General features: G+C 39.8%; 4 protein-coding genes across 4 annotated transcripts in view; 3 read left to right on the top strand and 1 right to left on the bottom strand.

Annotated features, from left to right (window-relative positions):
* The window catches only part of LOC112402146 (placenta-specific protein 1-like), a 4,811-nt gene extending 245 nt beyond the window's left edge, over window positions 1-4,566 (bottom strand). Inside the window, exons 1-3 of the mRNA XM_024748821.1 lie at window positions 4,115-4,566; window positions 2,363-2,463; window positions 1-13 (exon numbers count right to left, since the gene is read on the bottom strand). The exon at window positions 1-13 is cut by the window's left edge and continues 245 nt beyond it. Coding sequence (XP_024604589.1) covers window positions 1-13; window positions 2,363-2,463; window positions 4,115-4,222 — 222 coding nt within the window. The 5' untranslated portion in view covers window positions 4,223-4,566. The remainder of the gene's footprint in view (window positions 14-2,362; window positions 2,464-4,114) is intronic.
* A 16,860-nt stretch (window positions 4,567-21,426) lies between these two features.
* Window positions 21,427-30,519, top strand: LOC112402003 (oocyte-secreted protein 2-like). The gene is made up of 4 exons (XM_024748532.1): window positions 21,427-21,930; window positions 27,240-27,418; window positions 28,455-28,558; window positions 30,315-30,519. Exons 1-4 carry the CDS (start codon window positions 21,819-21,821, stop codon window positions 30,517-30,519), a joined length of 600 nt encoding a protein of 199 aa, XP_024604300.1. The 5' UTR covers window positions 21,427-21,818.
* A 14,445-nt stretch (window positions 30,520-44,964) lies between these two features.
* Window positions 44,965-54,552, top strand: MS4A3 (membrane spanning 4-domains A3). Its single transcript, XM_024748531.1, is given in 3 exon segments — window positions 44,965-45,837; window positions 46,922-47,059; window positions 54,382-54,552. Coding segments are annotated over 3 exon segments (456 nt in total). The 5' UTR covers window positions 44,965-45,690.
* Window positions 54,553-61,289: 6,737 nt separating this feature from the next.
* On the top strand, window positions 61,290-71,257 carry MS4A2 (membrane spanning 4-domains A2). Its single transcript, XM_024749139.1, has 7 exons — window positions 61,290-61,424; window positions 62,783-62,906; window positions 63,443-63,574; window positions 65,376-65,432; window positions 65,959-66,114; window positions 66,465-66,563; window positions 67,422-71,257. The coding sequence occupies exons 1-7, from the start codon at window positions 61,363-61,365 to the stop codon at window positions 67,518-67,520; spliced, it is 729 nt and encodes a 242-aa protein (XP_024604907.1). The 5' UTR covers window positions 61,290-61,362; the 3' UTR covers window positions 67,521-71,257.
* Window positions 71,258-72,089: the final 832 nt, after the last annotated feature.

Raw genomic sequence — 72,089 nt, 5'->3', positions numbered from 1 at the left:
TAAGGTAGTTTTTCTGCAAATAGAAGAAAGGAATGAGAATCTGCTAGTGTAGTTCCCTACCTTCTGTCTCGGAGGACCTCGTGTCCGTCCCTAAGTCACAGGGAGGGATGGAGAGGGCAGGTAAGAAAGAGGTAGTGTTTGGGATCATGTCCTAAGAAAATTAATACAGGAGTTAGTTATGTCTAGGGATACAAATATTTTTGCTTCTCTTAACTATGAAATATATCAGAGATATGTAACATGTTTAATATAGCATCTATAACACATCTCAAATTTTTAAAAGTGCTTACCATCTCTCTAGTATATAAACATCCAAAGTTTATAATAAATATATCTGTATGTATTCAGAATTTTCCTTCTCAGCTGTGTAGGAAGGAAAATCCATACAATTTAGGAAATATACTCCTTGGCAGATAGGCATTTAATCCTTTCAGGACAGAGTCTGAGTTTACGATATTTCTGAGTGTACACTCTCATGGATTATCTACCTTACCCAAGTCCATGTTTTATGGTTTTGGTATTTTAAAACATTTCTCTTGGGCTTCCCTGGTGGCGCAGTGGTTGGGAGTCCACCTGCCGATGCAGGGGACACGGGTTCGAGCCCCGGTCGGGGAAGATCCCACATGCCGCGGAGCGGCTGGGCCCGTGAGCCATGGCCGCTTAGCCTGCGCGTCTGGAGTCTGTGCTCCGCAACTGGAGAGGCCACAACAGTGAGAGGCCCGCGTACCGCAAAAAAAACAAAACAAAACAAAAAAAACATTTCTCTTTAATATTCTATTGATTTTGGTAAAAATGTTTCACTTATTGCCTCACCCTCCACGGTTCCTGAGGGATAATCTGAGTCATGTGGTTAATACCAGTTAATATGCCAATTAATGCCAGACAGACAAGGGGTTGTCCATAAGATCTACACCTCTAGTAATCTAGGGGTGCCCTAACCAGCCTTTCCCAAACTGGAAGCACAGGTGTTTACAGTTTCCTTGTTTTCTGTTATAAAATATCCTTGAACAGCATTAATCTATGTACTTTAACCTCACCTTAACCTGGCAGTTGACTGTATTTCCAAAGTATAAATTTGCTATTCCTGATCTTTTTGAGGGGCCACCTTGTTTATTTGCATCATTTCCTATAATTATTCTTATAGGAGCTGAATGGCTACAGAAAGAGAAAAGAAGACAAAGAAAGAAGAATGGGATTAAGATCTTGGCAAGTCCTGGTGACTGAGGCTCAGAACCTGAAGCCAGGCCCTCACTCCTCATCTTCCCTGCTTTTGCACCATTACGATATGTTGTCATCCTGTCTTTATTATAGAAACTGAGTCATTGGTTTAACAACTGAACCTAATAGGCTTTATATAAAAGAAGTCCCTCCCAAATATACCACCAGATTTACTATCGGCTGATCAGAAGTCATTAACTTTAAATTCGATGATCCTAGACCATCTGTAAAAGGTAATGTCTAGGGCTTCCCTGGTGGCACAGTGGTTGAGAGTCCGCCTGCTGATGCAAGGGACACGGGTTCGTGCCCCGGTCCGGGAGGATCCCACATGCCACGGAGCGGCTGGGCCCGTGAGCCATGGCCGCTGAGCCTGCGCGTCCGGAGCCTGTGCTCCGCAACGGGAGAGGCCACAACAGTGAGAGGCCCATGTACCGCAAAAAAAAAAAAGGTAATGTCTAAATGAGCCAATAAGAGCCTATCCCATGGATAATGCAGTTAAAAGATTTCACATTTAACTAGTTAAATCTAGTATTCTAGTAAACTCTACTTTGCCTATAAATTCATAGTAATCAGTCTACCCTCAGCCCCTTGTTGATTTAATCAGAACATCTAATATTCCCAATTATTCTTGGCTAAGAGATAAGAAGTATAATTTGTAATATGGACACTGCGTTAATTGCAACAAAGTGATTTCTTAGTCTAAGAGCTACTAGATATATGGTGAAGTTAGACCTGCTGGTATCACACACAGCTTTCTACCACAGTGAAGAGAATTAACTGATGGAATGATACACCAGCTACTATGTCCTGCAAGTGTTTTATGAGCCAAGCACTGTTCTAACCTCTTTACGTGCATTCTCTCATTTAATCCTCACCACAACTCTGTGAAATAGACAGTATTACTTCCACTTTAAAGATGGGGAGACTAAGGCCCAGAGTTATTAAGTAACTTCCTCAAAGTCACACTGGTCATAAGTAGCAGAGCTGGGAGATGAAGAACACAGAATAATTTGACATCAAGAGAGAGGGTCTCAGGAGGCTTTGGTTAAACCTGTCACAGTAACTTAATCTCTCAGCTCTCCTCTCCTCCAAGAGCCTAAGGCAATTGAGAGGATATGGCATCAGTTTGGCATCCTAGACTCACCTAGGCACAGCACAGACCACAGGGATTGAAGCTCCAAGATCTGAGAACTTGGACTTAAAGATGATTTTAGATACAAAAAGGAGACGATCTTCTGGGAGGACCTGATGAGACAAAGGGAATGTGTAAGTTGACTTCAAGATTCTGTTAGGAATTAGTGGTTCAGTCAACATCTCTTAAAAGTGGGCACACGCACACTGAAAGTTATCTTCCCAGTGGGACAGAGGACTGTTGTCTAAGTGGTCAGAATAATTAACATCTGGTTTGGGTATGGTTCATACGAGGCGAAAGTACTTGCTGGTTGAGTTTCAATAATATTGCTTCAAAGTCGTTATTTATTATTATCAGGAAAAAGTTTATAACTTCTCTTGACAAACTTTTTAGATTCTAGGAGTCCTTAAAATACTGAACATTTGAATATTAGATGAGTGAGAGATGTCTAATTATAAAGAATACTTTAAATAGGTTTATATGGTCTTCCAAAATAATAAGGAAATGTGAAAAATGTAGTACACACCATATGAAGATTTCACCTCATCATCTGGAGACTGCCACAGTGAATATTTGGGCATTTTTTCTTTGTTTATTCTCAATATTATTTAACATAATTGAAACTCTCTTATTAGCTTATCTGGACATCCTAATATATATATTTTTTACAGGAACTTGAAGATACTATTAAAATTTGTTTTAAAAAGACACTAAATCTTTGTTTCTTAGTTTTTGAGGGGAGAAAAGTGAAAGGAAATGACTCTTCCCTCGGGGCTTCTCACGGGAGGTTAGGTGTTATAAGATTGATGACATGTGAACACAAGGCATCGGACCTACCTGTGAGGCTTTCAAACCATCCATATCCCTCCTCAGACTGATGCCCTTGATCTACCCATCCTGACTCCCAAACCAGGGAGGGGCACCAGAAGCTCTGACGGGAGCCAAGGTGTCAGGAAGTGGTCAGGCAGTCATTTGAGGTATCAGATGTGTCAACCACTCCCACTCTTCCTCCATTTGCCTGCAGCCAGGAGGGACTGGCTGCTTCTTAAGACTATAAAAATTTAGAGGGATGTGAAGCTATTTGCTTAGCTTTTACACTACAGAGCAGGGATGGGCAAAGTTTTGTAAGGGGCTAGATAGTACACCCTTTTGGCTTTGTGGGCCATGACTCCTCTGTTCCAGCTACTCAATTCTGCCCTTATAGTGTCAAAGTAGCCACAGACAATTAGTAAATGCGTGAATGAATGAACACGGTTGTGTTCCAATAAAACCAAATTTACGCACACTGAAATTTGAATTTTAAATACTTTTTACCTATCACAAAACATTATTCTTCTTTTAATCATTTAAACATTAAAAAATATTTTCTTAGCTCATGGACCACATAAACGTAGATGGTGGGCCAGATCAGGCCTGCAGCCTGTAATTTGCTGACCCCTGGTATAGAGAAGAAAAAAATAAGCCTGTTCTTTTCTAAAATTAGGACAAATTCCACGTCTTATTTAGGTTTGCATTCTCCAGAGGGAGGTACAACTGATTGACAAGTGGATACTATTCATTCCTACCTTCCTTCACTGCCCATGGCCTTGATATGACATTTGGCAAAATCAGTTTAGCTTATTAGGAAAAATAAGTTATTTTTTTAGTTATTAGGAAAAAAAATTTAGTTATTAGGAAAAAAACTAATAAAACCCCCATGGCCTGCAGTTTGTGAGCCTGAATGTCTCTGAGATGACTTAGTTAATTAGGAGGATACCTAATTACCTCAATCCTGATGTTGCAATCAGTGGGATGGTATTGAAACTCATAAAATCTTTGATACACTGAGGTTACAGGACATCGATCTCCTAGAAACACTTCATCAGGAGCCATAGGTAGACCTTATCAAATGCAGTTGACTTAACCCTGGCCAAGAACAAAGAGGGGCTGCATCGTACATATACTATTGGGAGGAAGAAAAGAGAAAGTGTCAGATAATACAGTGGTCCCACTTCAGGGAAGCTCAGGGCCAGTTAACAATAAAAGACACCCTCATTGGCAGAGAAAAACAAACTTTCAAGGTGATTTTCCTAGTCGTACCTTTAGAACACTCACATGCCCTCCCATCTCCAAGAAGAATCCAAGTGATCCAATCCAAGTGATGAGAATTAACCCAAACAAGATCTTAGATGCCTTATTTTTCAGTTCTAAGTGGAAGACCATCTCCCTTAGGACATTTATATTAGTAATTATGGACAGTTACTAATATAATTACTAATGGACAATTACTAATATAATTACTACCTTTATTCCTGATTTAAATTCCTGGAAAGCGAAACCTTTGCTCTAATCTTTGTATCCCTGTTTAGTTTTGATATTTTCTCAAGCAATACAGTCATTTGACCAAAATTAACAAAGCTAGGATAGAAATCTACTGATCATAGCTTAACCCAGTGCAATTTTTCAATACTTCATTTTCTCTTACTACTAACCGTGACCTAGTAATTATTTTCATGTCTTTTTTTTTTTTTTTTTTTGCAGTACGCGGGCCTCTCACTGTCGTGGCCTGTCCCGCTGTGGAGCACAGTCTCCGGACGTGCAGGCTCAGCCGCCACGGCTCACGGGCCCAGCCGCTCCGCGGCATGTGGGATCCTCCCGGACCGGGGCACGAACCCATGTCCCCTGCATCAGCAGGCGGAACCCCAACCACTGCACCACCAGGGAAGCCCAGTAATTACTTTCTTTAAAATTTTGTCCTCTTTGCATGAGAATATAAGCTCCATGAGAATGGAGACTTGGTCTGTTTTGTTCATTGTTGTAATGCTTAGAGCCAAGAATAAGCCAATACAATAACTGCTCAATACACATTTGTTGACTGAATATATGAACGATACTTGCCTGTCGCTGAGAAAGCGAGAAGCAGGCACAGAGCCCCCCGATCACTGGGCTGTGTTTTAGGAGAACTAAACAGAAGTAAAACTTGGACTTGTGACGAAGAGAAGGGCCCAAAGATGAAGTCTTCTAGATGAGCTTCTAAAGGATCAAAGAGAACCAGTGGTTTCAAGATATATAATACCCTGCCAGTCAAAAGACAATCAAAGAGATAATATTTATAACTGAAACATTCAAGTTTGCTAAAGGCCGAGAAACAAGGTGGTGAAATATAGGACCTGGCAGTTAAACCCCAGAGTAATTTGGGACTGCTGGTAAATTAGAGGATAAATTGGAAAATCTGAGAAGGAATTATCTGCTCTTTTAAATAGGCAGGCAGGGACTTCCCTGGCAGTGCAGTGGATAAGACTCTGAGCTTCCACCACAGGGGGCATGGGTTCCATCCCTGGTGGGGGAACTAAGATCCCTCATGCCACGCAGTGTGGTCAAAATGTAAAAGAAATATAAATTTATTTAAAAGAATAGGCAGGCATAGAACTATTGGAAGGTTACCTATGGTGGGACTGACTAGCTTTTAGGGGTAAACTGTTCACAGTCCCAAAGCCATCTTTAGCTGCCAAATTACCTCAATCCTGATGTTGCTATCAGTGGGATGGTATTGTAGGACTGAGAATCTCAGTCCTACAATTGTGAAAGTGACTCCACATAAAACAACTGGCCTATGAAAAGAAACGAAATTGAGTTATTTGTAGTGAGGTGGATGGACCTACAGTCTGTCATATAGAGTGCAGTAAGTCAGAAAGAGAAAAACAAATACCGTATGCTAACACACATATATGGAATCTTAAAAAAAAAAAAGGTTCTGAAGAACCTAGGGGGAGGACAGGAATAAAGACGCAGACGTAGAGAATGGACTTGAGGACATGGGGAGTGGGAAAGGTAATGGGACGAAGTGAGAGAGTGGCATTGACATATATACACTACCAGATGTAAAATAGATAGCTAGTGGGAAGCAGCCATATAGCACAGGGAGATCAGCTCTGTGCTTTGAGACCACCTAGAGGGGTGGGGTACGGAGGGCGGGAGGGAGACGCAAGACAGAGGAGATATGGTGATATATGTATATGTATAGCTGACTCACTGTTATAAAGCACAAACTAACACACCATTGCAAAGCAATTATACTCCAATGAAGATGTTAAAAAAAAAAAAACAAAGAGGGCTTCCCCGGTGACGCAGTGGTTGAGAGTCCGCCCGCCGATGCAGGGGACACGGGTTCGTGCCCCAGTCCGGGAAGATCCCACATGCCATGGAGCGGCTGGGCCCATGAGCCATGGCCGCTGAGCCTGCGCGTCTGGAGCCTGTGCTCCGCAACGGGAGAGGCCACAGCAGTGAGAGAGGCCCGCGGACGGCAAAACAAAACAAAACGAAACAAAGAAACACAACTGGCCTGTCCATTCTCCCTTTTTGGCTCGTATATGGTGGGTGGACTAGGTATTCGCCCTTTACACAGAGAGGAAGAGGGTGACTTGAACATTAAATCACTTGTTATTCTGGGCAGTGAGATTTAGTGCAACGGCCCTGGTTGGCGACTTGCCAAAACAGAAAGGCCAGTGTTGTCAGAAGGTAACAAACCAAGAATGAAATAATGCCATTTTCAGCAACATAGATGGACCTGGAGGTTATCATGCAAAGTGAAGTCAGTCAGACAGAGAAAGGCAAATATTTGATACATATACATACACTGTGAACGTGTTTCTCCAAGGTTTGTTCCCAAGCATCACTGTCCACAGCTGAAGCCAAGATAACCTGTGTCCATCTCCGATATACGGAAACTTCTTCAATCTAATTAACCAACCCAATGAGCTATCCTTAACGGGGAAAGGGATATTATGGGGAAAAGGAAGGTGCCAGGGGTGAAGGCAGGTGGGGAAACAGGGCATTCCCACCTCAACCATCCAAAGCAGATCATCTAGTGTAGGCCCTTAGCTATTAGCAATGTAGCAGCTAACTGAAATGTTCAGATTTGGAAAGTCAAAGATGCAGCCTCATTACTGATCATCAATTACCCACCAAGTCTCCTATTACTCTGTAAATACCTGGCTGTTCTCCAGAGCAAGCCCAAATCAGAGAAGAAAGGAGTTGCAGTACCAGAAAAACCTCCATCTGGCCGGATCCCAAGGCAACATCCGCTCGGGAAACAGGAAGTTGTGAGAGGTCCAATTGCCTTGTATTAATATAACTGAAGCCCGTCAGGTGTCTACAATAATCCATCACTTTGGGCAGCCTGGGGAGAGCCTTTACTCTTTATAAGCAAAACCTCCTAAAATTTAGTATTTTATTATTATAGGTACTAATGATTAATAAGGTGAGTAAAATGTATCATTTGAATATTAGCACTGAGCAAAGTTTATAAAGCTATGTGTTTCTCCAGAGAAACAGGACCAACAGGATGTATGTATGTATTTTTTGTAAGGAATTGGCTCAAATTCATAACATGTGATTGTGGAGGCTGAAAAGCCCCAAGATCTTTAGCTGGCAAGCTGGGGACACAGGAGAACTGATAATGTACTTCTAATCCAAAGGCCTGCAGGCTCAAGGTCCAGAAAGAACCAATGTTTCAACCTGAGTCTAAAGGCAGGAAAAACCAATATCCCAGCTCAAAGGCAATCAGGCAGAAGCCACGCCCTCATTCAGCCTTTTTGTTCTATTCAGGCCTTCAGCTGATGGGATGAGGCCCACCCACCTTAGGCCGACAATCTTCTTTACTCGGTTTACAGATTCAAATGTTACTCTCATCCAGAAACACCCTCACGAATACACCCAGAATAATATTAGACCAAATATCTTTATTTATTTATTTTTTTTGCGGTACGCGGGCCTCTCACTGTTGTGGCCTCTCCCGTTGCGGAGCACAGGCTCTGGATGCGCAGGCTCAGCGGCCATGGCTCACGGGCCCGGCCGCTCCGCGGCATGTGGGATCTTCCCGGACCGGGTCACGAACCTGTGTCCCCTGCATCGGCAGGCGGACTCTCAACCACTGTGCCACCAGGGAAGTCCCCAAATGTAGTTTTAAAAAAAAGAGATAGATACAGCCATCTTTCTTTAAATCGAGAGCTTCCTACAGGGAAGCTCTGGATTTAAAGGAAGGATTGGACTAAGGAGGAGCTAAGAAAACTTAAATATTATTATTCTCGATGGGAGAAGAGGCAGTTAGATACGGGAGAATAGCTGATAACGTGAACTAATGTAATTTAGTGAGAAGGGGTGAATGCATGAACTGTGAGTGGGAAGGGAGGACAGATAGGACAAGGATGACTTAATGAGAGCAAATGAGAGATAAGAGGAGAGACCGGTTAAATGTGAGAAGCCTCAGACTCTATTTCTGAGAGAAGAGATAACAGTGTGAGCTCATCAGTTATTCAACAATGCTGACTGGAACCAACGAGAAGATAATATCTAGGGCTAACTGGAACCACCCATTCTCAGCTTTTAGGAAAGAACAATCAGACTTAGCCTGGAAGCCCAATGTGTCATGGTCATCAAGACACCACCCTTTCAAACTACTATTAGCCAGAGTCCACTCACTCCTGGCACTTCCCCAGAACACGTCTACGTCAGAGAAACAAGTAGAAGGTCACTCCACAAGGGCCTTCATTATGCTAGGTCACAAGTTAAGAACACCTTGGGTGGGCAGAAGTTGAGAGGAGCTGGGAAGCCTGAAGTGGGTTTATACCTAATAACACACTTAGATGCATATGATGACCCATTACTCTGGAGAACAAAGAGAAAGCCCTTGACACGCTTATAACTCCACCCTCCTGAGGTATGAAGTGCAGGATGTTATTGTGTCAACCCAAATAGAAGCATTTTGTGAGTCATGTTTAGGACTTTTGAAGTGCCAGGGAGGGTGCTGTCCACAGGCTAACCTTCAGTACTATTATAGGGTGGTTCCCAAAGTGGGGTCCCCAGGGTGGCAGCCTCAGCGCCACCTGGGAACTTGTTAGAAATGCAAATTCTTAGTCCCACCCTGGGAGTGGAAGCCCAATAGTCAGTGTTTTTTAACAGGCTCCCCAGGTGATCCTGAGAGCCACTTTCCTTTGCAGGGGGCTGCCCATGTGGGATGATTTTAGGAACGCCAAGCCTCTGGTCGAAATGCTGAGATACTAATTATTCGCTGTTAGAGTTCATCTTTCAGGTTTGAAGTCTGCTATCCATCTGGGAAAGACGAGAGGAGTAGCTTCATCTACTTCCCACTTTAGACAAAATCAAACTAGGTAGAGTTACACTTCCGAAAGAGATTTCAGGGGTCAAGTTAAGCACACGTTGTTATCATTGGCCAACGCAAGACGTCTCTTGATTTAACTGAGTTAATGCATGAATCCCTCCTCCACCACAGGCGACTCTTCGGATGTATTTAATGACTACCTTCTGAGTCCAATGTGAAATGTGTGCTCTCCTCCCCACCCCATCTAAAATTTCACATACAGTAAGATTTCATATCCCTCTTCCTTTTTCATTTTTCCTTCTTAGCACTAAACACGTACAACATATTTTACCTCTCTATTTTGTTTGTTTTTTCTTATTAGGGTATAGGGTCAAAAAGGGAAGAGATTTTTGTTTTTAAAATTCATGTATTCTTCAGGCATGAAACAATATTTTGCTCATAGAAACCTCTCAGTATATACTGGTTAACTGAATGAATGGTACTGTGGCAGCGTAACTGAAGTAGCAAATCACTGATGATTCTATTTCAAGTACAGTTCTGTATAGAATTGACTTCTAGGCTGAAGTCAACAGTGTGGGATAGTCTTGCAGTGGGCCTCTTCAAATATGCATGTGCTAGAAGATATGATTTTTGTATCTGTCTGTCTCTTCATTCATCCCTACACATTTTTTTTGGTGGGAGGAGGTTTGTTTTGGATTCTTGGCTTGTATACATGATTTCTGCAGTTTTCGGGGGGGTTGGATTGCTCCCTGAATGGCTTTGTTTACTAAAACATTGCTAAGAGCAGTAAAAATAAAAGATCATTAGAAGAAAAGGTGGAAAGGGGAGTTGCACAGTTAGCTGGTCAAGTATCAGGAACTCTGGCACTGGCAACACAGGCAGGGTGAGGTGGGGGGGTCTCTTTAGGTGTGTTGCCGATGTTACAGATGCAGACTCAGCTGGACAGTTTCTTAATACCTGAGCCCTATGTAGGGAAGTTTTCAGAGTCTTGGTCTTGCCCTAGGCAGACTGAGATCAAGGTGCCCTGTACCCTCACCGAGAAACTAAGCTGCTTCTTGTAGAAATGACAGTGTAAAGGACCTGGGCTCTTCAGAAAGTGTCTTTTCTTGGCTTGAAATCAGGCCAATTAGACATGCAAATTGAAAACATCTATTATTAGTAATGTCTGCACAGAAAATATGTGGGGCTTACAAGGGCAGGGTTGGCTAAGCAGTTAAGAACTCATCCAGGTCCACGACCAGAAGCTCAACGGGCAGTTTGGACTCTGGAAAAACTCTGTCCTGTATCTGGGGATATTTTCCCTTCTCCACCATGTTATACCAAAGAAAGTGACTTGTGTTTGAATCATTACCGCAGAGCATACGATTGAGATTCCTCTGATGGTAACATGGCTTTGAAGTTTTAAAAGGTGATACATCTTGACAGAAGTAAACTTTGAAAAGGCATCAGTAGACATGATCATAATTTTCAGAATTTTCTGTGCAAGTAGCTACGTGACACAGAATCTTTGGGACCAAGAATGGGAGGGTTGTTGATATTGCTTGTATTGGGGGATGTGTCATAGAATGACCAAGTGACTGTTGGAGGAACACATGGACAGAGACAAAATCCAACCCTCTGAGCTTGTATTATAGAATAATTTGGTGGGGGGATCTAAGTAGACATCCGGTTCACTCATGCTTCTGAGCTCTCTCTGCTTCTAGTGGATTTCAATTTCTATTCACTCTCTTGCAAGCAAGCTTACTGGCCATATCCCTGCATGCAACTAGCACCAGTTTTCAACACCTGGGTGCTAAATAGCTATTGAGAACAATGTTGGTAATAACCTTTCCCCCAGCTCCCACCTTTCTGGTAACTCAGCCCAGCAGCTTAGAATGCTACATGAGAAATCCAATAAATACAGATATACCGTAAAGTAGGTCAAGTTTTATTCATGGACTTGTGGCCACTTTGAAAGTTAAAAACACAGATGGCCTTTCTCAAAGCCATCGTGGTTATAATTGATTAAAACCAATTAAAAATATGTAAATATATAAAAATAAAATGCCACATGACATTGTTAAACTGGGTGACTTCTGTGGTGCTGCTGGATGTCCAAGAGCACAGCTTCTACAGTTCATAGGGGAACGGAGGAGTCACGTTCCTCAGAAGGGAGTAGTTGTGTGGGCCAGAAAAAGGTCCCTGGTGGCACAGCAGTTGAGAGTCCGCCTGCCGATGCAGGGGACATGGGTTCGAGTCCTGGTCCGGGAAGATCCCACATGCCGCGAGCAACTAAGCCCATGCACCACAACAACTGAGCCTGCGCTCTGGAGCCCGCGAGCCACAACTACTGAGGCCATGCGCCACAACTACTGAAGCCCACGCTCCTGGAGCCTGTTCTCTGCAACAAGAGAAGCCACTGCAATGAGAAGCCCACGCACCGCAACGCTCGCTGCAACTAGAGAAAGCCCGCGTACAGCAATGAAGACCCAAGGCAGCCAAAAATCAAAAAATTAATTAATTAAAAAAAGAATAATACATTATCCTGTTCTGTTCAACACCCTCCGCCCCTCACCGCCCCTCATCCTTCGCCGTGGGCTAATAAATTACGGACATGTCTCAAAGTTTATTAATAGGTTTCCAAAGAGCTAATGAAGTCCTATTCCTTTTACTCAAAAGACTACATCAGTCAGGTGGGAAGCTGAGAGACAAGAGCTCGCTGACAAAGAATGGCAGAGGACACTGATGCAAAACAGTGGTTTTCGAGTCATTCTACCTATAATTAAATCTAGGGCTTTCCAGCTGTGACATTAGCAACTCATTTAACATGCCTGTGACCAATTGTCTCAAAGATTAAATAGGGACGATATTAGTGACTCATGCCTGGGGTTGATAATTACGATTAAAATGCCTGAACTTCTTGTAAACTTGTGGTTGGCACATAGTAAATGTTCAGTAAGTGGGATTACTGTCATTAGCAAGGGCTAAACAGCATTTTTTGCTCAAAAGCTGTTGCCTGAAAGAATCTGTGCTTAGCAAACTTTCTAGTTCTGTGTAATTCCAATTGGTTTATAAGAAATTGTATACTTACTGCTCAAACTATAGAATTTTCTTTTTCTTTTTAAAAGTGGGCTGTTGGGTGCTTTTTTTTTTGCGGTACACGGGCCTCTCACTGTTGTGGCCTCTCCCGTTGCCGAGCACAGGCTCCGGACGCACAGGCCCAGCCGCTCCGCGCCATGTGGGATCTTCCCGGACCGGGGCACGAACCCGTGCCCCCTGCATTGGCAGGCGGACTCTCAACCACTGCGCCACCAGGGAAGCCCTATAATACATATTAGACAGTAGTATCAATATTTAATTTCTTGACTGTAATAATTATGTTGTGTTATGTAGCTGAGTATCCTTGTTCTTAGGAGATTCAGGTTCAAGTATTTAAGAATGAATGTCACGGTATCTGTACCATACTTGAAACTGTTCAGAAGAATTATAAATGTAAATATACAAAATCATACACACAGGATATAAGAGAGCGAATACAGCAAAATATTAACAATTGGTGAATCTAAGTAAATGCTATATTGGTATTCATTGTAAATGCTTTCAACTTTTCTGCAGGTTTGAAACCTGAAAAAAAATGGTGGGGGAAGTGTTATCGAATAGGCCCATAGATGCAGAGAAGACTTGGTTCTTTGGACATTGTTTACCTGCACTTTTCATTTAATCAGAACCCGCGATCTCCAGTAATACAATGATTAGGAGAAAATACAGCACTCTCGAGGAAAGAACCATTCAAGCTGCATTAGTGATGTGTCAGCTGCGTGTGGCAAGTCTATTGCATTTTCCTGTTTACTTAATACGCCTTACCCTGCGTCAGAGGAGATGGGGGCCTCTGTGCTGTTAGCAAATGTTCCTCCTTATTTCTTTGATTTGGTCTGCATGGGGTCTATAACCAGGTATGAATAAGAGAGAATACAGAAGAGCAGTTGTGACTTAAGTGGTATGATGGCCTCTTAAAAAATCGTGTAGGGCTTCCCTGGTGGAGCAGTGGTTGAGAATCTGCCTGCTGATGCAGGGAACATGGGTTCGAGCCCTGGTCTGGGAAGATCCCACATGCCGCAGAGCGACTAGGGCCGTGAGCCACAACTACTGAGCCTGCGCATCTGGAGCCTGTGCTCCGCAACGAGAGGCCGTGATAGTGAGAGGCCTGCGCACCGCGATGAAGAGTGGCCCCCGCTTGCCGCAACTAAAGAAAGCCCTCGCACAGAAACGAAGACTCAACACAGCCATGAATACATAAATAAATAAAATTTTTTAAAAAAATCGTGTAAGTAGTTCCCTTTATGGCTTTCCGAAATGGGCTTAACCCTGATTGTCAACTGGTAGCTAGTTCTACGTGTTTCCAATCAGATTCATGGTTTTATCATTGCGTGGATGCCATCTTGGCCTTCCCTTCTGACCACCTAACATGCTGATCCCAATATATTATTTTCATATTTTATGAACAAGTCAGAGGCATCTTAAATTTTGGTAGATTCTCTTTTGTCGTCATCTTTCTTCTAATACTTAGTCCCATGCTTGTCATACAATGTATGTTACTGAATTTAACCAAACTAGGATTAGTTGCTTAGAGATTTCTGGGAGAGATTTCTGGGCTTCAGGACTGAGAAGACATTGGCTTTCTTAACTCTGGTTATGGTGATTGAAGGTTGGAACACATAGTAAAGGGAATGAACAGCTGCGTTTGATTGGATTCTGATGACTTTGCCTCCACACACACTCAGGCTCTGTACAGATTGAGATTTCTCTGCCATTTATTTGCCGGATTTCTTTGAGTGAGATACTTGAGGTTTCTGTACCTAAGCTGAACCATATGCTAACATCCCTCCCTCACAGGGATACAGTGGGGCTGGAATAAGATAATTCATTTAAAGCATTTGAACAGTGCCTGTCTACTGAACACCCTCCGAAGGACGTTGTTTTCACAATTATTTTTATCTATTTAAGAAGGAACCTTAGTTTGCTCCAGTATGCCTACCTTCTACTATTGGAGTTAATATTGATTAACATCACCATTGGTGCATTTTCTCCACCTGGGTTGGCCAAAAAGTTTGTTCGGGTTTTTCCGTAAGCCCAACCAACTTTTTGGCCAACTCGATAGAATGTTTTAATTCTGCAAAGAAGAACATCAGTGAATGTGTTCAAGATGCCTTTTTTCCCCCCCTAGGAATCTATAGAGAGATTGCACCTTTGACATCATTAAAACCAGTGCTATGGCATCATTCCCCAGGCTTTCACATCATCCTGACTGATTAAAGCTAAAAGCTAAGGACTTCCTCCTTCTGATAACCCTCAGAGCTGCGTAACTGTGGATACACTTGAACAAATCTTAAATCACGTGTGCTCATTTTCCATAAGCAAATTTAGCTGCTCCAGAGGGTGAGTCAATATATCCATCATATGCTCCCAACCCTATATCATATTTGTGTTTATTGATACATAGACTAGCTTCTTTACTAGTACTCTAGGAGACCTAACACCAAGTCCTAGGTGATTCCTTTCTCTTCTCTTTCCTTCCTCACAATTAGTCCAAATGCCGATAGATAGGTTTGAGCAAGGTAGGCCTCTGTGCCAGGGGTTTGAAGTAACTTTTGTGACCCCAAGTTGGGGGTTGAAGCCCCACTGGTATTACGGTAGTGTTCACACAAGGGTATAGGTGAAGGGGCTTGGTTCAGGGTTTTAAAACTCAAGCCACTTCCTAGTTGAGTGAAAAGGACATTTGCTTGGAGGAGCAACATAACCTTGGGTTTCAGAGCACTGGTGGGATGTGAAGAGGTTATCCACATGGGGAGGGATGGTCACAGCATGGGGGGGCAGTGTTGGGGCCTGAGTGAGGCGAGTATAGTTTATACATGGTGGGGATGGGGGGGTGATAGTAGATTGTTTCATACAGAGATTTTGGTCTGAAAATTTCATTTATTTTTTGGGGGGGGTTTTGTTAAAACTATCTTTATTGCCTGAAATGTTTTTGTCTTTTTTTGAAATAAAAATATGTTTTCACAAATATTACACGACCACATCCTTATTGTAAAACATGCAAACAATGAAGAAATATACAGAACAAGATATAAAAATCACTTTTTTTATGGAAGTATAGTTGATTTACAGTGTTGTGTTAGTTTTTGGTGTACAGCAAAGTGATTCAGTTATACATGTATGTACATATTCTTTTTCATATTCTCTCCCCTCATGAATTATTAGAAGACATTTAATCTAGTTCCCTATGCTCTACAGTAGGACCTTGTTGTTTATCTATATTATATATAGTAGTTTGAATCTGCTAATCCCAAACTCCTAACTTATCCCTCCCCCAAACCCCCTTTTCCCTCTGGTACCCATGAGTTTCTTTTTTTTTTATAGGTCATTTTTTCCTTTATTATAATCCATTCAAGACAGCCCACACATTTTTAGTTAATAATACCAGAATCACAAGACAGGAGGTAACATTGTTTATATAGCAACTGGGCTGGGAATAAGCTAACACAACACTGAAAATCAACTATACTTCAATTAAAAAAACGACAAAATGCAATGCAAACTTCAAGGTGAGATTTGGAATTACATGCTGTTGCCACGAATTGATGTACCAAGCTTGTTAGTATTCCCAGCCCACTTGCTACGTGAGTTTGTTTTCTGTGTCTGTGAGTCCGTTTCTGTTTTGTAAAGGAGTTCATTTGTGTCATGTTTTAGCTTCCACATGTAAGTGATAAGATATGGTAAAAAATTACTCTTTACCTTCAAATTCCTCTATTTTTCTCCCCTAGATAAAACTCTCTCAACAGTTTGCTGTGAATTCTACAAAGGCATCTATCTATCTATTTATCTACACACATTCAAACATTCTGAAAAGCTCATTTATTAAAGATAATGGAAGTCAGGCTTCTCACTATTAGAGAAGGGAATTAAAAATATAGAAAAAAATATAGAAAAAACCCTGAAATGAACCATATAGGTTTGAATTCAAATTGGAGATGTGAATTTGAACTCATGGTTTTCAAGTTATAGAAACAGATATAGAAATCATGTAAATCTAAGCATGCACATACCTTGCTCCTTCATCTGCTGCATATTTCTCTTCTTATTTTGTTTAACTTACTGTGTTTGGGTCTCCTTTTCGCAGGCTGCAGGTTCGTAGTTCCTGTTGTTTTTGGTGTCTGCCCCCAGTGGGTGAGGTTGGTTCAGTGGGCTGTGTAGGCTTCCTGGTGGAGGTGACTGGCATCTGTGTTCTGGTGGGTGGGTCTAGATCTTGTCTTTCTGGTGGGCAGGGCCGCGTCCGGTGGTGTGTTTTGGGGTGTCTGTGAATTTAGTATGATTTTAGGCAGCCTCTCTGCTAATGAGTGGGGCTGTGTTCCTATCTTGCTAGCTGCTATCTTTGGCATGGGGCAACCAGCGCTGGAGTCTGCTGGCTGTTGGGCGGAGCTGGGTCTTAGCGTTGAGATGGAGATCTCTGGGAGAACTCTCGCCGATTGATATTACGTGGAGCTGGGAGGACTCTGGTGGTCCAATGTCCTGAACTCTCCTCTCCCACCCCAGAGGCTCAGGCCTGACACCCGGCCGGAGCACCGAGACCCCGTCAGCCACACGGCATAAGAAGTTCTTCATAAGATCCCCAAGATGATTTCCCCAGTCCTGTGATAACTTCATAGCCACCTCCTGTTGCTACTGCATGGAGCTTGAGTGTTGAGCATTGGCTTCCAACGCCAGAGACGCCAATCATCCCCACCTGAGCAGGTGTCGCCCTAAGCATTCGTATAAACATACGTCTGTTTTTGTAGTTTTATCCACAGACAGGCCATGGGAATAGTGACCCTCCATAACAATGATCACATCTAGCACACACATCTCAGTTCCTAAATACCATGTTCTACTTAAACCAGAGTTCCATGGAGTAACAGCCAACACCAGGGCTGGGGCAGGAGAAGTACAAGTTAAACCGGGAACAACTTTTGGTGCCAACAATTGGGAAAGTGCTCAAAGAACGCTGCAGAAATGTCAAAATTATATAGGAACTATTTCAAGGGGCTCCTCCTGGTCAAATCTGAAATAATTTGAGCATAAATATAAATAATGATAGTAATGAGTTATAATCTACATAATAAAATAGGAAATCACAAGTGTATACTAATATAAGCAAGTAAGTTGAAAGATTAATGAGGAACAGGATATTTACAGTTTCAGAGTATCTCCCCATAAAACATAAATCAAGGGCTTCCCTGGTGGCGCAGTGGTTGAGAGTCCGCCTGCCAATGCAGGGGACACGGGTTCGTGCCCCGATCCGGGAAGATCCCACATGCCGCGGAGCGGCTGGGACCGTGAGCCATGGCCGCTGAGCCTGCGCGTCCGGAACCTGTGCTCCGCAACGGGAGAGGCCACAACAGTGAGAGGCCCGCGTACCGACAATGACAAAATATATATATAAATCAATTACAAAGTGAGAAAGAGGAACTTTACAGTGAAGAAGCCTGGAGGAAAGTACCTTAATCAAGCGACCAAATTTGCATCATCAGTAATGGGAAAAATTGAAGTTGAGTACCACTTGATAGGATGCAATAAGAACCGGACACCACTGCTGTGATAATCCTGCAAACCTAATGATGAAGAAATATCAAACACAAATTGAGTGCAATGTACAAGGTACAAATGTCGAGGTCATGAAAAATCAAGGAAAGATTGAAGAAATGCTGGAGAATAAAGAGATATGACAGCTACATGCACCACAACATGTGAGTCTGAACTGGATTTTATTTTATCATTATTTTTTGCTATAAAGGCCATTAATGAGACAATTGGAGAAATTCGAAAGATGTTAATATTAAGTTTTTGATTTTGATGATACTCAAACTTTTGGTGTCAGGACCTCTGACACCAAATAGTCTTTAAGATATTGAGAATTCCAAAGAAATTTGTTTATGTGGGTTTACTCTATGCAAATTACCATATTAAAAATTAAAATTTTAAAATCTTTATTAAATAGCTGCAATAAACCTGTCATGTGTTAACATAAGTAATAAGCATTTTATAAAAAATAATTATTTTCACAAAAAATGGAAGAGTAACATTGTTTTACATGTTTGCAAGTCTCCAGTCCAGTTTAATAGAAGACCGCTAGATTCTCATATGTCCTTCTACATTAAGGCTTTGTGATATGTTACTTTGGTTAAAGTATGTGAAAAAAACTTTGCCTCCAACAAATATGTCTTTGGAAAAGGGAGGAATATTTTAATACTCTTCAAATAATTGTGGCTGTTGTTTGATACCACTAATTCTCTACAAAAGGTAGTTCTTCAAGGTTAGTTGCAGTGTGGAAACAGAAAATATATCAATGAACATTTCATACTCAGTTATATTAAAGTCCATTGATCTCGCTTGTATTTTGAATGAAACGTTTACACATGCATGCTTATATCACAGTATGCATTGGTTATGTGGAAAATATTGGTTCACTCAGTTATGCAGAACTTCCAAATGTTAACATGTTTCATTATGCAATATAAAAAAGAAATATCACAGTTGCACTCTGAATGTGGGGAATGCAAGTTTTCTAAATTTTGCTTGTAAACTTGAATTTTATTTCTGGATACAAAAACTGTCAGTTGTTTTCTTTGAAGTGCCAGCCAATATTTCATTCTGTTTCTAAAAATATCTGTCAAAAACCCAAGTGCAAATAGTCAGTGTTTGTCTGACAGTCATTCTTGCAGGTAAATATGACGTTCTATGAAAAAACGTTGTGTTCAGCTCACAAATCAAACAACAAATTGCATAATCTCCACGCTTTGATACGCAGCAGAAGTGCTTCATTCACACTTTCCATTTTATAATGCAGAATATTAAAAAGACATGTACTCAAGAGTCAATCAACATTTAATAAAATGAATAATTTTTTCTGTTTTTTTTTTTTTTTTTTTCTTTGCGGTACGCAGGCCTCTCACTGTTGTGGCCTCTCTCATCGTGGAGTACAGGCTCCGGACGCGTAGGCTAGGCTCAGCGGCCATGGCTCACAGGTCCAGCCGCTCCGTGGCATGTAGGATCCTCCCGGACCGGGTCACGAACCCGTGTCCCCTGCATCGGCACACGGACTCTCAACCACTGCGCCACCAGGGAAGCCCTACTGCTTTGATTCTTAAGTGAAACTGGCTTCTACTGCGAGTATGTGGTGGTGAAGAATACAACGATGACTAACACAGCTTGGTGGCGCTGCCTTTCTTGCTTAGGCAGTGGTGTTGACCCCCATTGTTTTTATACATCTGTGCAAAGGTCAACATGGTGAAAAGGGCATATTATGTCTTAGCATTATTATGAAAATAGTTTTGATCCTGTGGGCCCACAGCATCCAAGGACAACATATTGAGAATCATTGCAGTGGGAGAATGTCCTTATTTGCAGGAAACATACTCTAAAATATTTAGGAATGAGGGAGTATCATATTAGCAAATTATTCCCAAAATGTTCAGGAAAAAATAAGTTACGTATATTTGCAACATTTCTCTAAGTTAGAAATTGCTTAAAAATAAGATTTATATATTATCTCTGCCTTATCTCTATCCATTTTACATTAAAGTTATATTGAAATTCCATTATCCTTTCACAACAAAATTTGGAATTAAAATTGGAATTTCAGAAAAATGGACTTTGCTCATTCTGTGGCTTTGAGTAGTCCCAGGAACACTGCATAAAACCCTGGAATTAACTGTGCTCAAGTTTGAGGAAAACAGTCATGTGTTATATGTTTTTTTTGTACGCTATTAATTTTGGCTAGACTGTTTACCTTTATCTCTTTTAATATTCAAAACAAACTTATAAGGTAGGTAGTATCATTATCTCCTTTTTACAGAGTATGAACGTGAGCCTTAACTTTCCCAAATTTAAATAAACTGAGAGTGGAGAAATTAGTCTATGGTTCTAATTAAGCTCTTAACTAGTAGACACAGGTGCCTTTAGGAAAAAATATTAGATGCCTATATTGGAATGATTTGAAAGTTAAATGTAAAGTTTATGAATTTTAGATGAAAGAAATGTTAATAGCATCAGGAGAAAGTTTTTTAAAAAAAGAAAATGAAAGACAAAATAGTAACATGGACTTATCTTTGTCTTTCTTCAGCTCTCTTTTGTCTTTGTAGTTGGTGACTGGGTTCTCCAGGCCTTCCATATGCAGGAACTGTGTGAGTCCCCGCTCTGGGGTTTCACTGTCCGTTAGAGGACGTGATGTTGGAAACGAAAGTCCTTTTTGTGACATGTAGGGAAGCCCTGTGCACGTGCTTATTTGAAAGCAGATTGTAACATTGAAAATATAATTCAGATGTCACTGAAAACAATGATAGGCCTTCGACTCTGATTCTTTGAAGTTTATTTACTGTGAGCCTTGATTTCCAAGTTCACTTTAAAACTAAAAATGTCACGATTGACATTTTAGCAAAAACAAGAAAGATCTTTAGCTGGAACTTTTATTCCAACTATTAAAATGAATTTATGTTTATTATATATAAAATTATAATACATATGTATATAAAACATGAGGACAAATATATATATATATTTACCCTTATGATATTGTGTGTGTGTATATCTTGTGTTATAAGCAAATAATTTTAAGGCTTGACCCAACTAGAGTAACTAGAACAATTTATGGAAGAATTAACAGAGATGAATTTGTGGATTTTCTTGAGGTCAAGAAAGACGTCTTTTTGGGGCTTCCCTGGTGGTGCAGTGGTTGAGAGTCCGCCTGCCGATGCAGGGGACGCGGGTTCCTGCCCCGGTCCGGGAAGATCCCACATGCTGCGGAGCGGCTGGGCCCGTAAGCCATGGCCACTGAGCCTGCACGTCCAGAGCCTGTGCTCCGCAATGGGAGAGGCCACAACAGTGAGAGGCCCGCGAACAAAAAAAAAAAAATACGGTTTTTCTTTAGGTCTCTGTCTCAGGAATTAAAGTCACTTTATCATCTCTGCTGCTGATTCTTCCACAGCCAAACCCGTAGAAATTAAGAAATAATAGTCTTTTGATTTCAAATATGTACGATTTAGGTTATTCAGCATATTAGATGACACCTGAAAATTACCTAGTGAAAAGAGTTTTCTATGCTTTAGGTTTTTTGGAAGTGTGTGCCTTGCCAGCTTCTCAGATGATTTTAACAGGCCTCAGGCACACACAGTTATCAATTAGCACTCTTCACCTGATGGGCCTCTTTGAGCATCAGGGTTGGGGTAATCAGGAGAGTCTCAGGTTTTAGTTGGTTGACACTGTGGAAACCACCCCGTGGGTGATCTAACTAAGTAGCGAAATGAAGGCAGCTGAGCATGGGATGCCAATATAAAATCACGTAAGCTGTTACCACTTCCTATGTCCCAAGAAGTCCTGGGCTGGGGGTCTGCTCACATGGAGGTCGCTATGGCTTCAGAAATCTTGATTCTCCTTGCTGCCTTGATTTGGCCTTGCGCTGAGAACATCAACGGTAAATGAATTAGAGAATGCTTCCTTGCAGGGTTACTCAGAATGACTGCTTTCCATCTTTCCAAGCAGGTGCTCTACTCCCTATAGAGATCTGATCTTACCATTTGCTAGAAAAGAAGTGCTTTTAGGCCAACTGGACTCGAGTCTTTATATTGAGGACACATTTTAACTTTCTGCCTAAATGTCTGAGATGTTTCTTTCTTCTATGTTATGATCTTCTATCTGAATCCTCATTTGCAGAGATTCTTCAGAAATAGTCCTCGGCTCTACGTTTCAGGCTCTGCCCTTTTGAACTCACTGCCAATTACCAGTACTTGGTGGTATTGCAAGATATTTGATTGTATCTTTACTGACCTTCCTGCTTCCAGGCCCTTCTTATTTCCCCTTGATGATGATACTGCTCTTTTGTTCCTTTTAAAATTCTATCTGGCCTTCCCTCATGTTAAATTCATCAGCAGTTCTGCAAAGCCAATAGGATAAAGCTAAATCAGTGTCTGGTCTGTCTATAAATTGATTCAATATCTTTTCTATTATACCTGGAGTAGTCTCCATTTTTTTTGTGTTATCCAGATGCTTCCCAGCTTCAAGGCCAGACTAAATTTCAACTACTCTAAGGCAGCATTTCAATATTACTTTTTGTGTTCTCTAAGTTTTTTTGAAAGTCACTTGATGTTCCTGTTTCCTTCTGCTTGAAGTGGGGTCTTTTTTGGGGAAATGATATGTGAATTTCTTACCCATTTGGCCTATAAGCCCTTTCTGAACAAGGACCACATTTAGTTTCTGATCTTTCCATTTTACCTAAGATGAATCTTTCAGAATGCCTAGGTTACTGCAGCTCACCCTGTGGCAGTTAACTATTGGCATTTCAGTAATTTCAATCATTTAATTCCATACATGTGGAGAAAGGGCAGTGACCTGTGAGTCAGAGAAGAATTCCAGTTATCTGGGAAGGGTGAGTAGGGTGTTCAGGCCTGGCTATGGTACATGATGCTTGGGTGCAAGGAAGGTTCTACCTCAGTTAGTGTATGCACAGCTATGCATGTTCCTCAGGCTTTTTCTCAAACAATTTCTCAGCTACTTGAGACACAAGCTCAGAATGTCAAACTGAAACTTGACCCTAAAACTAGTATGAACAAAAAGTAGTGAAGCCAGAAGCATGGACTTCCTGTATGTCTATATCCACTTACCCTTTTGAATCTATCCTAATCCAATTGTTGGAACCTTTATTCATTTAGGAAGGATTTCCCTGGTAATCTTATCTAGCTGACGTTAGAACAATATTTTGAACACGTGGAGAGAGGTGATCTGGAGGTTACAAACACTGATGTAGAACACCTGCCTTCTCCAAAGCCTACTTTTTTCTTAAACATCTCCCTACACTTTCTTACTTTCTTGATGATTTATCCTTAAAAACCAAGAACTTCCAGGCTCAAATGTGCTGGAGGTATCTCGCTCATTAATCGTAGAACTATTTCTTCATGCTGGGAAGATTCAGATTTTCCAAAGTGTTTAAGAGAATCCTGGATGTCCTCCAAGGCCTACTAGGTCTCTATGACTCGTTTGGAAACTTTCCTCAAGATTTGAATGACTAGCTATTTTCGTTGTGTGATCTTACTTTATTACTTTGCAATGGATATGTAAATGAGCACTGTCACATAGAAAAGAAGATAGTAAATGACAGTTAGCCCCTCTGACACATGACTAGCTTACTTACAGTCATGTTAGGTTTATTTGTGAGAAGTTTGAGATACTAAAATATTGACGGCAGATGGTCATTTTTTAAAAGTTTTATTTTTTTATAATTTTAAAAGGTTATACTCCATTTATAGTTATTACAAAATGTTGGCTATATTCTCCATATTGTACAATACATCCTTGTAGCCTATCTTACACCCAATAGTTTGTACCTCCCACTTGCTCACCCCTATATGCCCCCCTCCCCACCAGTAATCACTAACTTGTTCTCTATATCTGTGGGTCTGTTTCTTTTTTGTTATACTCACTATAGTTCATTGTATTTTTTAGCTTCCACATAAGTGATATCATGCAGTATTTGTCTTTCTCTGTCTGACTTATCTCACTTAGCATAGTGCCCTCCAAGTCCATCCATGTTGCTGCAAATGGCAAGATTTCATTCTTTTTTCTGGCTGAGTGGTGTTCTATTGTGTGTGTATATATACCACATCTTCTATATCCATTCATCTGCTGATGGATGCTTAGGTCGCTTCCTTATTTTGGCAATTGTAAATAATGCTACCGTGAACATTGAGGTGCATGTAGCTTTTCATATTCGTGTCTTTGTTTCTTTCAGCTACATATATCAGATGGTCATTTTTAAAGACACTTGTTTATTTCTTCCAATGACCACCTGTTGTCAATTCCTAAACTAAGATTCATCTATAGGGAAAGAAGTTAATGAGTTCCTGCTATGGAAAAATTAGCTGATTCTTAGCATTTCTATAGTTACCAGAGAGGAAGAGTTTACTAAGTAAATCTGTGAAGAGTATACGGTCAAAGTCAATTATGATTATGATTTGTGTCTTAGAGCACATGTACCAATAAGTAATTTTTAGATGAGATATAAACTCCAATTATAATGTTTGGCACATAATGTACTATCAAGACTGGCATCAGTGACAAGTTATCTAAATTGCATTAGGAAGAAAATCTTGCCTCCTAATAATTTTTCTGACCCCATACCCATTCACCAGATATCCTCTAAATGCAGCTGTTAAGTAAGGCTTTAGACTTGGAACCCCTTACCAATTTACTCATCACCTGATATTCTTCCTGGAGGAGATAATAGCTAGTTATCATCGTACCTGAGTCAAACTCCTATTGCTGCTTTGCTGTTTCATTTTTTCCTTCTGCCTTTAAAGACATGCTGGTGGGGGACTGGAGGCATTGATCAGACTTCGGCAGTGACTGAATTACTTATTTGTGGAACAAGAGGATACTACCTTTGTTTACTTTCTGGGTTTTGTTAGGTTCCAAAGAGAATTGACGTGCAAATGCTTTGGTTGTGGCTATATTCAGAACATATGTAGTAACTAAGGAGACCAATGAGAGTCTAGGAAATTTGTCTTAAATGTCACCCCAACCCATTGTAGCTTAAGTTCCAGTTACCCGGAAGAATTGCCCCCTGGAGTGAACTTAACCATTTCAGCCCGGTTTACATCTTGGTCTGAGTCCTCAAGTACAATCAGTCTAATTGGCAGAACTTATATTCAAGCTGACTGTAAATCTTTGCTTTTGGTGGCCTTCACTGACTCATGAATACACTGTATTGCAGTCTACCAGTTTCTTTTAAGCTAATAAAGGTGTGTCTGCAGAATTCAAACCCCGTCCGGCCAGCAGCAAGAACTGTGTCTTCCTAAAGGTGAGATTACCAGCCAGGCTGTCACTCTCCTGTCCTTCCTTTCTTAAAGTAGAAATTCTGCAATTTCTGTTCATCTAGAAGTCCTGCGTGCAGGTACTACTATCGGCAAGGGCTGTGATTCAAATATATATATGTATCTGTGTTCTGTTTCACTGGGAATATAAAGAAAATTGAGAAATAAAATCCATGTTCAAAGTATTTATTCTAGCTTTGATGACAGGTTGTATTACAGTTGCTTATATTAACGTCAAAATAAGATAAGCTTTAAACCCTGTTACTCTAGCTTTTGTAAAACACGAGGAGGCTGTATCAGATGAGGTCGAGAGTCATGTTTTGGGTTATGATTCTAATACCTTAATAAATATAGGATATAGACTGGATACCTAAGAATAGTCTGTTTGCTTGGGAAAAAAAGCTTTTTAAAAGTGTTTATTTCTCACTTGTGTCAATAGATATATAAGGTGTATATTGTGACTTGCTTCTTTCTCATAATTGTTTTTAGATTTATATGTTTATAGGTATAACTATAATTTATTTTCCATGTTGTATGGAATTTGATTATAGAAATGCATTTCAGTTTATTTCATCATTCTTCTGTTGGTGATTTGGCCTGGAGTATTTTGTTCATTTTTTTTAACAATATGTTTCATTTACATTTGAACATTTGTTCATTTACATTATTATTGCTAGTATACTTGTAATTTATTTATTTAAATTTTATTTATTTTTGGCTGCGTTGGGTCTTCATTGCTGTGCACAGGCCCTCTCTAGCTGCGGCGAGCGGGGGCTACTTTTTGCTGTGGTGCACGGACTTCTCATTGCTGGGGCTTCTCTTGCTGCGGAGCACGGGCTCTAGGCACGCGGGCTTCAGTAGTTGTGGCTCGCCGGCTCTAGAGCGCAGGCTCAGTAGTTGTGGCACGCGGGCTTAACTGCTCCGCCGCATGTAGGATCCTCCCAGACCAGGGCTCGAACCCGTGTCCCCTGCATTGGCAGGCGGATTCTTAAAGACTGCACCACCAGGGGAGTCCTATACTTTGTAATTTATTGCAACCATCTTACTGCTTTTGTCTTTTTTGATTTGTTTTTTTGTCTTTTTACCTTTTCCTTTTTTGCCTCCTTCTATGTTGTTTGAAATTTGCTTATTTTTGTCCTTCATCCTATTTTGTTCTCCTCCAATTTGGAAGTTTTACCATCTAGTTTATTAGGTTCCACACCCCTCCCCCCCACCGACTACTTATCATGCATCTTTAAATACTAAAGCTAATAAATCTTGACTTTCCTTCTGAACAACAGAAGGACCTACGAAATTTAACTCTGGTCATCCCCCGAGAACCTCTGGTTAATGACTGTCTAGCACACTAAGTCAGAATCCAGTACACTTCATTTCCAAAGGGAAAATGACTCAATTAGAAATAGTGACTATTATGACTTACTGAAGACGCTCCACGTAAAGGATAGGATGGGTTTTACGTTAAAATTTTCATAAAACTTCCATCCCAGACAGTAGATTTTCTCTCTTCAGACTATTTCCTCTTGTGGCTATGATTGTTTCTGGTTCTGGTTGCTCTAGATATGAATTCTACCATACCAACTTTCCTCCTTTTCCCTCTTTGAAAAGTATTACAGAGAATACATCACTCTTCTAATGTACTGTAGTTGACTTCTGTCCCTTCTGTGTGGTCCTAACTACATCATGCTCTTTAAGAGGAGGCAGGGGGAACTGAAATTTACTTATTTGAGGCTATAATTATGCAGCTGTTTTGGAAAGTAGTGGTAATATGAAAACCCCCTATATGCTGTTCTTTAAGCTGTGATAACCTTTGCCAGAGGAAGGAATATCTTTTATCACAAATGGCATAGCTGGATGTTCTTTGAGCTCCCCCTTAAGATAAATACACATCTGACCTTTTCTCATATGATTCTTTCTGCAGTGAAAATAAGTTGTTCTATGGACTGGTTGATGGTCTCTGTAAGCCCATGTGCGTACAGCAGCAATTTGTACATATTTGCTGATGAATTATATCTGGGATCGGGTTGCCCTGTGACTCGGATACAAACATATACCTATGATTTTATATACCCTGTGCACGACTGTGGGATCAGGACAAAGGTAAGAATAATGATTATCTGTTAAAAAAAAACAAAACCAAAAAACAAACCTAGATATTTTTTCACAATTTTATGCCTGGTGCTAAAATTATTGTCCTGGTTTTCTTTGTTGTTTAAGAACAAATTTTGCTTCTGGTTACAGTAATTTATGGATAGACGACGATACAGTTCCGTACCTGGTCGCTGAATATTGAGTCCTCTTTGTGCATAAGACTTAAAGCACAGATTTCCAGACTCATTAGTGAACTGATTTTAAGTTGTCTTTAGGCTTCTGTCGTATTTCACTAAAGCTCAGGAGATAGTTTTAAATTCCATTCAATGTTCCTAATGTGAGAGGTCACCAATTCTGGGAAGGTATTTTATATTCACCCCTGCTCTTTCAGGATGTGTGCCTCTATGCGGACTAGATTTTTACTGGAATAAAATCTCTGTCAGTTATTTTGCCAGGCACAAATCTTAAAACTGTGCTGTTATCTTGGGGTGTTATCTTTTCATAGATTCCCAAATTTAAACAATTTATATTCATACTATAAAAGTATTTGGGGTCAATGCCTATTTAAAACTGTCACCTATGAATTAGATGTTGTCTTTATTTTAGAAATGAGGGAGCTAGAACTTCAGAAGGTGCTTTAATAATCTGCCCAGGGGTGCACAGCCAGTTGGTGGTAGTTTAGATGCCCAAACAGGAGGATTCCCCTCCAAAGCTTATGTTTTAAACCACTCTGTTATTTGATCTCCAAATCGTCTTTCTCAGAAGAACTACTGAAAACCTTTTGTTAATGCATGATAAAGATAGCTCTGAGTAACAGTTTCAGTTTGCTCCTATGTACTGTTGAGATTTTCTTCCAGGTACTTTAAGTTCACTCTTACAGATAATACTCCTCTTCTGTCCCAGTGGGCTGTCAGACCTTTGTATGTACCTGAAAGTGACAGTAGCCATTTCTGAGACCTTGAATGTTTTCTACTTCCTATTCAAATGTGTACATGCCCCCTTTGTTACTAGAAATATCTTCTACTTAACCTGTGTGCTCTCCCAGGTTGTTTCGGAGGATACTCTCCTTTTTCAAACAGAGGTGTACTTTAACCCTAGGAATATACACTGTGACCATCAGACAATCCCTTTGGAATGTTCTGCCTCTAGGTGAGTCCAATAGACCATACTCCTTTTGAATATGTTAGTTTCACCTTTACTTACCACGTGCTTCTACAGAAGTGTAGATTTTAGAGAGTATAACATGACTCGCTCATAAGCATGAGTCCAAATGAACACCAAATTAGCATTTAAAAATATTTTGAGTACTTTTTAATTTTAAAATATTCATCTTAGAATAAAAACATTACATAATCTTGTGTAACTAGGTTATTTTACAGTAACTGAACTTTAAAGCAAATCCTCAGTCACCTTAGTAAGTGCGTTAGGAGAGTAAATGACTAAAAAGTTAAGAGAAAACCAATTCTTCATCTTAATACTAACTCATGGACATACATGAAAGGAAAGGCTTATCAGCCTATCATTAAATGCAGTTTGTTTGCAGTTCTGTGGAACCGAGAGGCTGAATCCCAAAAGGACTCCACGTGAACTTTGACACCAAGTGGAATAGTATATCCTGATACACTTTCACCATGCCACTGAAATATTTACCCTGAGTGTTATAAATCTGAGTGAAAAATCTTAGAAACCACCTGAAAACCACAAGGAAAAATTTTATCCTTGTTGAATATATGGGAATAGCTGACATGAAACAAGAATTTTGAGCTCAGAGCAAATGTGCAGAATCTTTCAACATCATCAGAGTCCCTTTCTGGGGGGTGAGGGAGGATTGGTATTTTTAATTGTTGTAAAATACACATAAGAGAAAATTTACCATTTTTAAGGGAATAATTCAGTGGCATCGAGTACAACCACATTGTTGAATACTCTTTTTTTTTTTTTTTTTTGCGGTACGCGGGTCTCTCACTATTTTGGCCTCTCCCGTTGCGGAGCACAGGTTCCGGACGCACAGGCTCAGCGGCCATGGCTCACGGGCCCAGCCACTCCGCGGCATGTGGGATCTTCCCGGACCGGGGCACGAACCCGTGTCCCCTGCATTGGCAGGCAGACTCTCAACCACTGCGCCACCAGGGAAGCCCGTTGAATATTCTTGATCTTCCCTTTATTTTAAGGAAAGACCAAGGCTGAGAGACTCAGTGATACTCTGGGGAGTAGCTGACCCCTAAATAGAAATTAACAGTTGATTCTGTGTACACACACACACATACACAGAGATACACACAGAGACACATATACACACACACAGACACACACACACACATACTCACTCACTCACTCACACATACACTTTCATTCCTATATACTGGCCAGTGCTTAGAGTAATGTAAAAAGTTCTAACCTAATCCCCTCGGGCTATTGCTTTTCCATAGGCTACCAGATTAAGAGTGATAACTAAGGCATTTCTATTTTGACTGTAATATTATTATATTGTTTGCGGCTATCTTTCTTAAAAATGAAGACTAGGCCAACAAAGGTATATGATTAGGTTTTTGGTGCATGAACTTTACTGCTACACACACACACACACACACACACACACACACACACACAAAACACACCTCTGTCACCAGTATACTGGGTCGCATTAAGCTTTTGACAACTTTTACTGTTCTTAGGATCCATTTGTCTAAGTCTGTTTTACTGGGTGCTTTGGTACTCTACTAAGACAAGTATTACAAATCATCTATTATCCAGAGGGTGCAGGTACCCCTAAATAACCATATTGAAAATTATCATGATGTTAAACAGTGGTAAAAAAAAAATAGCTTGGCCCCAAATTTACAGTCAGAAATACCTGGTAACAAGTACGCCAACCCTACCTGCTTTCTGTTTCTCTTCTCTTCAGGAAATCAGTGTGGCTCACACCAGTTTCTACAGATAATGAAATAAAATTGGATCCCAGTCCCTTTACTGCTGATTTTGAGACAACACCAGAAGAGCTAGGATTATTAAATTCTAGTCAAACTGACTCCATATTTACAGAGAAATTGAAACTTGGAAATTGGGCTCATGAATTTTGTTGGAAAAACAATGGTTTTATACAAAAATAATTGCTATAAACCTTTCTTTAGGTATCTGATCCCTAAAACCCCTAATTCAGTGAAGGTCCTGATTCAGTGAAGGTGAATTTTTAGATACTTTTATTTATTAGGGGTATGTCTTATTAATTTAATGTTGACTATCAGATAATCCTATCACCCATTAAATTTTATTTTTAGTTCTATAGAGTAGATTCAGAAATAGGTCTTCAATGACAACAGGATTTAATTGATATAAACCTCCAATAAATATTTTCTAAAAACATTTTTTTGAAGAATAAAATAAGAGATAGGTATGTAAATGTGCCAGAGACTAAAATTTAACATACTAACTCCCAGGAAAGCCAAAGTCCTTTTATATGAAGATAGTTTAACTTGTGTGGGTTTTCCTAATTAATTAGTAAAGTTGAGTCTTAAAACTAATTGAATATACTTCATATTTGATTATTAAAGAAGGAAATTAGGGGCTTCCCTGGTGGCTCAGTGGTTGAGAGTCTGCCTGCCGATGCAGGGGACACGGGTTCATGCCCCGGTCCAGGAAGATCCCACATGCCGCGGAGCGGCTGGGCCTGTGAGCTATGGCCGCTGAGCCTGCGCGTCCGGAGCCTGTGCTCCGCAACGGGAGAGGCCACAGCAGTGAGAGGCCCACGTACCGCAAAAAAAAAAAAAGAAAGAAAAAAAAAGAAATTAGATTTATAGTCTAGAATCTAAATAACCACTTCCTTAACTGGAATTAGAGTCAGGTTTTCCTTTATCTCTGATATGATTCTTCCACACTTGAAATAACTGACTGAAGAGGTCGACATGGAATCATCCTGTCACTTTAGAGCAATCTACTGGATGGTCATTTATCACCAGCTATTATGCTATCCTCTTTTCCCTAAAGGGGGAGTCTACGCATGTAATACACCAAAGAGCACCCTGATTTGGGGGAGAGTTCTTATATCAATTATGCAAATTGAAGTGTGCCATTTGTTATTCAATAAAAACTCTTAAATTTTTTTATGTTTTAATTTTTATTTACTTTCTATTGGAGTAGAGTTGATTTACAATGTTTTGTTACTTTCTGCTGTACAGCAAAGTGAATCAGTTATACATATACATATATCCACTCTTTTTTAGATTCTTTTCCCATATAGGTCATTACAGAGTATTGAGTAAAGTTACCTGCGTGTCAATTGCTTATCGAATGTACATTTTGGATGCTATATCCTTTTGGAAATAAATTTTGCCAACATATATTTTTTTTAGTTTTTTAAAAATTTAAAGTGCTGCTATCTTATTGCCAATAAAATGCTTCTTAAAGTTGTCTACATGAATTTAAATTGTCATAATGGGCATCTATCTTTGGTATATATGTATATACAACGAAGAGGTAGTCGTTTTGTAAGGCTTAATGTGTGTCAGGCAATGTTTCAAGCATGTTGCAACAATTTACTTAATCCTAATAACCCAAAGACTTATGTATTACTATTCCAATTTCACAGATAAGAAAACAAACATAGATTAAATAATTTGCCTGCAACGCACAACTGGCCTCTATTGGTGATCTGTTCCTAATCTTGGAGAGAAAGCTTTCAGCTTTTCAACCGTTGTGTATGATGTTCACCGTGGGCTTGTCGCTTGTGTGAAGGTGCATTCCTTCTATACCTAATTGTTGAGTTTTTATCTTGAAAGATTGTTGAATTTTGTCAGATCTAACCACTTCTATCCAATATAATACTGAGAGTCCTAGCCAGAGCAATTAGGCAAGAAAAACAAAAGGCATCCATCAGAAAGGAAGAAGTAAAATTGTCTCTGTTTGCAGATGACATGATGTAACATATGTAAAACCCTAAAGATTCCATCAAAGAACTGTTAGAACTAATAACAAATTCAGCAGAGTTGCAGAATACAAAATCAACACACAAAAACTAGTTGTTTCTGTACACTAAAAATGAACTATCTGAAAAAGAAATTAAGAAAATTGCATTTACAATAGTAGCAAAATAAATAAAATACTTAGGAATAAATTTAACCAAGGAGGGAAAAGATCTGTATACTGAAAAGTATAGGACATTGATGAAAGAAATTGAAGAAGATACAAATAAATGAAACAATATCTCATGTTCATGTATTGGAATTGTCAAAATGTCCCTACCCCTAAAGTGATCTATAGATTCAATGCAGTCCCTATCAAAATTCCAATGGTATTCTTCACAGAAAGAAGAAAAAACAATCCTAAAAAAAATCCAAAATTTGTATGGAACAACAAAAGACTGCAGAGCCTAAGCTAATCTTGAGAAAGAAAAACAAAGCTGGAGGCATCACACGTCCTGATTTCAAATTTTATTACAAAGCTAAAGTAATCAACACATTATGGTACTAGAATAAAAATGGATACAAAGAACAATGGAACAGAATAGAGAGTCCAGGTATAAAACCACATATATACCTTTAACTAATATTCAATAAAGATGCCAAGGGGCTTCCCTGGTGGCTCAGTGGTTGAGAATCTGCCTGCTAATGCAGGGGACACGGGTTCGAGCCCTGATCTGGGAGGATCCCACGTGCCACAGAGCAACTAGGCCCGTGAGCCACAACTACTGAGCCTGCGCATCTGGAGCCTGTGCTCCGCAACAAGAGAGGCCGCGATAGTCAGAGGCCCACGCACCGTGATGAAGAGTGGCCCCCACTTGCCACAACTAGAGAAAGCCCTCGCACAGAAACGAAGACCCAACACAGCAAAAAATAAATAAATAAATTACTAAAAAAAAATAAAGATGCCAAAAATATACAATGGGGAAAGAATTGCCTCTTCAGTAAATGATGTTGGGAAAACTGGATTCCCACATACAAAAAAACAAAAGAAAGAAACTGGATTCTTACCTTACACTATATACAAAAATCAACTCCAAATGGATTAAAGACTTAAACAGAAGATCTGAAACTTTAAAACTCTAGAAGAAAACTGGCAGAAAGCTCCATGACATTGGTTTTGGCAATGATTTTTTGCTTATAGCACTGTATGTACAAGCAACGAAAGTAAAAGTAAACAAGTGAGACTACATCAAACTAAAAAGCTTCTGCACAGTAGAGGAAACCACAAAATGAAAAGGCAAACTACAGAATGCGAGACTGTATTTGCAAAAACCATACATCTGATAAGGGATTAACATCCAAAAGATCTAAGGAACTCCTGCAACTCAATGGCAAAAAAAACCAAATAACCAGATATAAAAATGGGCAAAGAATCTGAACAGACTTTTCTCAAAAGAAGACATACAAATGGCCAACAGGTTCATGAAAAGGTGTTCAACATCACTAATCAGGGAAATGCAAATCAAAATCATAATGAGATATCACCTTACACCTGTTAGAATGGCTCTCCTCAAGAAGACAAGTGTTGAGCAGGCTGTGGAGAAAGGGGAACCCAAGTACAATATCGGAAGGAATGTAAATTGCTTCAGCCACTATGGAAAACGGTACGAATGTTCCTCAAATAATTAAAAATAGAATTACCGTATGAGCCAACAATCCCACTTCCAGATATATATCCAGAGGAAGTGAAAACAGGATATCAAAGACATATCTGCACTTCCAAGTTTATTGCAGCATTATTCACAAGAGTCAAGATATGGAAACAACCTAATTGTCCATCAGTGGATGAATGGATAAAGATGTGATATATCTATATATCTACATCTTTAGAAAGTGGAATATTATTCAGCCATAAAAAGAAGGAAATCCTGCCATTTGTGACAACATGGATGAAACTGAGGCATAATCTGCTAAGTGAAAAAAGCCAGACAGAGTCAGCAAAGTGTTGCATGATCTCACTTACATGTGGACTCTAACACAGTGGAACTCACGGAAACAGAGTAGAAGGGTGGTGGTCAGGGTTGGGGGGGGAGTGGAAGAAATGGAGAGATGTTGGTCAAAGTATGATTTTCAGTTATAAGATAAGTAAAGCCTGGAGACCTAAGGTACAGCATGGTGACTATAATAAACAATAATGTACACTTGAAATTTGCTAAGAGAGCAGATCTTAGATATTCTCAACACATACACACACAAAATGTTAACTATGTGAGACGATAGATATAATTAGCTTGATAATGGTAATCATTTCCCAATGGATAAGTATATCGAAACATCACATTGGACATCTTAAATATATATAATTTGTATTTGTCAATTATACCTCTAAAAAAGCTGGAAAAACATAAAGACAAAACTGGGTGATCTGGATCCAGATCTGTCTGCCATTAACCACTACACTCTACTGCCTCCATCGCTTTAAGTTGCTGAACTTCAGTTGCTAGAAAACAATAGCCATTAAAGCAGTTCCACAGCCCTCAATAAAACTTAAGAAGTTTAGCTATGGACACAGAGTGCTTCTTTCTGAATCTGGAACTGAAATTACTTTATGCCAACAGATTTGGGAGGATATAGAGTAGGATGAGTGATTGCTCAAGGCAAAGGAAATTATTGGGCGTGAGGTAACAAGTTTCTTCAATATTCTCGTGCTAAAATATGAAGAGTGTGCAGGGTGGCCCTGAGCCCTCTCATCCTGCCACTGCATTATATAGGCAATGTCAGGTAGGCTTAGAAAGGGGAAGCAGTTTGTCTTAAACTCATATGAACATTGAATAATAGAAGCTAGAACAACTCCAGTCCCATTTCTCATTTCACAAACTCTCCCATCTTCCTTAAATATCATGAATTCAGTTATTTCTCTTTTCTCTGTATTATTTGTATTTATTACTTTAAAACATTTGGAAGTGCTTATTTTGATGGAGAAAAATGTCAATTTCATGGGGTTCAATCAGAGTTCAGTTTAGTTTCCCTCTCTTCCTCAGAGAGTACAACAGGGAATATAATTTATTTAAGAGGAAAACACATCAGTGGTTAAACATATAAATTAATTACTCTTAAATTCTGTTAACTTTTAATTATACAACTTCTAACTTTACCTTCACAAAAACTAAAAGTACCCATTAATTGTGACTGGGCTTTGTACATTATCTTTTAACAAATTTATTAATCATTTACCAAAAGAAGAAAGAGAATGTCCATGTCCACAAAAACTTGTATCATTACGGGGAACCTCTTAAGGCCACCAGAAGGAACATATAGTTTTTATCTCAGTGAAATGAGAAGCTATAAAAGGCGTTGTAAGCAGGGAGTGACATGATTTGATTTATAGTTTAAAATCACTCATTACCCTATGAACATGGATTAGAGCAGTAATTAGGAGGCATTGTAAGAATTTAATTTGACATTAAGGCAAGTGACGATGTTATCATGGCCGGAGCTTGTGGTAGAGAAGATAGAAAATATGTAGACCAATTTTCTATATGCTTTGGAGATGGAAGAAAGAATTTCCAAATGGATTTAAAGTAGGGTAAGAAATAAATCACGATCAAGCATGACACCCTGGTGTCTGGCTCAGGCAATTGTATGGATAGTAATAATTTTACTAAAATTGAAAAGATTGAGGCTAGGACATTGCCCATGATAAGCTGAGATGTCACGGTAATTAGATAATTAATCAAAGACCACCTTAAATAGCATTTGAGAAAATGAAAGCAAGGGGTGGGATGTGACTATGGGATCTACTTTTTGACTGAATTCAATTTAATGTTTTTCACTCTCATTCAAATATACGGAAACTATATTCGAATTTAAATTAAGTCTTCAGTTTTATAATTAATTCAAAAATATATGAGTACGCCCTTTGTTCCTCTCCCTTCCACACACTGCTTTTTTCTTTTCCTATTTGCTCATGGAAACTTGTGTGCTTTTTTTTTTTAAGTTGAGGAAATGATGGTCTTTGGCCTGTTCTTGAATAATAGTTTAGGGTAACTTGACTGTGTTGGAACAGCTGGAATCTAGGAGTAAATGAGCTCGGATTTGAGTCTCATTGTGCCGGTTGTATAAAGCAGCATAAACTTGTTTCTTCACCTGCATCAAACAGTGTTGATTAGGTTCTGCTACAATAATACTGCCTCAAATATCAGTGGCTTAAAAGGACACAAGTTTATTTCTCACTCAGGTAAAGTCAGCCATGAGTCTTAACAACCTCCCAGGCAGTAGGAGCTCAATATTTCAATCTACAGATATTTTATGAAACCTTCCTATCCCCTAATGCTTCCATCATCACCCAGGAAAGGAAAATGCATATAAAATGTATTATTGGTTCCTGTGAGTTGGGCAATAAATGATGAGAGCTGGTAGGGTTAAAAATCAAATATGCAAAGATTTCAGAGCTTCAACATAATTATTTTGGTTAAGGTGTCACTTAAATCATTTCCAGTCCTTATTGGAAATAAACAATGAATAAAATTGCAAGAATGTCTCTGTTGTTAAATATTCTGTGTTGGTAAGTTTGTAGCTGGTAGCTTGGACAGATTCTCCACAGAAGTATCAGTCTTTGTTTATATGTTCATTGTCTGTTTCATTATATGTTATTGAGGAATAAACACCAAGAACACTTACAAAACCCAATATGATCACACAAGTAATCAACACATTGTTTGCAGTTTTGCTAGAGGCAAAGCCTGTCTTGGTATAATTAAAACTCATCAAAGAGTTAGTATTAAGTCATATGCTTAAATGCTGATTTATTTTCTTCTTGGAAACACCTTTCTGTTTTCCTTGAGAAGTGGAGAGCGGGGCAGGTGAGAGTAGGAATTCTTTTTCTTCAGAAGTAAGTTTTAGTGACATCATGGAGTTAGAGTTCAATTATAAAGCAAAAAAAAAAAAAAAAAAAAAAAAAAGAAAAGTTCAACATTCTAAGAATTGGTAGTGGCTCTTAGCTTGATTATGGTTCTGTTTACATTTCTTTATACACTAGTCAAAACTCACAGGACTGTACACTTGAAAAAGCAGAAAATCTATTGCATGTAAATTATATTTCAATGAACCTGACATAAAAAATATGCTAGCCTGGCTACAAGGCACAATGACCTACACAGACCATAGGAGTCTAACTGCATGGGGATACATTTAATAGTACATCCGTTAGACTTTTAGGCTGAGATGTACTGTTCTATCAGAAAATTAGAATTGTTCTATGAAACATATGCTCTTAAATGTATTGAGAGGCCAACAGGGATTTTTGTGGAAAGATGGGAAGAAGATGGAAAAATGAGGAGAGGAAACATCATCAAGGATCTAAGGACATTTGGATTGAGGTATCCAGGCAACTTCCATGTGAGGGGCTCAACCACACTCCAGGGACAGACCCAGGGAGGATCTTGAGCACAGCCCACCAAAGGGCTCAGAAAACTCCCTAGTGGAAATCTGCAGGCTGACTCTGAGAAGGAGACAAAAAAAGGTGACCCATTTAGTCTCAGAGAATGAGTTACCAAGAAGCAACTGGAAGATGCTCAGAAGGTCCACCTGGTCCATAAATTGGGGCAGACTGGTCAGGGCGGGATACTATAAAGGGTATCACGTATGGCTCCCTGCAAACTAAATGCGGTTTTTCCTGAGGAATCTATGGCTACTTGCAAACTGGAAGTCTAATACCATGGTGGGCTGAGAACACCACCCGAGTCCCTCTTGGGAGATTTCCTTTGTTGATCCTGGGACTGTACAGGTGGTAGAAGAGCACATTATATGGTTCTGCATACGTAGGAAAAGGAACTCAAGTTCCTTTAAAATATGGAACTGTTTTAATTCCGGTCCCTCCCCCATTGGAAAGGACTACAGGAAACTGCATACGGTAAGTCCCCTACATACGAACCCTCAGGTTACGAACTTTCAAAGATGCAAATGTGCGTCCGCATGTCCAATCACGTAAGTTGGTTCACATCTGGCGTACATCGTCACACGCATGCCTCCTCTACAAGCAGCTGTGCTTTTGTGTACTTTACTGTACAATACTGTATAGAGAACAGTAGTACGGTATCTTTATTTCAAGACCAGGATGTCTGGAAGCAAGTGTAAAAGCAGTGGTGATGTAGCTGGTAGTGCTAAGAAGCGCCAAGCGGTAACGATGGAACTTGCTGTGCAACACGGGGAGCTCATGAATGAAGACCTGATGGAATTGGAGGCCCACAGAAAGGATGAGGAGAAACAACAGAAAGAAAAAATAACTGAAGAAGCGAAGAGATTCACGATGCAGGAAATGGCAAGGGGATTTTCTTTATTTGAGGAGGCACTGTTAGTTTTTGAGGCACAGGACCAGAACATAGAATGGTACGCAAAGGCTGCAGCAGCGGTTCAGAATGCAATCCAGCGCTACGGCGTCACCTACGACGAGAACAAAAGAGCTACTACCCGGACATCACTGGATGGTTTTTTCAAGAGGGTAGATAGAACTGAATCCAGCAAGGAACCAGAACCTGTGCCCTCAACGTCAGGCGTGAGTGAAATTGCAGCTTGCTCTCCATCTGTTTTCTCTATTTCTTGTGTTTGTTTTTATATGTATTATTTGTGTGAAAAGTATTATAAACCTATTACAGTACACTATATAACTGATTGTGTTAGTTGGGTGCCTAGGCTAACTGTGTGGGACTTAATGAACAAATTGGACTTAATGAGTGCGCTCTCAGAACAGAACTCGTTCTTATGTAGGGGACTTACTGTACATTATATGTGCAGGCATTCTAGAGCATACAATGTAACAGTCATCAACAAAATTGATCATGTGCAACTATAGTTTTAATTGTATATCTCAAAAATTTTTTCACACAGATTTAGGGAAGATGGATATGAGAAGAATCTTTAAATCCTTACAGTGGTAAGAGGTTGGATTCATTTAGGTGTTCATCTCTGGATTGCCGGTCAGGTGAAAAGTGGCCAATGTGCACTAAGGAGGGGCATTCAGCAGCTGAAGGCAGCAGAGAGGACACAGAGAATAAAGATGACTGGGGATTCATGGCAGAGCTCAGCAGAGAAAGGAGATAAATGAAATCTATAACACAGTGGCATTTATGTACATTAAAAATGTATGATTCCCTTTGTTATAAAGCAGAAACTAACACACCGTTGTAGAGCAATTATACTTCAATAAAGATGTTAAAAAAAAAAAAAAGAACTACCATATGACCCAGCAATCCCACTACTGGGCATATACCCAGAAAAAAAAAATGTATGTATGTATGTAAAACAGAAATATGCATTTCATAAGGATACAAATAAAATAATATGCACTAAGCTTATTATAATTGCTGCCTTTGATGCAGAGGAGAAAGCAGACAAAAAGCAACGGATAAGAGAGAGAGAGAATAAACGGTAATTCTTCACTTAATGCCCATTTTGCATCACAGAGGACATACTTATCAGTATGAAGTTCTACAAAAATAGCTGTCAATGGGTGAAATCTGCTTAACTTCAAGCTAAGGTTCAATTTTTCCCCCTAAAATAAAGTATATGAGCCACCTTGGTAGAAGGGACAATCTTTTTTGGAGAAATTAATTTTTTCTTTCCTATCTCATCCTCTAACCATCTGATTTTAATGATCTTTCAAATTTACCCGGTGGTACCCCAATCTGGCTTCACATTAGAATAACCTTGGGACCATTTTAAAAAGTGTCCGTGTGGGATGGTCTACTCCAGTGATACTGATTTAATGCCTTATAAACTCCCCAGAAAATTTCACTGGGCAGTTGAAAGTTGAGAACCACTGCACTAATGTTTTCTTATCTAGGCTATTTCTCTTTCTTCTAACAAATATCATGATAAATTCTCCTAGTTTCCTGAGGCACTCTAAAAACGCAATGTCTTCCTTCGAATTCTAAGACTATACCTCTACCAAATGTATTTTCCCCTTTATCCAAAAACAACATGAGGTCAAAACAGGAAACAAGGCTAGTTTCTGATCTTTGCTTTCTTTTTATTTGATGGCTCACTGTTTCCCACCTCTAGTTACAACAGTCCTTATCTATCATAACTTTTTAGTGTCTTACAATTACACAGAACAGTGTCATTTCTAGCAGGGCATGTGACTGAAAAAGCAGTGACTGAAAAACTTGCAAAGTTATAAGCTAATAAGCAGTGAATCAAACACATTTAACATATTCCAAAGTCAGAGACTTTATATGGTTAACTGATGGTTTTTCTCAACTAGAGTTTATATACTCGTTAAGACATATAAAGGTATTACCCTAGAAGAGCATAATTTTAGTAAGTATGTGTAACATCAGCATGCGTGGGTATGGGGATCAAACCAACAATGCAAGCATTGCTATTTAGTAACTGGATTAAGACAAGTACGTCTTGAGAAATACATCAGTTTTCAAATTGTCTGATGGGTCCCTTGTGAATGAACAGCTAGAACGTTGATTCCACTCACATAAAGATTTATTTTTTCCTTTTGGAAATCAGCAACTCGAATTTTTTGTTTTGTTTTGTTTTTTTGGTTTTTTTTGGTACACGGGCCTCTCACTGCTGTGGCCTCTCCTGTTGCAGAGCACAGGCTCCGGACGCGCAGGCTCAGCGGCCATGGCTCACGGGCCCAGCCGCTCCGCGGCATGTGGGATCTTCCCGGACCGGGGCACGAACCCGCGTCCCCTGCATCGGCAGGCGGACTCCCAACCACTGCGCCCCCAGGGAAGCTCCAGCAAGTCGAACTTTGGACTTGATTACTTGTTATGATATCTCAGCACCAAAAGCGCCTCCTTGAAAACAGTTCCTCTTGTAATTAGGGGATATCGCACACAAGTGGAAGCAATCCCTACAGATCTTCTTTTGGAAGCTCTTTCTCATAATCATTCTCTCTCTAAAGAATTGAAGCAGCTTCTCATTTTCATTTATTTATTTTGAGTTCACGTGAAGACCGTAGTTGCTAAGGCCTCAACGTGCATTCTGTCTTTAATCTTGATACTGTTCCCTGAGGTGGGTACTAGGATCTGAAATTTACAAATGAGATAACTAACTGAAGCCTTATTTAAGCAACTTCCTTTCTAAGCTCTTTCTTTCTACAGCTCTAAATTTAAACATGTTGAAAGGAACTGCTTTTGGGGGGTTTACTTCCTCATATTTCTTCCTTTCCTTCCCTTTCAGCACTTTTTGCCCTTCCTTTCTTCTTCAATATTCTATTTGTAATGGCTCTGGCTAACATGAGGCAGGGAGGGTCACAGTTTTCCTGCCATCATTTTAGCTATTTCTTTATGATTTCCATTTGTTCTTCTCTGTATTCAGTCCCTTCTTTCACTCCCAGATAGTTCCTTCAGAGGCCCTGCTCCAGGCTCCGTTGCCAGCCCTGTTCACAGAGTTCCTGTACGTTATGTTTTCTTGGTTGCTGGGCCCCTGCTCACTTTATATTCGGTGCCCCAGACTTCACAATCCTCCTTCCCAAGCTGTCTCTCGGTTATGGCATCTGGCCTTCTTTCTCTTTCCTGTGACCAAGTCTCCACTTATGCTCCAGTTTCTAGAACTAGAACTTCGCCTAGTTTGCTGTGAACATTCTTCTTTTTCTCATAGACTTTCCCAACCTGACATGCGGATCAGGGACTGAGCCCCAGTTCTAGGCCTCCCCCTCAGGTCCTGCCTGGGACCTCACTAAGGATTGCGGTTTGAATCTTCACCTGTTATCTCTTTCCTTACTCCCTGCCTCTTTCCTCTGATTTTTCCATCACCTATTTCAGGACCTTATTTATTTAGGATGACTGTATCATTTATCTTCTAAACAGCGACACTTCTGAAAGCGAAAGGAGGCGTAATTAAAGTCCCACTGGGGGAACAGGCCTGACTGTCACTTCACCTGACCCAGAACCTGAGTTTTGCACACAGCTTGACTGTTTACCGTGTGATGTTGGGAAAGCTGGTCAACATTTCTATGCCATACTTTTCTATATAAAATTGGGTTGACGGTTATACCTAGAAGAGCTAGGTGTTACGAGAAAGAAAGGAGTGAATACATGGGAAGCATTTAGAATGGAGACTGGTACATAGTAATCATTAAATGCATTTAAACTACAATTTGCATCATCTTTATGTTGTTGGCGAATTCATTAGCCTTTCTAAGACTGTGTGAATGGAATGTGATAATGAACCTAACCGCCCTCCCTCCTCCAGACGCGACTCTTATAATCCAACTTGATCTCTTCTTACCGCGCAAATAACTACCTCCATTCCTCAACCCTTTCCCACCCACCTCCTCATATTTCCGCTTGTATTTCTTGTCCTAACGATGTATTAAGCAGCATCTCAAAGCCAGAAGACAGTTACTCCTGACACCAGTTTCCTAATCAACACTCAACCTTTGGGAGAGCACAGTGGAATCGAGAGGCCGCAGAGCCAGATGTGGTTAGCACACTCTGTCTGCAGGCCACCGAGAAAACATTTTCACTGACTCCTCTAAGGCAAAGGTACATCAAGCCTGAGGCAAAAGAGGCTGCTGTCTTCCAGAAAAGACACCATAAGTGATCCTTACTGAGTGGCTCCTGCTTGCAACGAAATGGGTTTAAGAGGATAGAATTTGGCCAATGCCTGAAGCCTCCAAGATAAATCCTAGAGATTCTCTCTCCACAGAAAGCCCCCTTTCCTTATTGTCTGTCAAAGGTGCCACCCAGTGGGCCACTGAGAATGTCTGCAGACTTTTTTGTTTGGTTGTTGACTAGAGATTTGGAACATTTAGTATGAGGATGGCTTCCCCTTAGAATTTGATTGTTACTCTGATGCCAAAGTAAAAAAATGCTAGACATAATTACGTAGTTATTGCTTTGGAGAATGTGGGCATGGATACACAGACACACACCCCTTAGATATATTAAGTCCAAATGGCTGTACCCACATTTGGCTGCCAGCTCTAGTAATGAGGGATGGTCTTCATATACTTGAAGTGTCGGATTTGGTGAGTGAATTTCTGCACAAGCTCAGAGGGACAGAAATGATACTCAAGCCAGATTACAGTTTCTGATCTCTAGCTCCTCAAATTTCTGGCTGTGTGGCCTTGGGCAAGGTACTTAACTCTTCTGATGTTCGGCTTCCTTGTCCGTAAAATGGAAAGGATCATAACGGTAGCCCCTTTCATATGGATATTGTGAGAGGTAAATTGGTGAAAATGAGTAACACTTATAGAACAATGTCTGAAACACGCTAAAAGCTAGATGGGTGAACTTGGCTGAGGGGTTCTTAGGAAACCCACACTTCTCTCATTTAAAAAAAAAAAAAAAGAAAGCTAGGGCTTCCCTGGTGGTGCAATGGTTGGGAGTCTGCCTGCCAATGAAGGGGACACGGGTTCGGGACCTGGTCTGGGAGGATCCCACATGCCACGGGGCAATTGGGCCCACGAGTCACAACTACTGAGCCTGCGTGTCTGGAGCCTGTGCTCCACAACAAGAGAGGCCACAACAGTGAGAGGCCCACACACCGCGATGAGGAGTGGCCCCTGCTTGCCTCGCACAGAGACGAAGACCCAACACAGCCAAAAATAAATAAATAAAAATAAATAAATTTATTAAAAAAAAAAAGAAAGCTAAATTGACCAAATTGTAGAACACAGTTGATTTTACCTGGAGGCTGAAAATTCTCCCTGATATTTATGGTTATTTTAGAAAGTCAGACTAAATAATGTGGTTAGAATAAATAGATAACCAACAAGGACCTATTGTATAGCACAGGGAACTCTACTGAATATTTTGTAATAACCTATAAGGGAAAGGAATCTGAAAAAAATAGTTACATACGTGTATATAACTGACTCACTTTGCTGTTCACATGAAACTAACACAACATTGTAAATCAACTACATTTCAATTTAAAAAAAAAGTGCTTAGAATAGATTTTCTCCCTCCAGAACTGCTCTGGAGTTTCTCTGTATGAGGGGTTCCAATCCTTGCAAACATATTTTCTATTATCATCCATAAGACGTGACTACATCAGGCTGGACCAAAAGTTTATTTATTTATTTGACGTGTACTAACTGAGTGCCCACCACATGACAGACTGGCGTTTCAACGCTGAGAAGACAGAGAGATACAGTTAAGTATCCAGTCAGTTGAGGCTCAGACTCATAAGTGTATGACAAGGGAAAATTCTGAGAGTATCTAAAAGGGGTGCTTCATCCAGACTTGGCCAGGACCAAAAAAGTCTTCCTTTATCAAAGTATGACATGTGGGCTGAGATTCAGGCCGGAAGAAGAGCAGAAATTATTCAGGTGGAGCTTGAGGGGAAATGTGTTTCAGGGAGATGGGAATAGTACTGATGAAGGTTCCAGACTTCTGAGAGTTTGGGAGGATTGAAAGAAAGAAAAGGCTGGACTGAGCTCTGAGCTAGGGAGTGGTGAGGAAAGAAGCTGGAGATAGAACCAAGTAATTCTCTGATGATGAAGGAGCAATGCTCCCCACATTACATACATTTTAGCATATTAGATATTCTCTCTAAAATATATACCTATTTCCCAAGGGATAGTTTTTGAGCCTGGACTTTGCAATGTTAATATGAAATTAAAATTATTTCCATCTTACACATGTGAAAACTGAGATCCCCACTACTAGGTCATACAACTAGTAACTGGTCAGATTTGGATTTGCAACTGGCTTCTCCATGGTTCTTAAACTTTTTCCATTGTGCTGTATTGCTATCCAGAAAGGTATCTTCCATATACTACTATATAATATAATGACTTAAAAAATGTTGGACCTTAAAGAATATGTCTCAAGTAGAATCTGAACTCACGAGCTGTATAAGTTTGAGAAAGTTGCTCAAGCCGTCCATGCCTCAATTTTCTCATTTTTAAAATGGGAATAATAATATTGTGACATAAAGTTGTCGGAGGGATTAAATATGTTAATACAGAAATTAGACAGTGCTTGGCACACAGCAGTGAGTATTCAATAAATGATACCTATTATTATTACTAGAATGTGACTAAAGCTATCTTCCTCACATAAGAGATCACTGCTCAGTGAAACCATATATGTGGATGTCCAGGATTGAAGAGAGGCAGGGACTACATAATATATCCATGCATGTAAGAATGAAAAAGGAATGGCTTTTTACTGTTCCAAAGTTAAGCGCCATGCCCCGGCCTGTTATAATGGTCTGATGATGCCTGCTATTCCAAGATAAAATGGAATTGAACAATGTAAAAACTCTGCACCTCTGCCCCATTGGTGGAGAGTCATTTTGATGTATAGACAAAATGGAACGCTTTTGTTGCACTCAAAAAACATTATTAGTTAGTAGTAAAAGGGAAAACATCAAACTCTTGGATTTCTTTTCTATGACAGCCATCAACAACCCCACATGGCCTCCCAAGAAGTTGACAGTGCAGAGCTCGGGGCAGCCTTGGCAGGTGGTGGCCCAGGAAGCCAGGTGGAACCAGAGGTGGTGAATAATTCTGCCTACTGGCCCATTAATTGATCATAAAATTACCAAGAGGGGGCTTCCCTGGTGGCTCAGTGGTTGAGAGTCCGCCGCCGATGCAGGGGTTGGGGGTTCGTGCCCCGGTCCTGGAAGATCCCACATGCCGAGGAGCGGCTGGGCCCATGAGCCATGGCCGCTGAGCCTGCGTGTCCGGAGCCTGTGCTCCGCAACAGAAGAGGCCACAACAGTGAGAGGCCCGCGTACCACAAAAAAAATAATAATAATAATAACCAAGAAGAACCAAAAGCCCTCAGGGTAAGTCAGCCTCAGTTAAAAACTTGGCTTAAGATGGAAAAAAAGAAATATCATGTGGAAAACCTTGTTTATGCCCATAAGGGGGAACTTCTGAGTTCCTCATCACTGAATCAATAATGCTGTTCCTTTAAGAAAAGAGTGGGGAATATATTAGACCGGAGGAGTAGAAATGCAGAGGCATAATCTCGTGGTGGGGGACATCCTATCAACACTGGAGAATGGTTTTCATCATATTATGGCCCCAAAGTATGCTGGGAAGACAGTTCCACCCAGTCTATGTTATCAGCCGTATCTCCTTCACTCTTCTGCCACTTTCTGAAAGGAGTCTGTGAGAATGAGCAGAAGTAGGAGGAAAGGGGAAGTTGAAATGTTGCCACTGGAATCGGTGGGATTCCAGGGAACAGAAACCTCCCAGAGTAGGCTTCTGCCCAGTTAATTTAGGCTTCATTTTTTTGACCATTTCAAGCACTGATATCTCCCTTCTGAGGAAAATTAAAATGATCTCTTCTCCAAATACCATATGATATCGCTTATGTGTAGAATCTAAAATATGACACAAATGAACTTATCTACGAAAGAGAAACAGACTCACAGACATAGAGAATAGATTTGTGGTTGCCAAGGGGGAGGGCGGTAGGGGCGGGTTGGATTGGGAGCTTGGGATTAGCAGATGCAAACTATTATATATAGAATGGATAAACAACAAGGTCCCACTGTATAACACAGGGAACTATATTCAACATCCTGTAATAAAACCATAAAGGCAAAGAAAAATAAATAAATAAATAAAATGGTCTCTTCTCAATGTACACTAGTATCGGACCATTTATGCATTCTCTTTTTTTGCTTCTTACAGGCTATCCAGATCCTGAATGGAGCAATAATTCTGTCTCTGGGTGTTTTTATGGGTTCCTTACAAAACTTGCCCCATCCATCCAATTACATATTTTTCTTGATCGCTTATACAGGCTATCAGATATGGAGCGCTATATCTGTGAGTATTCAAATTTCACTGACCGTAGGCAATTTCTTAGATACCACTACTAGAAATGTATTTTGGCAACTTTTCTCTCAAATTTTAGGGGTGGCTTGGTAAACGATTGTGAGACTTATGAATTAAAAACTAGAATGAAGTTTTGAGAGGGTCATGAACATGTAGAGAGTTCCATTTATCAAAATTAGAGTCATGGAACTAACAGCAGGTCAAAATAATAACTAGGAAATTAGTGGATATGGATACTGAACCAAGAGGGCGGAGGAGAATGACGTGCTCTCACTCCCTCTTGCGAGAAAACCAGAATCACAACGAGCTGCTGGACAATCGTCGACAGGAGGACACTGCAACTCACCAAAAAAGATACCCCACATCCAAAGAGAAAGGAGAAGCCAAAATGAAATGGCAAGAGGGGCTCAATCACAGTAAAATCAAATCCCATAACTGCTGGGTGGGTGACTCACAGACTGGAGAACACTTATACCACAGAAGTCCACCCACTGGAGTGAAGGTTCTGAGCCCCACGTCAGGCTTCCCAACCTGGGGGTCCAGCAACGGGAGGAGGAATTCCTAGAGAATCAGACCTTGAAGGCTAGTGGTATTTAATTGCAGGATGTCGACAGGACTGGGGGAAACAGAGACTCCACTCTTGGAGGGCACACACAAAGTAGTATGTGCATCAGGACCCAGGGGAAGGAGCAGTGACCCCATAGGAGACTGAACCAGACCTACCTGCTAGTGTTGGAGAGTCTCCTGCAGAGGCAGGGGGTGTATGTGGCTCACCGTGGGGACAAGGACACTGGCAGTAAAAGTTCTGGGAAGTACTCATATTCATCACCACCAAACCAGCTCTACAACAAATGCTAAAGGAACTTCTCTAAGTGGGAAACACAAGAGAAGAAAGAGACCTAACAAAAACAAACCCAAAACAATTAAGAAAATGGCCATAGGAACATACATACTGATAATTACCTGAAATGTCAATGGATTAAATGCACAAAGCCAAAGACACAGGCTTGCTGAATGGATACAAGAAAAAGACCCATATGTACGTTGTCTACAAGAGACCCACTTCAGACCTAGGGACACATACAGACTGAAAGTGAGGGGATGGAAAAAGATATTCCATGCAAATGGAAATCAAAAGAAAACTGGAGTAGCAATACTCATATCAGATAAAATAGACTTTAAAATAAAGACTGTTACAAGAGACAAGGAAGGATACTACATAATGATCGAGGGATCGATCCAAGAAGAAGATATAACAATTATAAATATATATATATACCCAACATAGGAGCACCTCAATACATAAGGCAACTGCTAACAGCTCTAAAAGAGGAAATTGACAATAACACAATAATAGTGGGGGACTTTAACACCTCACTTACACCAATGGACATATCATCCAAACAGAAAATTAATAAGGAAACACAAGCTTTCAATGACACAGTAGACCAGATAGATGTAATTGATATTTATAGGACGTTCCATCCAAAAACAGAAGGTTACACTTTCTTCTCAAGTGCACACGGAACATTCTCCAGGATAGATCACATTTTGGGTCACAAATCAAGCCTTAGTAAATTTAAGAAAATTGAAATCATATCAAGCATCTTTTCTGACCACAATGCTATGAGATTAGAAATGAATTACAGGAAAAAGACGTAAAAAACACAAACACATGGAGGCTAAACAATACGTTACTAAGTAACCAAGAGATCACTGAAGAAATCAAAGAGGAAACCAAAAATACCTAGAGACAAATGACAATGAAAACACGAAGATCCAAAACCTATGGGTTGCAGCAAAAGCAGTTCTAAGAGGGAAGTCTATAGCTATGCAAGCCTACCTCAAGAAACAAGAAAAATCTCAAATAAACAATCTAACCTCACACTTAAAGGAACTAGAGAAAGAAGAACAAACAAAACCCAAAGTTAGCAGAAGGAAAGAAAACATGAAGATCAGAGCAGAAATTAATGAAAGAGAAACAAAGAAAACAATAGCAAAGATCAATAAAACTCAAGCTGGTTCTTTGAGAAGATATACAAAATTGATAATCCATTAGCCAGACTCATCAAGAAAATGAGGGAGAGGACTCAAATCAATAAAATTAGAAATGAAAAAGGAGAAGTTACAACAGACACCATAGAAATACAAAGCATCCTAAGAGACTACTACAAGCAACTCTATGCTGATAAAATGGACAACCTGGAAGAAATGGACAAATGCTTAGGAAGGTAAAACCTTCCAAGACTGAACCAGCAAGAAACAGAAAATATGAAGAGACCAATCACAAGTAAGGAAATTGAGATGAAAAATCTTCCAACAAACAAAAGTCCAGGACCAGACGGCTTCACAGGTGAATTCTATCAAACATTTAGAGAAGAGCTAACACCCATCTGTCTCAAACTCTTCTAAATAATTGCAGAGGAAGGAACACTCCCAAACTCATTGTATGAGGCCACCATCACCCTTATACCAAAACCAGACAAAGATACTACAAAAAAAGAAAATTACAGACCAATATCAGTGATGAATATAGATGTAAAAATCCTCAACAAAATACCAGCAAATACAATCCAACAACACATTAGAAGGATCACACACATCATCAAGTGGGATTTATCCCAGGAATGCAAGGATTCTTCAATATACACAAATCAATCAATGTGATACATCATATTAACAAATTGAAGAAGAAAAACCATATGATCCTCTCAATAGATGCAGAAAAAGCTTTTGACAAAATTCAACACCCATTTATGATAAAAACTCTCCAGAAAGTGGGCATAGAGGGAACCTACCTCAACATAATAAAGGCAATATATGACAAACCCACAGCAAACATCGTTCTCAATGGGGAAAAACTGAAAGCATTTCCTCTAAGATCAGGAACAAGCCAAGGATGTCCACTCTCACCACTATTATTCAACATAGTTTTGGAAGTCCTAGCCATGGCAATCAGAGAAGAAAAAGAAATAAGAGGAATCCAAATCAGAAAAGAAAAATTAAAACTGTCACTGTTTGCAGAATACATGATGCTATACATAGAGAATCCTAAAGATGCCACCAGAAAACTACTAGAGCTAATCAATGAATTTGGTAAAGTTGCAGGATACAAAATTAATGCACAGAAATCTCTTGTATTCCTATACACTAATGATGAAAAATCTGAAAGAGAAATTAAGGAAACACTCCCATTTACCATGGCAACACAAAGACTAAAGTATCTAAGAATAAACCTACCTAGGGAGACAAAAGACCTGTATGCAGAAAACTAAAAGACACTGATGAAAGAAATTAAAGATGATACCAACAGATGGAGAGATATACCATGTTCTTGGATTGGAAGAATCAATATTGTAAACATGACTATACTACCTAAAGCAATCCACAGATTCAATGCAATCCTTATCAAATTACCAATGGCATTTTTTACAGAACTAGAACAAAAAATCTTAAAATTTGTATGGAGACACAAAAAACCCTGAATAGCCAAAGCAGTCTCGAAGGAAATAAATGGAGCTGGAGGAATCAGACTCTGTGACTTCAGACTATACTACAAAGCTACAGTAATCAAGACAATATGGTACTGGCACAAAAACAGAAATATAGATCAATGGAACAGGATAGAAAGCCCAGAGATAAACCCACGCACCTATGGTCAACTAATCTATGACAAAGGAGGCAAGGATATACAATGGAGAAAAGACAGTCTCTTCAGTAAGTGGTGATGGGAAAACTGGACAGCTGCATGTAAAAGAATGAAATTAGAACACTCCCTAACACCATACACAAAAATAAACTCAAAATGGATTAGAGACCTAAATGTAAGACTGGACACTATAAAACTCTTAGAGGAAGACATAAGAAGAACACTCTTTGACATAAATCACAGCAAGATCTTTTTTGATCCACATCCTAGAGTAGTGGAAATAAAAACAAATATAAACAAATGGGACCTAATGAAACTTCAAAGCTTTTGCACAGCAAAGGAAACCATAAACAAGACGAAAAGACAACCTTCAGAATGGGAGAAAATATTCGCAAAGAAATCAACGGACAAAGAGTTAACCTCCAAAATATATAAACAGCTCATGCACCTCAATATGAAAAAAACAAACAACCCAATCCAAATATGGGCAGAAGACCTAAGTAGACATTTTCCAAAGAAGACATATAGATGGCCAAGAAGCACACGAAAAGCTGCTCAACATCACTAATTATTAGAGAAATGAAAATCAAAACTACAATGAGGTACCACCTCACAGCAGTTAGAACAGGCGTCATCAGAAAATCTACAAACAACAAATGCTGGAGAGGGTGTGGAGAAAAGGGAACCCTCTTGCACTGTTGGTGGGAATGTAAATTGATACAGCCACTATGGAGAACAGTATGGAGGTTCCTTAAAAAACTAAAAATAAAATTACCATCTGATCCAGCAATCCCACTACTGGGCATATACCCAGAGAAAATCATAATTCCAAAAGACATATGCACCCCAATGTTCATTGCAGCAGTATTTACAATAGCCAGGTCATGGAAGCAACCTACATGCCCACTGACAGACGAATGGATAAAGAAGATGTGGTACATATATACAATGGAATATTACTCAGCCATAGAAAGGAATGAAATTGGGTCATTTGTTGAGACATGGATGGATCTAGAATATGGGTATTTATTATATGATAAATTATGCACACCCATATAAACCTGTAAAAGGCCAAGAACAAAACAAAATGAAAATCTTATACATTTATTCAAAATTTAGACTCATTTAAAATTTTATTTGTATAAAATGATGAGCAAAGTCAAGTATAATTTTGTGTTCTAGAATGCGAATTTGAAAAGGAAGTTTGTACAAGTACCGCTAGGTATCTGCTAACCAAGGAAAGATCAAGAAAAGATGGTTGAGACTTAACATTCCTTTATGTGCTTCACTTTCTATTTGCAAGCAGTTTATTGTTTCAGGAACCTTATCTGTCGTAGTTGGGAAAAAAACCCATAAAAACACTGGTAAGTGAAGTTCTTCTTTTTCTACGGTCATAGGAGTAGAAATAAGTCATCCATTAACAGTAAGAGAGTTGAGGTTGGTGAATCCAGCCGAGACCCTGAGTGTCATTTAATGTGCAAGAAAGTTAATTTTCTTTTCTTAAGGCATTCAGGTGGTAGATCATCAGAAAATCATATAGATTGTGAATCTGGGATGATTACTACGACTATCTGATGAATCTGAAGCTTAGAAAAAGGCTTTTTGATGTTTGTGTGTTCTTAAAGTTAACAAATTCTAATGATTTTCAGGGGGCACTCTCCTGCCATTAGTTTCACAGCTGAAAGCTAAGTAGTCTATATTTTTAGTGCCCATTAAACACTTAGTAAGTCTCTATTATGTGTTCCCACTCAACCACCTGCCCATTTATACTACTTTTCTAGCCCATTCACATTTCTACTCTATCCTCAAATGCCAGTGCCTTTTTTCTCATCTCTACTCTGTGTAGATTCCCTTGCTTCCTATTCCGAGAAACTCAAGCCATTGGAGGAGATATTTCAGACCCCCACTATAACTACTTCATGAGCCAGATCTGTACCGATATATTTTTTTTCATTCTAACCTCTTACCGTAGGTGATTCCTCTATGATTTTCTTCAAACCAGCACCCCTTCTGGAATGCTAGATTCTGTTTCTTTTTCTCCATGCAAGTGCATCACTCAAATTCTCTTCCTACTAGATCTTTTTAATCAGCCCATAAGCATCCAATAACTGCTAAGAAAAAAAAAAATCTTGACCTTATTTTCTGCTGCAAGCTACAGTCACAATTCATCTTCCCTCCTGTAGCTCAACTCCTTAAAGGAATGCTCTACACTCTGTCTCCAATTCCTATCTACCCAGTTTCAACTAAACCCACTGCAATAAGGCTTCATTTTCTTCCCTATCACACTTCTGTAACTGCTCCCTTTAAGATCGCTGAACACTTCCACGTTGGTAACACAGAGCTCAATTCTCAGTCTTCATCTAATTGACCCGTTAGCAGTACTGGTCTCACGCTCCTCCTTCCAATAATTTCTTCACTTGGATTCCAGGAAAACTTGATTAGCCGCTTTTCCTCCTGTCTTCTTCTTTCCTCCCTCTCAATCTCCTTTCCGAGATCCTTTTTTTCTCTCCAACACTTTAATGTTGGGGCACCCCAAAGCTCCGTTCTTTGTCACCTACTCTCTTCACTCCTCTGGTGATGTCATCCACTCTCATGGCTGTGACTGGCATCTACATGCCCACAACCCTGAAATAAACACTTCCAGCCTACATCTCTCTGCTGAACGTCAGACTGGCACACCTAATTGCTTAGAGTCCTAAAAAGTTCAAAACTCAACCCCTAATCTACCTCCTCAAACCATCTCCATCCACTGTCCTCATGTCAGCTGATGGGAACCCCATCCTTCCACATTGCCAGGCCTCAAACCTTAGAATTGGCTTAGGTTCTTCTTCCTTTGACAATCTTGAATCCAGTTTGTCAGCCAATCCTGTTGGCCCTACATTCGACGTATATCTGAGTTTGACATTTTCTCATCTTTCTACTGATAACACCTCATCTAATCTCCACCACCTCTCTTAACTGGGCTCCTTGCTTCTACCCTCAGCCCTCTCTAACTAGACTCTCTTGAGATATCAGTGTTCCCTTTAAAATAGAAATCAAATTGTGTTGCCACTTTGCTCAAAATCCTCTAGCTCTATGTTTTCCTTGGAGTAAGAACAGAAGTCCGTTGTGTGACCTGTGGGCTTTATGTGATCTGGCCCTCTGTTCACTTTCCACCTTCATTTTCTAATGCTCTTTGTTTTGGTCACTCCCCTCCAACACCCTACCCCCTTGCTTCCCTGGACCATACCTGGAACACTCTGGCCTCAGGCCTTTGAACTGACTGCAAGGACATGCCCCCCAGATGTCCTGGGGGGACTAACTCCCTCAGCTCCTTAACGCCTCTCCCCAGGGGTCATTTCTATTTAACATCACAAACTCCACTCCTCTCTCTGGATTTCCTGGTCCTCCTTACTTCCCTCTATTATCCCATAGCACTTAATCACTTTTAAAAATGCTATATAATTTATCTATTAGTATGCGTAATTGTCTTCTTTGTCTTTGCTACTAGAACGTAAACTCCATGAGGGTGGGGAGTCTTTGTTTACTGATGTTTTTCCAGGACCAACCTAGGTTATAGCTGGGTGTGTAAACCACTTTCAATGGCTATTTATTTAAATGACTGCAACCAAAGGAATGAAGTATGTGCTGCCTATATTAATGGAAATTTCTGTTTCTTTTTTAGATGGAAAGCAATTTTAGGGTGAACATCGCCAGTGCTACTATTGCACTAGTTGGACTTGTTTGTCTCTCAATAAATTTATTCGCTAATGACCCATTACTCAAGGATTGTCAGTCTTCTCAGCCACAGGACTTACGCATTTACAAAGAAGCTTCCTCAAGTGTATGCCTTTAAAAATTAGAGAAAGCCCACTCACAGCAACGAAGACCCAATGCCGCCAAAAATAAATAAATAAAATAAATAAAATTTTAAAAAATTATGTGTAATTATAAAATATTTCGACAATCTAAAATGTAGAGAAAATATACATCAGGTACCATGCTGCCTTCACTTGAATCTTGGTTCTGCCACTTAGTAGCCCTGTAATGAAGGGACAAATTAGATAACCTCGTTGTGTTTCAATTTTCTCATCACTGAAATGAGGATAGTGGTAGTATCAGTCTTAAAGGGTTGGTGTAAGGATTACGTAAATTAATATTTGATAAGCAATTAAAACTGCATATTATGTACTACTACTGTTACATTCTCCAGAGAGATTACATTTTTTAAAAATTTTATTCACATCTTGCATAATGAAACTAACTTGAGAGATTTACAATTTTCTGCGTGGTCTGGGATTTTCAAATAGTGACTCGTTGAAGTTTTGAATGGCTTCCCTTTGAATTTATTTGAGTATGGTATTTTAAAAGGGAAGTTCTTTAATAACCTTTTCAAAGTATTTTTTGTTCATGTTTAGGTGTTCTCCCTCTTCTGTGGTCAACTGAGAAATTAATATTTTCCTCCAAATTTGTCCATTTTCCCCCTGATGATTTATGAACTGTTATTTACTGACTTACTCCTAATCCTCCTGTTTGCTGATACTACTCATGCGAGTTTGTGTCCTCACATTTTTTTTTTTTGCGGTACGCGGGCCTCTCACTGCTGTGGCCTCTCCCGTTGCGGAGCACAGGCTCTGGACGCGCAGGCTCAGCGGCCATGGCTCACGGGCCCAGCCGCTCCGCGGCATGTGGGATCTTCCCGGACCGGGGCACGAACCCGTATCCCCTGCATTGGCAGGCGGACTCTCAACCACTGCGCCACCAGGGAAGCCCTAAAACTCCAATTTTTAAAATGATTATTTTATAGGTTGCAATGTGCTTCTACTTATCTTTTCTTCATTGAGTCTTACCAAAGTCCTTCTGTCAAGCCCAGGTTTTATCTTGGGTAGGCTGGGGACAGGGAAGCAGTAGAGTGTGGTTTAGAATAGTTGGAATCCTGAAATCAATATTTTGACATTGCTTAGGGAGGGGATATTTTAGAAATATCTCAGAAAGAAAAAGAAATATATTACTCATAATCTGATTGTGACAAAAATGTAAGAGCTAAAAAACAATAGAGGAAAAATAAAATCAGAGAATGCTAAAGGGAGCAACTGGAACGCTTAAGGGTCACTGAGAGAGACACAGAATGATGCCTTGATATTTAAAAAATATAACATTTTTTATTGCTCTTTGAATGTTCCTGGTGAACCTTTCTCCAAAGAGAATCCTCTGAAAAATCTCTATGAAGACCTATTGTCTCTGATGAATTAGCAGTTTGAGAAGACCTTGGAGTTTACAATCTGTAATTTGTGTACTGAGTCCAGGCATTTTCCTCCAAGTTTACCAGTAAGCTGGGGACATGGGAGAAGTGATTGATTGATCCATGTTTGGTTATCACTCATTCATTAACTCATTCAATAAATATAGTGTTCCTACCATGTGCTTTGTCATTGTGCTAAAAATTCAGAAATAAAATTGTAAGTTGTAGAATTATTTTGTTCCTATTTTCATTGAACGATAATGCATTTAGTCAAGTGTTTAAAATAAAACCCCAACCAAATAAGGGGTTATGTAAATGGCAACAATTTGATACTGATTAAAGAAGAATTTGAGTCATTAATTTAGGCATTTGCCTCAGAATGAATTGTCTCAACCATATCTGATTCAGAGGATATTTAGATGAGACTTTGGACTTAGTCCTGAAACAAATTAAGGCTATTGGGATGGACGGGTATATTCTGTATGCAAGGAGAACATGGAAAAGGCAAATTCTGGATGCCTGCCATCTCCCTAATAAGATGTTCACAAAGATTAAACAAAAGTTTATGAGGAACTTATCCAAAAAGAAAACATGGGAATTTTTTCCCAATTGTTTCTTTTAAAAATTAAATTAAGAAATAAATTTATTTTTTTAAAGTTTTAAATATTTTATAAAAATTTTAAAGGTTACTTACAGTTATTACAAAATATTGGCTGTATTTCCCATGCTGTACAATACATTCTTGAGCCTGTCTTACACCCAATAGTTTGTACCTTCCACTCTCCCCCCACTGCATTGCCCCCCTCCCCATACTGGTAACCACTAGTTTGTTGTCTATATCTGTGTCTGCTTCTTTTTTGTTTTATTCACTAATTTGTTGCAGTTTTTAGATTCCACATATAAGTGGTATCATCCAGTATTTGTCTTTGTCTGACTTATTTCACTGCCATGGGAACATTTTTTAAAACAAAGCACATGGCTCTCTAGTCTGAAAATGGTTACTGGCTATCCAGTAAGATTAATGCATAAGATTTACAGTAAATCTTAACATTAGGTATGTCTTACCTCTATGGATTAAAAGGCATTATAAAAGTTTTCAGAGAGAAAATGCATGGCACATACAAATATCTGGAATTAAAAATTAGGGTGAAATTCTCAAAATGAAATCTAGATGCTGGAAGAAAACGGAGTGAATGATTCTGGGTCAAAAACGTTTTCTGGTTCAAACTCTATATGTCTTTAGAATTCAATTAAGTCTAAGGGTATTAAAGAAAGGAAATGTTCAGGCCAACAAAGACTCAAAAATACCACCCAGGGCTTCCCTGGTGGTGCAGTGGTTGAGAGTCCGCCTGCCGATGCAGGGGACACGGATTCGTGCCCCGGTCCGGGAAGATCCCACATGCCGCGGAGCGGCTAGGCCCGTGAGCCATGGCCGCTGAGCCTGCGCGTCCAGAGCCTGTGCTCCACAACGGGAGAGGCCACAACAGTGAGAGGCCCGCATACCGCAAAAAAAAAAAACAAAAAAAAACAAAAACAAAAAAAACACCCAGATACTGTTTCTCAGCATGTGACCAGGGAATATATTCTATCAACATGCAATAGCCTACTAAGAAAGAGTAAAAGGTGATATGGAGCAGGACCCTGTGGGGCTTCTGAGCACACAAGCCTTTCCGTGTCCCCCATTTCTTTGATTAGGAAATAGACTTCCTTCAGCCTCCAAGACCTTCCCTGAGTTCCAGCTGGGCAGGTTCAAACAGTTGTTAATTAGAAGGGAGGGGGATGCAGGACAAGGGAGCAGTCAAGAGAAACAACAGTGCAGCCTTGGGGCAGGGTCCTCATTCCCCTCAAGGGATACACACACGACAATATCTTTGAGCTGTTTGGCAGATACTGAAACGCCCACTAGGTGGCAGAAGTAAACAGTGTGCTGCCCACTAGCTCGGAGACCCCAGATGGGTTGGAACCAGAAGGTTGATGTCGTTGACTCCCGCTTACCTCCCCACCATCCAATCAGAAGAATGTCCACAGGCTGATCACACCCTCTTTGAACCATTACGATAAAACTCCTCACTACCCCCCTCCAGGTTGGAACACACAGTTTTGAGGGCATTAGCCTGCTGTTGCCTCCTTTGCCTGGCAAAGCAATAAAGCTGTTCTTTGCTACTTCACCCAAAACTCTGTCTCCGAGATTTAATTCCGTGTCAGGGTACAGAGGCTGGATTTGGCTTCAAAGGTGGGGCCAGGAAATAGGAAATCCGGTATAAAACAGGGCAATGGGAAGTCCTAGGATCATTCCTGAGTGGCATGTTTACTGGCAACCAGTCCAGATTGAAGCATGAGGTGACACAGGGGACTCCAGGAAAAGAAACATGTGATACATCACTCTCCAGGGTTAGCAAAATGAGGACTGATAGGCACTTTATGCAACATGTGTAAGGTATTAGGAGATGAACTTATGTCTAGAAAATAAGCCAATAAAGAACAGGAAGTCACTAAAAGTTGTGAAATAATACTGAAAATAGTAAAACTGAATTTGAACAAACATTCAGATATAATTATGTTACAAGGATAGGTAGAAAGGAAGAATGGGTTTAAGAAAGCAAACATGCTAATGATCCATAATAAAGAATAGAACAGGTGATGTCCACGCCTTGTCTATGATGCTAGAGGTCTCATAATTTTCCTCTCTGAGCAGATGTTCTTCGTCACAAGTGGACAAACACAGTTCACACCTATAATTTTCCTTGTTGAAAAGTGTCATTTTGGAGAATAGAAGGAGTGTGAGCTAATAAAGAATTAACATGTGCTGGACCTTGGCAGTTAAGTGGCCTAGAGGCTGAGACAGCAGTTAAACTCCAATTTTAGAAAGAGATCAAAAAGATTTTAAGCCCTTGGATAGTCTACATAAATATTTCCGAAGTCATATAAATGAAGAGACAGAGGTTTTCTCTTCAAGTTTGAACTCAGCTCTAGGCCTTTTAGAAACACTCATCTTGTTTCATAAACAATATTTTCTCATTTCCTTCATTTTAATAACCACGTTTCCCATGGAACATTGGGAGCTTGTATCAGTCTCAGCCTCTCTCACCTGTGAACCATATTTATTGAAGCCATACTTGGCTCTGGGATGTAGAAATGAGGGGGGGGGCGGGGACTGGAATTCCTTTGGGAGTATCAGAAAATAGCTCGAAGACATAGCAACTTACAATTTGCAACATGTAAATTCGTGCATGTTTAAGTGAACTGAGCATTCAGTTTGAGAAAACAATTGTTCAGATGGGATCTCAAAGCAAATTTCTTTTGCGTTTGGGGAAGTAAACCCAGTGTATATCTGAGAGAAGAAACGTTGCTTGTGAAAGAGGAAGCCAGATGATGACTGGGTGATGTGCTGCCAACAAGAGGAAATATAAGCTGTAGGAGGGAAGTGTTAGGGCCATTATCTCTTCCTTTCAGTCAGAGGCATGGTTAAAACTCATCTTGATAATATCGCCCCCACCAAAAAAAAAAAAGACATTTTGTCATAGGCTTCAAAGCTTACTATTGTGAAAGATGAAAGAGTATGTCTATAAGGACCAAAAGTGAGGGCACAGAGATGATAAGCATCTCAGAAGGGGGTAAGAAGAAGATGCTGGTGAAAACTGAGATATGAAACAAGTTGAAGATCACGAGATACATCTCAGTTACAGATTTGCATGCTGCAAGTTTCTGTTGAAAATTCTCACAAAATAGCATTGTGTCCAAAGACCATCCTCAATGTTCCCTGTCTACAACTCAAGTTTAATTTCTAATTATTCTCTGCAAACATAATGAACTATTATAGACTACTCCCAGAAAACACCACAAACAGGCATTTTTTCAGGCCCTGTTTTAGCAGATGTGGTGTTAATTCCACTGAGGGAGAGGCAAATGAACGAAAACTCCTGAGGTTACCATTTGAAGTCTTGGCTGAAATGTGAACTTTCTCTGGGAATCGCTTTACTTGACTTCTACATACCCTCTATGAGGTAGAACTGTACATCCTCCTGTGTGTTCCAGCAGCCTCTGACATGCTGGTAATATATTATTTATCTTTGTTCTACTCTGCCAGATAGTGAGCCAGACAAAGGCGGGGACCATGGTGTTCATCTCCGCATGCTCAGTGACAAGAGCAGTGCCTGACATGGAGCATTAAGTCCCTTTTGGAGGAATGTGTAAGTGAATGAGTTTCATTAACTCCAACAACATACTGGTCAGGTCCACCGATTCTGGAAGACACAGTGGGAGGATGGCATGTGGGTTAATACATTTTTGTTATGAAAGGTGCGCTAATGTATCTTTTAGTGTCCCCTGTTCACACAAACATCTTAAGTTTCTTGGAGAAAGAGAAGAAATTTGTATCACAAACCAGAGAGACAGTACAGATGTACAGAGGTAAAATTTATATTATCTTTATAGTTTAATAAAGAGCCATTCAAGATTATATCTATAATAAACTGAAATAAAAGAGTCCCAAATCTGTGAATCTCACCTGTATATTCATTTTGCTATGGTCTAGCTAGATATGCTATTAAAATAAGCACGTCAGTTTAGCTCCGACCCTAATTTAGGCATACTGCTCAGGCCAAGGCTGCTTAGATCTACTCATAGAATTTGTTATGAAGTTCATGCTCCTCAGTGTTTCCATGGGCCCATCCTTGCCATCACAAAAACCAAGGCAGTAGAGAGTCAACCTAACCTTTTAGTAGACAACGGAGTCTTCAGTGTGAAAACTTCTTAGCTTTCACACTATCAGGAATGGTTCCCAGGCCTTAGAACTCTGCCTGTCCAGTTTCTGAGACCATCTGCTACAAACAGCCATATATCAGCACTGTCCAAAAGACAGGAAGAAAGAGAAAGACAATAAATATTGAAGTCAAGGACAAATCCAGAGATTCAGAGACTAAGACACACTCATACTTGCAAACTGTGCTTCAGCCTTAGATTACGTGTGAAGCCAAGTCTTCCAGGGACAATTGGAGAACTTCTGGCATAGGAGTGGCTGAACCAGGTCACAAGCAGAGAAAGCACCAGGAGAGAAGCCAATCTCTTTATGTCCCGCGGTCCTCTCTCACCTTCTCAGTCCCCACTAAACCGACTCATTTTTAGGTTCTGTAAATCCTGCTGGTTTCAGGCAGAATTATCTTGCAGGAGTCTCAAATTTCCCCATTTCACTCTCATCCCTATTCAGTAGCCCACTCAACTTGGCTCTTCCTTATAACAAGAAAAGCCCTGTTGATCTTAGCGAGGAAAATTATCTTTCTGACCAACGTCTTAAGCATGAAGATAGTTATCAGTGTCATGCATCAACCCATCTTAACTGACCATCCGGAGACTCTGTGAGAGGGACCCCACCCAGGCTCATTGTAACACTGCTCTTCACCACCATATAGCTCAGTTAATGAAAAAATGGACACCGAACTTGCGAGAAGAACAGATCTTGCTCTCCCAAACCCACAAGAGCCCACCAGGTAGGTACAGGTTATTATTTTCTTCTATTTCCAGTCACTTAGTGAACCAGAGATAGTCACAGTGCTGGGGAGATGCCAAATCATGAACATAGGCATGGACCCATCAGGTTTAACTAAAATACAGTGTATAAAGAAGTTATTTGCTATACTTTTTCACTAGTTCTCTCTGGTTGATGGGGAAGAAGGTTTTTACTTAGCTTTTAAATTGGGAACAACTTAAGTTTTCTAACAAAAGAGGTTCCTATTCTGGGTATGGGGTAGGGGAGTTTGTGTTGGTTTGGCCAATTTTCTGTACGACATTACGGGAAAAAATCGAATGAACTTTTTGGCCAACCCATACTATCAGTAGAGATCTCTTGCCTATGTGTCTGATGTGTGTTAAGGGACAGAAGGTTTTCAAAATGACCTCGGGCTTCTTTCTGGTTAGTCTTTGTGAATCTCAAGCTGCGGGATCCTGCCCCACTGTTTAGAGGGGAAATGTTCCCAGAGTGAAATCTGGTGGAGATGTGCATAGTCTAGTTTTCCTTCGAATACCAAAAATTAACACATGTTAAGACTTTCTTCTTAAAGGTTTTAGGAGAAACTAAAGACAGAGCTTTGGGAATCAATATTGGCTTGAATATCATTGCAAAATACTGAGTAGACTCTGAAGACACAGTATTTCCAGTTAGCTTCCTCTGAGGATGAAAACAGGAGTAGAGATCAACAAATCCTTCAAAACCATTCCTTTATGCACATGAAATTGAGTGTGTCATTGACAAAATATTTTCAGATACATTTCTATGTTAAAAAGACTGAGAGATGCATAGGTAAACATGTCTGTTGGATTATTTTTAGTTGTACGCATCAATACACATTAATGAGAAAGAACCTGGTAATAATTCTAGATTAAGAATAAGACTTGGGGGCTTCCCTGGTGGCGCAGTGGTTGAGGGCCCGCCTGCCGATGCAGGGGACGTGGGTTCGTGCCCCGGTCCGGGAAGATCCCACGTGCCGCGGAGCGGCTGGGCCCGTGGGCCATGGCCGCTGAGCCTGCGCGTCCGGAGCCTGTGCTCCGCAATGGGAGAGGCCACAACAGTGAGAGGTCCGTGCACCGCAAAAAAAAAGAATAAGACTTGGCCTGGGGCTTTTGTTTTTGTTTTTTTTCCCTTTTGTTCCATCTAATCATTGATGAGACAGTAATCCTGGCCACTAACTTGGACCCTCTGAGCCTCAGAATCTCTTGTACTTTACAGTGAAGATTTTCATTGCAGGATTGTTTTGAAACATAAACAAGGACAATTCCCCTGTCAGTTGAGAGCTTTGCACAGGGAGTTAGAGCATTTTCTCATGGCTGCATTTCTGTTTAAACTTCATAGTGCGCCTGAAATTGAACTTTCAATAGTATCTCTCCATGATAACAACTTACCGGAGAAAGCTGCCCCATCCCCACCACGCCAAACGTGGCTGACTCTTTTGAAGAAGGAGCTGGAATTCCTGGGGGTGAGTGAGCCTCCTCTAATCACAACCAGAGTAAAGACTGGCTCTAAGGAAGTGTATTTGTTGGCATCCACATAGTTTCCCTACTCAGACTCAAGAGGAGTGAAATACCTGGTAGACGAAAACTTGACACTTACTGCACCCTGTTGGGTAAAAAGAAGCATTTCCTCATGAAGACCAGGATAAGAATAACAAATAGGATCTGTCAACTCTGGTCAGTTGCCAGTTGATTAATATCATGCTGTGAAGGATTTCTAATCTTTATCTTCTCTTAGATGGAAAGAGCCATTATTGATGTCTACCATGAGAATGTAAATAAAGACACAGGAGAAATGTACTGGCTATTCCTGCCTTAAGTCGTGCCTACATAAATTCTTAGAGTGGCCAGACAATAGTGGAAAATATTGCATTTGGATACTTTCTCAGGGCTGCCTAAGACACCAAAGCAATTTCTTACATTTCCCCTTGATTATAAGGAAATTGATGTAATCTTAGGAAAACGTCTTCTTATTTCACAAAACTTATGCATTTTTCTACAGGTAACACAAATTCTGATTAGTTTGATATGCCTTTACTTTGGAATAATCGTCTGCTCCGTGTTCAATAATTCAGAATTTAAAGAATTTTTTTCATCATTTAAAGCAGGCTACCCATTCTGGGGAACAGTATTTGTGAGTATATGTCTAAAATTGTCTCTGAAATAACACTGTACATGGCTTTTCTTTTATTCAGATCAGATCTGACCAATTGTTTATTCTAGTATTTAGAATATATGAATATATTCTAATATGGAGATATGTAAATATACATACATATTTGCAGTTTACGAAGCACTTTGGGTTGAATGTGCTAACACACGTTTATCAGATGAGAAACCTGGGGTTAATAAAAGTTAAACATATTACCCAAGAGGCATTTAGCTAATAAAAATTGAAACTAAACTTTCAGAACTCAATTTCAGAAAAATTTCCCTAACACTATCCATTAATAAAGTTATCTTAGTGAAGGGAGGGGCAAGAGATTGCTGAGGTGAAGAGAACAAGACTGACATCTGAGGAACTTCTATTGTGCCCTAGAAACTCTTTTTTTTTTTTTGCGATACGCGGGCCTCTCACTGTGGTGGCCTCTCCCGTTGCGGAGCACAGGCTCCGGACGCGCAGGCTCAGAGGCCATGGCTCACGGGCCCAGCCGCTCCGCGGCATGTGGGATCTTCCCGGACCGGGGCAGGAACCCCTGTCCCCTGCATCGGCGGCGGACTCTCAACCACTGCGCCACCAGGGAAGCCCCTTAGAAACTCTTTTAGGTGCTTTCTCGTTGTATCTTTTTTAGTCATTGTACTATTTAGAAACTAGATGGCTGAATGAGCTCACAAAAATATATAGCTTTATTGAAGCATAACTGACATACCATAAATGGCACATTTTAAGGTGTACAATTTGATAAGTTTTGACACATGTATACACACGTGAAAACCTTGCCACATCCATATAATGAACATACTCATAACTGCCAAAAGTTTCCTTGTTTCCCTTGGTAACCCTTCCCTTCCTCAACCCCTATCTTCCCATCCTTAAGCAATCACTTGTTTTTTGTCACTATAGATTAGTTTGCATTTCCTAGAGTTTTATATAAATGGAATTACACACCACGTTCTGTCTACTGTCTGGCTTCTTGCACTTACATAATTATTTTCAATTAATCCATGCTGTTTTTTGTATCAACACTTCATTCACAAGGATATATTATTTTAACCCTAATCACATTGGCTTGGCACTCTGCTAAATACTTAGGTCTCTGGTCACTCGTTCAAGACTCTCCTTGAAACTTTGCCATATTTTATTTGAAACTTCCTTACTGTCTTTTCATTTCAAACAGCTTATTAGATGTCTCTCAGCTCATCACACAATCTGAATCTTTGGAATTTTGTTTTAATTTGTGCTACTGGTGGATATCTTCACTAGATCTTTCACCATACGCATTTTCATAATTACTATATGTCTATACGATACATGGCAGACTCTGGAGACAGACACATGTTTCTGGCCCAAAGGAGTTGACAACTACAACATACAAGTTGCTCATGAAAGCAAATGATCACAAAAAAGTTAGAGTAGTGACATAATCATGCACCAGGGCTGCTGGAACTTACAGTATTTAATAGTAACCCATGGACTGTTCAGGGTTGGCATCACCTGGGAGCCTGCTAGAAATAAAGAATCTCAGGCCTCATCTAGGACTTACTGAGTAAGAATTTGCATTTTAACAAGACTCTCATATAATTCATATGTACATTTAATTTTGAGAAGCTCTCTCTAGGAAATAAAAAATAAAATAATAAAATTTAAAAGTAAAGGAGAGCTTTATAGAATACCCACAACTTTACCTTCTGTTTGGAGGATGGGGGTGAAAGGGACACAGACAAGAACAGAGACTCACTGTGCTATTTTTTTTTTCCTCCTCCCTTTTGAACAGTTTGCCATTTCTGGATTTTTGTCAGTTATGTCTGAAAAGAAACATGCAACATATCTGGTGAGTTGCATTCTGTCTTTGTCCATCCTTGAGAAGGTAAGGAAAATCTAATTTTGAGAGTCTTGAAAAAGATATGTCGTCATCTCTTATGAGCAAATGTGGATATGCGATATTTTTCCAATCTACTTGGTATTTCATGTAATCACTAAAAATAAAATCATTAGAATGCCAATTGTATCATTTAAAAACAATAAATGTAACTACTCTGACACTTGCTGAAAAAATAACCTCACACCTTCTCTGTCCTCATAATCTAGTCCTATGATGAAATAGATGACTCGTTTCCAATGAAGGAGTCTATTTGAGGAGAGGCTATGAGTATCCACGTGGCTTTTCCCGAATGCAGTCCTAGCAAGAAAGTTATAGGTCCTTACTACACAAGTACATTTTCAAGATTTCCCTTTTTCATCTATATTTTAAGCAAATGCACAGTTTATTGGATATATCCAGCCCTGAAATGCAGATAGGTTTATTGAATACTGTGGCAGGTGCAGGACCAAGTCTAAATGTTGTTCTTTGTCATCAGATACGAGGAAGTCTGGGGGCAAACACTGCCAGCAGCATAGCTGGAGGAATAGGAATCATCACCCTGATCACTAACCTAAAGAAGAGCTCAGCTTATATCTCCCGTTGCCGGGATATTTATGAGAACGACTTCTGCTTTGTGGCTTCTGTTTCCATTGTATGTATTTCTTGCGGGAAGACTGAGATTCTGGGTCTTAATCTCAGTAAGACGCCTTCTCTTCCTTTCCATGAACACAATCCTTTCTTGCATCCTCAATCGCATAATGCAGTGTTCCGGAGGCTCATACCCAGAGATGTACCAGCCTCCTTCCCCTGCCCCCTGAGCTGAATTCTGCAAGGGTGGAGTCATCTGCTTTGAGTAACCATCTCCTGGTTTTCCCACGTGTCATCTTACAGGGACTGGTCTTGAGGGTGGGCGGTCATGAAAACAAGGGTTGCTGTAAGGGAATGTACTTCTGGGACACCTACCTTGTCACTCTAATTGTCTTTCTGGTTGTTATTCCACAGGAAATTGTGGCAATGATCCTGTTTCTCACCATTCTGGGATTTTGCAGTGCTGTGTCACTCACCATCTATGGGATTGGAGAAGTAACTGAAGGAAATAAGGTAGGCAGAGGCCTGAGATTAAATCCTAAACAATAAGCTAAAGAATTCGAGCTTTGTTGCTTAAAAGCATGGCCTGGGTTTCCTGCGACATTTCTTCCAGTTTCAGCATTCCGTTTCTCCAAGTTTCAGCACTTTGATTTCCAAATCTCAAGTTCTGAATCAAGTTTTCCACTCACAAATCTCATGGTACGTCCCTGCAACTGAGAAGTTTAGGAAAATCGGATCTTCATCATTTCAGAAAATGCACATGCTTTGAAGTTGATGAGCATGAGAGATGAATACACAGGTAGCAAGTGGTGGAGACACTCAGGTATCTGGGCTCATTTGCTTTCCCAGAATAGTTCTATTTGTTCCTGCTCTCTTTTTTCTTGGCTTTCACCTTCCCACTTGCTCTGAAACCTCAAGCTTGTCTCCTCCCTAATCCGTGACTACCAACTGCATTTCCACTTGTCTTACGCATTTTACACCTTTGATGTATGAAAAAGACTTACCAATACCTGATGCACATACATTTACTCAGATCTTCCAGATAAAACATGCTCTCTCCATCTGTCCACTTGCCTGAAGCATTCAAGTCTGGCTGCCTTTTCTGATCACTTTCCTCCAGAGATAAGACAAGAGATATACCAAAGTTCAGACACAGAATCTTCTCACCAACTTCTCAATGACTGACAGTTTCTTCTGAGCCCACTTGGCCAGACAATCTGGCTTGGTTTGTTAGAGATGGAGGTATTAATTACAGTGTAATGGGAGATGGTGAGATTCAGAAAGGCAAAAGGAGATGAGATATGCCTCTTAAGAAAGTCTTCTCGTGGCAGGAAGTTCTTGGTGATTGATAATGATTTTTTCCCTCATCAGATTCCAGAAGATCGTCTTTATGAAGAAGTAAACATCTATGCACCAATTTACAGTGAGTTGGAAGATAGAGGGGAGGCAACTTCTCCCACTGATTCGTAAGAATCGTGACTCCAGAACATTCTGATTCATAGCAAAGGATCTAGAAAGCCAAGATCTTTGTTTAAGGGACTACTGGCAAAATTTCAATTCTTTCTGTGACCTGCCAATTTTACATTATGATTTATTCTCCAGATGACAAAATTCTATTTTTGTTGTTTCCATTCACTTAAATCCCCCTCCATTTGTAAATACGAAAGACTCCTATTTTTCTTGTTTTCTGTGGCTGTTTCACACCCATCCCTTCTGGGACGTCAACAGAAAACAAGAAAAATAAGCATTTACTCTGTGCCTAGAACTGTGCAAATAGAGAAAACAAGAGGAAGGCTGGTTGAGAGTGGAGTTAAACTTAACAGTTTGGTAATATTTGTCTCTTAGCCCCTTTTCGAGTTTACAAGAGCTGCAGCTGTCTGCGATAGATGTCCCCCACCCCTACGGGCTTATAAGCACCTTGAGGGCAAAGTCCACTCAGCAAACATAAACTGAGAACCAAATAAGTAAAGTTTTTCACATCTGTCTCTTTCACTTTGTGTATACCAGTATTTTATCCATAGTGGGTGCTCAGTGTGAATTTATGGAGTGTAGGGGTGAATATTCAGGGAGGGCATATCACCAGGTCAAGACAGAGGTAGGGGAGAAAAGGAGAAAGAAATGATTCTGAAGGGAATGTGGAGGTGATAAGAAGACCTAATTGACACATATTAAGAATAGAGTTAGGGGGACAGTCAGATGGCGGTTTGAATAGAGATTCTTCAGGTATGTATTAAACATTTTGGTGGAGCCGCATCAGGTTAGCAATGGATGCTTCCTGCTTGTGTTTGGTCTTACATGGACAAAACAACGTGGTATGTTAGAAGGATCACTGATTTATAAAGCGCAGGGAGCCTGCATTGGAATCCCAGGCCTATTGCTTATTAGTTGAGTGAGTTGTGGCAAATCATTTAACCTTTTACTTAATCTGGGTTTTCTCATCAGTAAAATTAACATATTAGGAATAATTTGCCTGCCAGTGCTAAAAGTGTGTGTGGAAACACACACACACACACACACAGTATAAATTAAAAGTGCTCTAAAAGAGAAAGAAATTATTAATAAATCAATTAATTCTTATATACATAAAGCAATCTACAAATCTTAGTACTCGCTAATGATATAAAATTTAAGTCCATTTGATCTGAAAGGCTCCACTATTTTTTTAAACAAAAATTTAATCCTAAGAGCCAAATATGTCAAGAGTAGTCAGTGAAAACAAAGCCACGTTTGCTCAATGAAATCAGCTATGTTAAACAACAACAAAAATTTAACCCATTCTATATGAAAAAAAGTATGTCATTACCTTTGAAATAATTGTGTCCTCCATATGTTATTATTATTATTTACAATAGGTCCTTGTTGGTTATCTATTTTAAATATAGCAGTGTGTACAGGTCAATCCCAAACTCCCAATCTATGCTTCTCCCCCACCCTTCCCCGCTGGTAACCATAACCTGTCTTAAAGTCTCCACTTTCTAAACCCACTTCACCTTCTCTTTAATATGCTTTGTGCTTGACCACCTCATGTCAACATCCTAGCTTCAAATGTTCTGCCTTCCCTTTTGTGCTTGCTTGAAGTTCTTCTTTCTGTAATGCTTATCTTAAATCTCACCTGATTCTTTAAGTTTTTCTAGTTGATTGCTCCTCTCTCTAGAAGATAAGTTTTTCTAATCGAATACACACACCCCTTATACTCTATATTAAACTTTCTATATGCAAATATTTTATGTCCCCTCAATGATAATATATTTTTTCAAAGGCAAAAAGTCTCATAAAAATCTGTATGTTGCATGAATCAGCAACACATTCACGGACACCATATTGTTCAGTAGTGTTTGCAGATTCATGAATAAGCAGCAGGGGGTTTTATTAAGTTACTCAGTATCTGGAGATGGAAACCGTAATGGAGAGATCACTTAATGAAGAACTTGAAAGAAGAATAAATTAACGAAGACATGAGCTAAAATGAAGTCAGTGGAAATGGAGAGAAATGACTGTGTCTAAAACATGGAGAGAAAGAGTAATTGGTCTTCTTGCTAACAAGTTGAATTAAAGGATAAAGTTAGAGAAGCAACTGGTCGATTAACACATTATGTGTTTAAGTCGATCAGAGAACAACGGGTAATGTTGAAAGAAATGATAGGAAGTGAGAAATATGAATTAATAAGTGAGGCGTACAGACAGACCCAGATTAAGTTCAGTTTTAGACTGTCCTTTTTAGGAGACCGAAGACAAATGCAACTAAAGAGTGCCTGGTGGTATCCAATGTAGAGTGCTGGTAAAGATGGAATTTGGTAATAGAGATTTAGTGTTGTTATAAGAGAGATCATTATTAAATGAAGCAGATTAACATTCTAAGGGAATTATTTTGAGATAAAAGTAAAGCCAAGTTAACCTGTACATGCCTGTAATCAGAGGGGAAAAGGAGAGAAAATATCTAAGGTAGAATATAAGGGAATTAGGCAGAAAAATGCACTGTGAAACAGTAGATAGCAGGTAGCCCAAAGCAGAGAGAGGTTAGACAACAGAGAATAAATAATCATCAGAGACGGTATCTGCTGACTTGGGTAAGAGAAAAGTCTATAGTGATAAATCAAATCCAGTTAAGATGTAGAAATTGGGCAAAGAAATAGCAGTAGTGAATGAATGCAAAAGGTGCAGAGAAATTCAAAACAGGGTTATGGTGATGAGTAAATGAATAAAATATTTGCAGAGGTATTTAGAGAGAGAGAATGGTGGTGTGTGTGATGTAACAAATAAAGAGAGGAGACTGTGAATAGAAGATAACGAAGAAAAATTAAGTTCAGCCAAGTGGTTTTGTTGTTGTTGTTATTTTTATTTTTAAGAGAAGGAAAAAGTAGTTCACACCTTTAGCCTATGTAAAAGAGTCCTGTGGAGGGACTGAAAAAAATCAGCTGGGGGTATTATTCACAGATTAATTACTAAAATAATTAAGTACATTTAATTTACTTGGGATGCCAAAATTAAAAAGTGATAAGTAGATGTTAATTTCCCCAGATTATGAAAGTGATCACCTAACCACACAACCAATGACTTAAGTGAATTGTCATGTTTTTCTGACCTCAGGACCCTGGGTTTTCTACTTTCATTTTTCTGAAATTAAAATTTTGTTTCTCCAAACTTGACAGCAGCATAAAAATATACCCTTTCACTGCACAGCCGTATCACCATACTTGATCATCTACAATCACATCACTTTCATGGCATATGTACTCGAATCCACACTCCTAAACCTGGCCCACCAGGACCTCTAGAAGTGAATCCAGTCTATCTTCATACTGTGTGATATTTTACACCATTCTTTCCCCGACTCAATTAATGTTTTAACCACATCTTTGACTGTATTTCTATATACGTCACACAGTTTTGGTCTCAAGACCATTCTGACGATTGTTCTGCCCCTGCCCGCTTTTTATCACATGCTCACTTCAGGCACACACTGAGAACACAAATAGCATGCTCTTCACATAGTTAGTGCCCCAAATTATCCTTTTAAAAATGTCAACCTAAAGGTTATCTTCTCCATGAAGACTGCCTAATGCACACATATTCATCCAGCCATAAGATCCTGCTTCATAATCACTTTACCCCACGACTCAATGTATTATCATGTATTGTTAGTATACTTATGACCTCCTTGATGTATCCTCAATCACTGGTATTTGTTCAATAAATCAGACTCATTTCACTTGATTTCTTCTCTGTGTGCACGTGTGTACATGAGGGTGGGGGACTGATCAAGGATAATTGGGAATCAGAGCATCAATTCAATGATGCTAAGGACCAAGAACAGTTTCTGGAGTCCTCCTTTTAAACAATGCTTTATCAAATGGGATAATCTATAAACAACCCCACAGACAGAAAAGAGCTTGTAAAAAGAATCATCAGCCATCTCGTCAATAAATGGTAGGATAAAGTTGAAAGGAACCTGGACCATAAGTCACATTTTACAAGTTAGCCCTGACTCTGATTTATTTGTTATGCTATGTGAACTTGGGACTGTCTTTTCCCTTGGAGGACCTCAGTTTTTCCATCTGAAAATGAGCAGTTTGGAACAAAAAAATCCCAGCTGAACTTCCTGCTTCCATATTCCCTGCTTTTAGATACTTAAGACTGTCGGCAATCACAATTACTAGGTTTGTGACTGGGATAGCAACAGCAATCAGTTATTTGATGCTATTTGATGTATGGTCCAGCAAGACATCTGGGACAATAACATTCATTCTAGACTCTCCTGACAAAAGCTAATCAAAGGTCTCTTTCTAAAAACTGTCTCAGAAAAAAACATTCCCAAATAATTCCCATTCTATGAGGTATGGCTCTACTTACAAAAAATTCTAATAAAACAGGGTACCATATTCATAATTTCAGCCTGGTTTAGAGTGTTGAAGTAAATTTATATGTACAAGGGTGTGAGAGGCCACTGGTAGTCACCATCTGTGTTTCATGAGTATTTCCCATCACTGGAAGACCTCTGCTCACTCCACAAACAGTTAAGTGGGCTCAACTTACGTCTCC

Source organism: Neophocaena asiaeorientalis, unplaced genomic scaffold, assembly GCF_003031525.2.
Source record: "Neophocaena asiaeorientalis asiaeorientalis breed wild unplaced genomic scaffold, Neophocaena_asiaeorientalis_V1.1 scaffold43, whole genome shotgun sequence".
NCBI classification, from domain to species: domain Eukaryota; kingdom Metazoa; phylum Chordata; class Mammalia; order Artiodactyla; family Phocoenidae; genus Neophocaena; species Neophocaena asiaeorientalis.
This window is presented reverse-complemented; position numbering and strand designations above follow the sequence as displayed.

What these genes read in the sequence shown, in the direction of transcription:
- LOC112402003 (XM_024748532.1), top strand. Translation starts at nt 21,819, where the DNA reads ATGTCCCAAGAAGTCCTGGGCTGGGGGTCTGCTCACATGGAGGTCGCT. An exon ending in ACTGTGGGATCAGGACAAAG is followed by an intron (nt 27,419 to 28,454) that starts GTAAGAATAATG and finishes GTGCTCTCCCAG; the next exon opens with GTTGTTTCGGAGGATACTCT. An exon ending in TTGGAATGTTCTGCCTCTAG is followed by an intron (nt 28,559 to 30,314) that starts GTGAGTCCAATA and finishes TCTTCTCTTCAG; the next exon opens with GAAATCAGTGTGGCTCACAC.
- MS4A2 (XM_024749139.1), top strand. Translation starts at nt 61,363, where the DNA reads ATGGACACCGAACTTGCGAGAAGAACAGATCTTGCTCTCCCAAACCCA. An exon ending in CATTCTGGGGAACAGTATTT is followed by an intron (nt 63,575 to 65,375) that starts GTGAGTATATGT and finishes CCTTTTGAACAG; the next exon opens with TTTGCCATTTCTGGATTTTT. An exon ending in TTGTGGCTTCTGTTTCCATT is followed by an intron (nt 66,115 to 66,464) that starts GTATGTATTTCT and finishes GTTATTCCACAG; the next exon opens with GAAATTGTGGCAATGATCCT.